Source organism: Phyllobates terribilis, unplaced genomic scaffold, assembly GCF_046119375.1.
Source record: "Phyllobates terribilis strain yellow unplaced genomic scaffold, ASM4611937v1 Scaffold_2__4_contigs__length_985480577, whole genome shotgun sequence".
NCBI lineage: Eukaryota > Metazoa > Chordata > Amphibia > Anura > Dendrobatidae > Phyllobates > Phyllobates terribilis.
Genome location: NW_027362762.1, coordinates 525,798,406 through 525,870,494, shown reverse-complemented (window position 1 = coordinate 525,870,494; position 72,089 = coordinate 525,798,406).

Genomic DNA, 72,089 nt, shown 5'->3' with positions numbered 1-72,089 from the left:
TAGCACCAACACAGGCACCAAGGGGTCGTAGTTTGCCCAGAGTGAGTACTGGGTCAACTGTTCCGAATTGCATTCCCGCTGTGCGCCAAGTCTGGGCTAGGGGGCGTTCAGCTGCTGTGTGTAAGAGGAGAGTGTTAGCACACAAACAACAACCTTGCACAGGTACCTCCATTTTGGAGAAGGGGCTTTATATAGGAGTGGTCCTCCGGCCATTGGCCGGGGACTCTTTAGGACAGCGCGCGCGGCCCCTTTAAGAGGGAAGGAGCACGCGCGCCCTAAGCACAGTGCCCGGGAAGCTGCGTGCGGTGCGCGCAACAGAAGCAGCAGGGGAGCTGGAGGATGCCGGACCGGGACCGAGGTGGTGAGGGGAAAGGCGTCTCTGCCCATCAGGAGGCAGAGACGCCGACACTACACATGGTACAGAGTAATATAACGGATTTCTCCTTCTTCGCTTTGTAAGATACCAGTGTCGCTTTGTGTAAAATAATACTCTTCCTGTATTATTTTTTCTACTGAGGACTTCTCAAAGTATCAATATCACGATATTCTTATAAAAAAATGTATCTATTTATTCTTGGATTGTCCATTAAAAACAATCAGATTGCAGCAGGTACATACAATAATTAGTTATAATTAATTGTCCATAATTAGCTTAATTGTTGAGATTCACCCATCTTTCCTTGGATCCTGGCTGGTAAATCATGTCTTTGTCCAGCACGTGTCCAGGCCTACATGTCATCTGCTTCTCAGCATGAAGATTCTTCTTGTGGGGTGGGAAGAGCAAGAGAGCCCCCCCCCCCTTTCTGTACCATGGGCTTTTATAGCCAGTCGTATGGCACACCTGTTCTACATATGGTAGTGAACCAAAAATACACACACAAATAGCGCATGTCAACTAGACACAATGGCTGAGGCAATCCTTGTATAGAACTCAAAATTAAGGATAAAATGAATATCCATTATTAATTAACATTCCAAATGAATTTCCATAATTAACCATTTAACATTTCCCCCTTTTTTGAGGATGACAGAGTTCAACTGAAAATCCTCAAAAGAAGATAGGTTCATCATTAGGATAACAATCCTTGTTTCTTTCTTTCTTCCTTGGCAATATCATCAAATTTCCATAATAATAATAATAGTAATAATAGTATCAATATCTGATTATTGTTATATAATGATGTGAATTCATGTTATGGTAAGCCGTGACTAATATTCATTTAATATGTATAATTATACTTCCCTGTATCTAAATTGAAGTAATCGCGGGTCCAATCGTCATCATCTGATGTCATCGGGTCTTCGTCTCATCTTCTTCTTGGTTCTTTTATAACACAGTCTTTAGATGAAAACTCCTTTGAAATAAATGACAGCGTGTAGATATTTGTACAGTCCATAATTGTGTTCATTATTGTGCAGTCCATAAACTGTACTCTTTATTAGAAAGATCATGTGTGTCAATTGATAAGAAAACAAAGTCCATGGATGAAATGTAGCTTTAATATCTGTGCGATATTCTGGAATCTTCCATATGTCCGCACTGGTCTAGTGTCACTTTTGGAACAGATGTGACGTCTTTGGTCAGTAAAGCAAGGGCTAACTTGACACTTCCCTGCTTTATATAGCACCATAACCAGTACTCAGTCCTTTATATACAGGACACATACAGTGCCTACAAGTAGTATTCAACCCCCTGCAGATTTAGCTGGTTGACACATGCGGAATTAACTTGGCATTGTGACATTTGTACTGTAGATCAGCCTGGAAGTGGGAAATGCACTGCAGCAAATTTTGTTTTTGTTTTTTGTTTTTTTAAAAACGTTAAAAGTTAATTCAGAGTGTCATTTATTATTCAACCCCTCAAACCACAAGAATTCTGTTTGGTCCCCCTAAAGTATTAAGAAGTAGTTCAGGCACCAAGAATAATGAGCTTCACATGTGTGGATTAAAGATCTCTTTTGCCAGCCTTTTCTGACTATTTAAGACCCTCCCCAAACTTGTGAACAGCACTCAGACATGGTCAACATGGGAAAGACAAAGGAGCATTCCAAGGCCATCAGAGACAAGATCGTGGAGGGTCACAAGGCTGGCAAGGGGTACAAAACCCTTTCCAAGGAGTTGGGCCTACCTGTCTCCACTGTTGGGAGCATCATCCGTAAGTGGAAGGCTTATGGAACTACTGTTAGCCTTCCACGGCCAGGACAGCCTTTGAAAGTGTCCTCCCGTGCCGAGGCCAGGCTTGTCCGAAGAGTCAAGGCTAACCCAAGGACAACAAGGAAGGAGCTCCGGGAAGATCTCATGGCAGTGGGGACATTGGTTTCAGTCAATACCATAAGTAACGTACTCCACCGCAATGGTCTCCGTTCCAGACGAGCCCGTAGGTACCTTTACTTTCAAAGCGTCATGTCAAGGCTCGTCTACAGTTTGCTCATGATCACTTGGAGGACTCTGAGACAGACTGGTTCAAGGTTCTATGGTCTGATGAGACCAAGATCGAGATCTTTGGTGCCAACCACACACGTGACGTTTGGAGACTGGATGGCACTGCATACGACCCCAAGAATACCATCCCTACAGTCAAGCATGGTGGTGGCAGCATCATGCTGTGGGGCTGTTTCTCAGCCAAGGGGCCTGGCCATCTGGTCCGCATCCATGGGAAGATGGATAGCACGGCCTACCTGGAGATTTTGGCCAAGAACCTCCGCTCCTCCATCAAGGATCTTAAGATGGGTCGTAATTTCATCTTCCAACAAGACAACGACCCAAAGCACACAGCCAAGAAAACCAAGGCCTGGTTCAAGAGGGAAAAAGTCAAGGTGTTGGAGTGGCCTAGTCAGTCTCCTGACCTTAACCCAATTGAAAACTTGTGGAAGGAGCTCAAGAATAAAGTCCACATGAGACACCCAAAGAACCTAGATAACTTGGAGAAGATCTGCATGGAGGAGTGGGCCAAGATAACTCCACAGACCTGTGCCGGCCTGATCAGGTCTTATAAAAGACGATTATTAGCTGTAATTGCAAACAAGGGTTATTCCACAAAATATTAAACATAGGGGTTGTATAATAATTGACCCACACTTTTATGTTTAAAATTTAATAAAATTCAACTGAGCAACATAACTTTTTGGTTTGTAAGATTTATGCTTCTGTTCATAAAACCTACTCTCGTTTGCAGTTTGAAGGCTCTAACTTATTTGCATCTTATCAAACCAGCTAAATCTGCAGGGGGTTGAATACTACTTGTAGGCACTGTATGCCAGGTATTACCTGTTCACCAGCTTTCATTGAAGTGTTGCAGGTGATAAGAAACCACTGGAACGTGATGAAACTTGAACACAACACAGTACATATAGGATCATCGTCCTCTGCCGTCCTGGTGATCAGTGGTGTGAATTGTATTGTATGTAATGGACACAGTCTATTATAACACTCAGCATTCACACCTGTTACCTTCTGAGACGTCCGGATATCAGTTGCTTCTTCTTGTAACTTTTGAGAATCTCTTTGATTTATAAAAATTAAAAGTCTTTATTAAGATAGAATTCATAATTGCGATGTCTTGATTGAAGTCTTCATTCCCTAATCTGATACCAAATCTGGCAACTTTCCTAATCTATAATATCACAGCGTACCATAGCAATCAATAATATCCATCTAATCATCAAAATATCAAAATAAATTATGTTTGGAATAATAAACAATAATAGATAATAATTCATTATTAATCAAGTTCTCCATATGATAGAACATTTTTATGTCATAGGTGTAATTACCTTTTCCAACCCATAGGTGTCAGTGTGTTTTGAAAAAACAAGTTTTATATCTTTATTAAACCAATAATATCAAAGAATGTATACTCCTGAACCAAAATGAATAAATATATGAATGTATGAATGAATGAATGAATGAATGAATGAATGAATAAATGAATGAATGAATTGTCGTGTTTACTCAGAAAATGTAAACATTTTTTTCCTTAACAATATATATTTAATGAAGCAATACTCTTGTATTAGACATTACTTTATTAAATATTAATGTGTTTTCTCAATTGAGATATTGAACTGAAATAAAATCAAATGAGAATTAAAAAATGAAAAAATAGAAAAATAAGAAGTATAAAGTAAGAATAAAATTTTAAAAATGAAAAATAAACTTAAGAGTAAAAATAAGAATAAAAATAAAAATAAGGCCTTTAAATTTTAATGACAAATGCAGAGTAATTATATTCTCCATAAAAAATACCCTTATATCTCCATTATCTGGATGATTTCATATTTGTCATAACCTTGTACCACCAAAAAATTATTAAACTATGCAACTTTGCATGTAACACCCTTCTTAATTATATCATTGTACCTTATTATTGTTTCTTCTTTATTAAAATGTGTGGAAAATAAGTATTGATCAAAAGTGATTATGTAATCAGGATCAAAAACACATTTTCCCCCTTAATACCAAAAATATTATTTTATAAAATTTATGTATATATCAGAACCAAATTAAAAATAATTATTCTTCTAGAAATATTGTGCATAAATTTCATATCGATGAGTAGCATAGATTTGACTAAAGAGAGGTGTGTACCTATTTAGGTAACCATAAATAATATTATAGTTATTCAAGAATATTATCATGTGGAAAATTATTCTAAATATAAATTTGCTTTATAAACCATTTTGATGTGTGGTTGCCCTGATCCACTATTAGTTAAATCAAGAAATAATAATTATTAAAGAAATATAGAAATATATATATGTGGATAATACCTAATTATGTATTATAATTTCCTCAGAATTGAATATATTTTTGTACCTTCTCATAAAGAAACATTTTTTTTCCAAACATACGAACATACGAGGCCTCTGTCACATCAATCACACTTAGCAGCTGCTGATTTACTCATCTGTCACCTTTACAGATCTGTTCAACTCAAACATTCCACATATGAAGTTTTAGGTATATATATATTTAACCCAAAATTGTTGTATCCCAATTTATTAATGCGCATTTAATATCTTAATATTTTTTGAATATTCCCCAAGTACATATTATATAATATGAGAGTAAGTCACTGGAATTTCAGACACTTGAAAAAGCTTTTGTCTTGCAAAAATAGAAATGTCCTTAGGTTCCTTTTTTTTTTTTTACTCACTGGCTGCCAGGTTTTAAGTTACATCAGCTGGAAATAGAATGAATGGGATCTATACTATTAGCTCAAAGTTCAAAGGCCGCAGCTGTCACACGTCATGCTGGAAAGCTACTTGTTATAAAATAAACACTTCATGCATAGAAAATATTAATTAATTAATGTTACACATAAATCATGCAATTTTCAGCTTCCTGTGTGAATAAAGAAATAAATTCATTTTAGAGTTCTTTGATCAAATCCTGCTTTGGAATGAAAACTCTAAGGAAATATAAGAAAATAAAATTAAATATCAAATTCATACAGAAACAGAATTATTTAAATATCTTATACATATATTGGTTGGTTCTAATGTAATTCAAAATATTGCTACTTAAATTTATATATAAAGTTCTAATTTATTAATTAATATATATATTTTATAAATATATATATATAAATACAATTATACACAATCTCTACTTAAACAAGTATATATATATATATATATATATATATATATATATATATATATATGAACTATTAGAAACTATGTAACTACAATTTTACTGTATAAGATTATAAATAAATATTGAGACATTATAACACTTCTATGCTACATTATAATTACAGTTTTTCCTTAGCCACTCCCTAAACCAAATCTTCTGTCTCTCTCAAATATCTCCAGGAACGCCCTATTTAGGAAAGACATTTTTCTATCCTTCAAAACCTCAGAGAACTGTCTGTCCTTCTGTCCACATTCCATGACGTCACTGTGAGCTGGTCGTCTCACCTGTCTCTGTCCATCAGTTTCAGCCATTTTCCTTTTTAGAGAATCACAGTTCTGACTGAGAATTAACTCATTCTGTGGAGAGATGGATCTTTGCACTGGCTGATATGGCTTATAACATATATGAAATCTTCTGCGTATTTGATAGAGTTCACTATGGGGATGACTCAGTCTAGGAGAGTTTGATATTGGCTTTTGGTAAGATTTTACCTTTCCTGGTTTTATAAATTTTACTTGATTTATTTCCTTTTCACGATTCTCATGTTTTCTAACAGAATCCAGCAACTGCGCACATTTGAATAGGGATTCTTTTTGTGACGCTATAACTCTAGACACTGGATCTAGGAATTTGAATTTTTGTACAAAAGTTGTTATCATTTGTTGTACTTTTCCATTTTTGATGAGAGCTTTGTACAACCGTTCAAATATGGACATGAATGTATATGTACATTCCTTCCTACCAATCCTTAGTTTCTGCAGATCTTCTATGTTGGGAAAATCCTTTGTGACACAATAAATCAAATATCTTAATCTGTCCGAATCATTTTCCCATCCATTAGGAGAGTCATTTTCACAGGGCATTAAATGTAAACATCTGGACAATGTCACAGGAATCCATATTTTAAATAATTGATTCCTCTCCTCATTGGATAAATCAAACTTATCAGAGAAGCTCTCAAATGTCTCTAAATTTCTACAGGCATGGATTTTGACATCATATTTTGGCATGATTTGGTATAATTTCAGCAAATTTTTCCTCATTTTAATTTGTAGTTGAGCCTGGGTAATTCCTGAATTCTCTGATATTTTTAGTGGCTCTTGTACGTCCGTTCCTCCTACGTAACTCACGTCTCCTCCCACATCACCTAATATGTCAGTTTCCCGTATGTCAGTCATGTCTCCTCCCATGTCAGGTTTCTGTATGTCCATCTCTTGGTCAGACCCAAGGTCACCTTCAGTTACAGACACGTGTCTTACTTCTTGTTCATTTTCCACATTACAGTCAGAATCAGTATCACCATCTGACACTTCTACACTATTTTCCTGCTTAGAAATCTCTAACACAAGACTATGAAAAAAATCTACCAAATGTAGAATATTTCTCAATTTCTGTTTGTCTCTATTTACCAATTTAGAAGTTAACTGTAAATTCTGCAATTCACATTCTTTGTATAAACTGAGCCACAAAACTTCTATGTCATCTCCTACATTAACTTTGAAATTAATATTACTTTGTTTAGCAAAAGAAGAAATTATATCCATATTTTGCTTACCTTAAGATTCCTTGGCTTCTCTTTATCAGCACGTCCTGTCTTCAGTTCGTCTGATTCTTTTCCTGTGTGATTCTGTTCCTTGTTAGTACCTCAGTCTATAGGTTCCTTTCTGCTTCTCGTGACAAACTAGTGAATTTACTGACACGTGAACAACAGCTGTTCAGCTCGTCAGGACTTCCCCCCTTGTTCACGGAAGAAATTCACTTACTTAATTTAAAAAAACGAAAAAACAGGACTGGCTGGCTCACCATTGTAAAATAATACTCTTCCTGTATTATTTTTTCTACTGAGGACTTCTCAAAGTATCAATATCACGATATTCTTATAAAAAAATGTATCTATTTATTCTTGGATTGTCCATTAAAAAGAATCAGATTGCAGCAGGTACATACAATAATTAGTTATAAAGTAATTGTCCATAATTAGCTTAATTGTTGAGATTCACCCATCTTTCCTTGGATCCTGGCTGGTAAATCATGTCTTTGTCCAGCACGTGTCCAGGCCTACATGTCATCTGCTTCTCAGCATGAAGATTCTTCTTGTGGGGTGGGAAGAGCAAGAGAGCCCCCCCCCCTTTCTGTACCATGGGCTTTTATAGCCAGTCGTATGGCACACCTGTTCTACATATGGTAGTGAACCAAAAATACACACACAAATAGCGCATGTCAACTAGACACAATGGCTGAGGCAATCCTTGTATAGAACTCAAAATTAAGGATAAAATGAATATCCATTATTAATTAACATTCCAAATGAATTTCCATAATTAACCATTTAACACTTTGTTGTTGAAACCAAAGACACTCTCATAAAGTGCTCGCTGTGGATTGTGTTTCATTGCTTGAGGAATTTCTCGTCGGTTTGGCTTCATAGTACCAACAAGTGTAACAGCTTTTTCAAGCAGAAAATTGCCCAGTGCAACATTGGTAAAATAATTGTCCATGGTAATGTTTCTACCTGAATTGTATATTGGTACAGCAAGTGTATTCAGACCCTAGATCTTTCTGTACTGGTGCATCAACTTCTTTGCCACAGTATATAAGCCCATTTATGCCATAATAATTTGCAGAATCACACAACCAGAAGATTTTTATTCCACATCTGGCTGGTTTACTGGGCATGTATTGTATGAACTTGCAACGTCCTCTGAAGGGTACAAGTTGCTCATCTACTGTAACATTAGTACTAGGATTGTAAAGTTTGGTGCAATTTTTGATAAATATGTTACAGATATAACTGATAGGGGCTAATTTGTCTGTTTGGAACCTCGGTGCGAGTTCGCTGTTCATCAAATCGAATGTTTATTCTAATTTCCTCATCTCTCCACTGCCATTGTCGCTTTATAGTGTGGATCAGAAAGTGGGTCCAGAAATAATTCTCTGATTGGAACATCATACGATTTTTAACTCCCAGCCAGCATTAATATATGCATAAAGTTCCTCTTTTGAGATATTTTTCCAGGACTTATTTTTTGCAGAAGTGATACGTCTTCCTTCTAGGCCTTATCACTCCCTTCCAAAATCACATGACATCCTCACATGGCATGATCCACCCCCTGGCCCTCCACCAGCAACCCTGACTACAAATAAAGTAACTTGAGACACAAACACTGCTGAGTACATGATAAAAATAGAAGGGCCTAAAAGGCCCCCATTCCGTACAGATGTGGTTTTCACCAAAAAAGCATTATTACACCAAAATGCCTATCAAAAAAATTATATGAACAACTGGATATTACCAAAAACGACATACTTGAGGAATACCTAGAGTTTCACAATTTTAACTGAAGTAGTTTTGCAGATAATAGCAAAAAAGTAAGCACCGGGGCCTAAAAGGCCCCCGATGTGCATTATAGGGTTAAACAATCTGAACTGTGCTCTCACCAACGCCGTAACCTGGAAGGTCCACCTAAAACAGACACCTGGACAAATTGTTGTGTACAGGGATGATACATTTCTGTCATGACACACTGGGGGAACCTGGTGGAGGGTGGTGGGACAAAGGCGCAAACTGGAACATCACACATCCCACCCTCGCTAAGAATAGCGGGCCCAACTTCTGTCAGGGTTTCCACCTCTTAATAATCCACTTCCTCTCTCCCCTTCTCCTGCTCCTCATCCTCTGCTGAATTACCCTCCCCATCACTGCCAAGCTGGGACCTGTGCAGCAAAAGTGGCAAGACGCTCTGCTGAAGCTGATCTGTTTAGGTCAGAAAGCACACACTGCAACAGAGCTGTGGCAAGCTTTAAAACAGACCAATCAGTGGCTCTTCCCACTGCACCTCCAATCCGATCTGGTCGTCTGCGATAATGGGCGTAACCTGGTGGCAGCTTTAAAGATCGGCAAGCTGGTACACGTGCCATGCATGGCTCATGTGCTGAACCTAGTTTTTTAGAAATTTCTGAAAACTTTCAGTGACTTGCCGTACCTACTTGAGAAGGTGCGCCGTATTAGCGCCCATTTCCACCATTCCTCTACTGCTTTTGCTGCTTTTACAGCTCTGCAAAAGTGCTTGAATTTGCCAAGTCACTGACTCATTTGCGACCTGCCCACGCGGTGGAACTCCACCTATCATATGTTGGTGAGGATTAGTGACCAGCAGAGGGCAGTAGCTGAATACCAGCTTCAGCATGCTGGTCAGACTGAGAGTTAGCCACTACACATAACAACTGTCGAGTGAGTGTGGATCGCTGACATTTGTGAGGTTATTGAGAACTTTGTGTACTGCACCAACCTTGTGAGCGATGATCGGACTATTATCAGCGTAACCATCTGCTGTGTCTCTGGAAAAAATCACTGCATAATCTCAAAGAGGAAGCTTTGCGTGCCCAGCATGTTGGTATGGAAACAGATTTCCCAATGGGTGATACTACCCTGCCTAGCCAAAATTCTGAGGCAACATTGGGTGATGAGGAAGATGAGAAGGGAGAGGACTAGTTTTTCTGTGCTACCGAGGGGACTCGTAATGCTACAGAGGGGACACCCAACCCAAGCTTCATGTCTGTCCAGCCTGGATGGGCTGGAGAGGAGGAGGTGGAGAAGGAGGAGGCGAGTCAGCGTGAGGAGAGGATGGGTACTGTTTCTACTGTTGGGGACACAGAACATTTGCCTTTTCGCAGCGTGATACACATTTTATCCAACAGTAATAATAATAATAATTTTTATTTAAATAGTGCCAACATATTCTGCAGCACTTTACAATTAAGAGGAGACATTTACATACAATAAATTCAGTTTAAACAGTTACATTAGGAGTGAGGTCCCTGCTCGCAAGCTTACATTCAACAAGGCAATGGGTCGACACAATAGGTGAAAAGTGTTTGTTATTTTAGGTCAGGCAATTATAATAGGTAGGGATTTTCATATAAGACTGCATGATCCGGTCATCAGCCAGTATGTTTAAGTGCATCAAGTATCATAATCAAGTATCGAACGTAGTTATCGTATGCATGGAGGGTGTGGAGACAGATGAATAGTAAGGTGCAGATTCAGAATAATATTTAGAAGGAGGGAACAGGGGAAAGTTAGTTTACTGAGTAGTTGATCCCTCCAGATGAGAGCAAGCCAACCTAAATTCACCAAAAATGCAGATTCCTGTTACTGCTGTTAACTTCACCCCCTTCGCATAAGAGCCCGTTTCCTTCCTGCGTCAACCATGACTCAGCCCATAGGGCTAATTTTTAGAAACCCTATGCACATTGTGCAGTGGACAAACCAGGACAGTATTCCTACTTCAGCCTAACTACTATTTGTGATTGGAGGCCCTTGGGATGGTGGCTTCCTGCGTCAACCATGACTCAGCCCATAGGACTAATTTTTACAAACCCTATGCAGATTGTGCAGTGGACAAACCAGGACAGTATTCCTACTCCAGCCTAACTACTATTTGTGATTGGTGGGCCTTGGGATGGTGGCTTCCAAAATAGTGGTTAAAATGGCCTGGTGCTTGCTTTGTAGCAGGCAGTAGGAAATGTTTGAACTACTGCTTTGCGCAGGGCAATCAAAGATTTTTTACGTAGACTAATATGGACAGAAGGCAGGCTCACACCCCAAAATAGTGGTTAAAATGGCCTGTTGCTTGTTTGTAGCAGGCAGAAGGAAATGTTTGGACTACTGCTTTGTGCAGGGCAATCAAAGATTTTTTACGTAGACTAATATGGACAGAAGACAGGCTCACACCCCAAAATAGTGGTTAAAATGGCCTGGTGCTTGTTTGTAGCAGGCAGTAGGAAATGTTTGGACTACTGCTTTGTGCAGGGCAATCAAAGATTTTTACATAGACTAATTGACGCGCCCCCTGGGCCGTGGGGCACTCGGCAGCCGGGCCTCTGTGCATGCTGGTGGGGGATATCACGGTGGCTGGCCCGGTCCGTGACCTAGGGCGGTCAGTAAAAAGGGGGATATTTATAGGGGATTTGGAAAGTTTGTGACGCCATCTGTGGATTGCGGCTAAAGGGTGCCGCCGCTGCGGAGCAGTCCTCTGGAGCTGGTGTTACGGCAGCAGGGATGGTATGGCTCTCCACAGGTAGAGCTAGCTCCAGGGCAGTGTAGGGGTGGATGGTGGATGCTGGGGAGAGATGGCAGGATGGTCCCGGAGGAAAGACGGACACTCACACGGGGGTAAGCTTCAGTACCTTTACTGGTGATGATGCAGGCACGGTCCAGGGTACTCCGGACGAAGGGCGCACTTTTGGACTCTCCCCAGTGAGCGGGTATAGGGCCTCCTGATCCGTGGCTTTACTCGCTAAGCTTCTGGCCTGCGTGGAACTAGGCCTAGCTTGGTTACTGTATCTCTCCTTGCACCTGCTGACCTGGTGTAGGGCCTTCCTTTGGAGATCAGTCTCTCTGGATGCTGGGGCCTCCGTGACTCCTAGCTCTGGTACTGTAGTCAGCGTTTGGTAAACCTGGGACCTGTAGTCCTCCAGGGGTTCCGGTGGTCCCCACTGGGTATAAAGGGAACCCGTAGGCGCGGACCCGGTGTCCGGTATATATCTCGGGGTGAGTCTGGTATGCTCCTCTGCCCCCTTGCTACTTCTTCCTTCTCCTCTCGCCTTCGGCCACACTCAGGGCCCTCACTAAGCCTTCACATGTGCTGTAGGCCTTGGCTCGCCTAAGCACAGCAGCCAGCGTGCTGCCTCTTCGCTGCTCTCTGAGCGTCAGCACGCTCTCTGCTCACAGACTAAACTCAACACTAACTGAGCTGCCTGGCTCCACCCTCCCTATATATATCCCTAACAGGCTCCCTCTGCTGGTCTGAGGTGGTAGGGTGGAGGTGTGTGAATGTGTGAGGGCCTCTTGTGGAGAAGTCCATCCGTGCACCCTTCTGGGTTCTGTGGCACCAATGCACAGCAGGGCGCCACATTACCCCCTAGTAAAACTCAGTACTCCTGGACTGAAGAATTTTCTTCAAAACAGGTTAAACAACAACATTTCTTCCCTTTATGGGAGGCACTTTTCTTGAACCTTACAGGTAAGATTATAATACAATAATAACAATTATAAATAACATTAATGAAGTCACAGTAAGTCCCGTAACTTGGTGTCCATTTCACCGGTGAAAGTACATGAGGGACCCGCCTGAAAACCCTCAACGTAGGCCCTGGGCGTGACTACAGGGCATAGATGATCCAGGTGCTGGACCATGTCTTCGGCCACGCCAAACGGGTTTTTGTTCCATGGTCACTTAAGGGGCACTCCAGGGAGTGCAACTATGTACATAACAGTTTTTGGGCTGCTCACAGTCCTCAGCCACCGAGTCCATTATATATATACCCTTACGGGTAACCAAGTGCAATTAAAAGTGTTCGTGTCACATAAATTGTCCATTAGCAAGGCAAGAATAAATCAATAAATAAATACATGAAATTATTACAAGAACATACTGTAGTGCCGGCGTCCCTGCCCTCTGCTAGGCAGGGACGCTGTTCCCCTCACCGCTCTGCTCCGTGCCCGGCGTCCCTCTCCCGCTCTGCTGGCAGCGCGCGCTCCTTCCCGGCCACTGTGCTTAGGGCGCGCGCGCGCGCCCTCCCTCCCTCTTAAAGGGGCCGCGCGCGCCGTCCTAAGGAGTCCCCGGCCAATGGCCAGAGGACTTTACCATATATAAGGCACCTCCTCCAAAATGGAGGTGCCCGAGCAATGTTGTTGCACCGTTCTACTCTGCTTCAGCCCTCAGGTCCCGTTGCCAGTTACCTGCCAGTTACCTGCCAGATTCCTGCCAGCTTGCTGTCCTAATCCTGCCTGATTTCCTGTTACCTGCCTGCCTGCCTGAGGTCCGACGGTCTGCCTTACAACTCCGGTCAGTCTGTCTAAGGACCAACTTGCCCGCTCACCTGGGAGCGCACATCAGCTACCTGCCTGCTTGCCTGAGGTCCGACGGTCTGCCTTACAACTCCGGTCAGTCTGTCTATGGACCGGCTTGCCCGCTCACCTGGGAGCGCTTCTCCGCTACCTGCCTGCTTGCCTGCCTGGAGGCTCCGCTGTCACGTGCTGTGACCACCAGCAATTCCAGACTCTTGCCCGCTCACCTGGGAGCGCTTCTCCGCTACCTGTCTGCTAGCCTACCTGGAGGCTCTGCCGTCACGTGCTGTGACCACCCGCCTGTCCAGAGACTTCTGCCCGCTCACCTGGGAGCGCTCATCTGCCGCCTGTCTGTTGGTCTTCCTGGAGGCTCCGCCGTCACATGCTGTGACCACCCGTTCATCCAGAGACTCTCGCCTGCTCACCTGGGAGCTCACGTCTATCATCAGCCGCCACAGGTCGTACCAACCCTTTACCTAGAGACTGCCCCGGTCACTTGCCGTGACCATCTGCCCGTTCATCCAGAGACTGCCCCGGTCACTTGCCGTGACCTCCAGCCCGTTCTTCCAGAGACTGCCCTGATCACTTGCCGTGACCTCCTGCCCGTACACCCAGAGACTGTCCCGGTCACCTGCTGTGACTGCCTGCCTGGTCGCCACCCGCTCCCTTACAAGGACCGCTCCCTTGTATAGTAGCCCAGAGGTTCCGCCTCCCAGACCCGTTACAGTTTGCTCGGGCCATGGAACCCGGTGGCACCCAAGCTCCCTCGCTCTCGGACCTGTGTCATGAACTGTCCCGTCAAAGGTCCCAACAGGAGTCCATCCTGGGTCACCTGCGGAATGTCAATACTCGCCTGGACACTCTGACTGCTCCACCAACAACCTCCGCCAGTGCCATGTCTCACAATCCGGCAGCTCCGCTGTCCACTAACACCATGATATCTGTAGTGCCGGCGTCCCTGCCCTCTGCTAGGCAGGGACGCTGTTCCCCTCACCGCTCTGCTCCGTGCCCGGCGTCCCTCTCCCGCTCTGCTGGCAGCGCGCGCTCCTTCCCGGCCACTGTGCTTAGGGCGCGCGCGCGCGCCCTCCCTCCCTCTTAAAGGGGCCGCGCGCGCCGTCCTAAGGAGTCCCCGGCCAATGGCTGGAGGACTTTACCGTATATAAGGCACCTCCTCCAAAATGGAGGTGCCCGAGCAATGTTGTTTGCACCTGTGTCTCACCTGTGCTTCAGCCCTCAGGTCCCGTTGCCAGTTACCTGCCAGTTACCTGCCAGATTCCTGCCTGATTACTTGCTACCTGCCTGCTAGTCTGAGGTCCGACGGTCTGCCTTACTAATCCTGTCAGTCTGTCTAAGGACCAGCCTGCCCGCTCACCTGGGAGCGCACATCAGCTACCTGCCTGCCTGCCTGAGGTCCGACGGTCTGCCTTCCAACTCCTGTCAGTCTGTCTATGGACCAGCTTGCCCGCTCACCTGGGAGCGCACATCTGCTATCTGCCTGCTAGCCTACCTGGAGGCTCCGCCGTCACGTGCTGTGACCACCTGCCTGTCCAGTGACTCCTGCCCGCTCACCTGGGAGCGCTCTTCTGCTACCTGTGTTTGCCTACCCGGAGGCTCTGCCGTCACGTGCTGTGACCACCCGCCTGTCCAGAGACTTCTGCCCGCTCACCTGGGAGCGCTCATCTGTCGCCTGTCCGCTGGTCTTCCTGGATGCTCCGCCGTCACTTGCTGTGACCACCCGTTCATCCAGAGACTCTCGCCTGCTCACCTGGGAGCTCAAGTCTATCTTCAGCCGCCACAGGTCGTACCAACCCCATACCTAGAGACTGCCCCGGTCACTTGCCGTGACCTCCAGCCTGTTCACTCAGAGACTATCCCGTTCACTCAGAGACTGTCCCGTTCACTCAGAGACTGTCCCGTTCACCTGCTGAGACTTCCAGCCCGTCTTCCCTGGTCGCCACCCGCTCCCTTACAAGGACCGCCTCCTTGTATAGTAGCTCTGAGGTTCCGCCTCCCAGACCCGTTACAGTTTGCTCGGGCCATGGAACCCGGTGGCACCCAAGCTCCCTCGCTCTCGGACCTGTGTCATGAACTGTCCCGTCAAAGGTCCCAACAGGAGTCCATCCTTTGTCACCTGCGGAATGTCAATACTCGCCTGGACACTCTGACTGCTCCACCAGCAACCTCTGCCAGTGCCATGTCTCTCAATCCGGCAGCTCCGCTGCCCACTAATACCATGGTATCCTACCCTGGACCCCGGCTTTCTGCACCTCCTCGCTTCGGAGGCGACTCCGCTCAGGCTCGGGGCTTCATAAATCAGTGCACCCTGCACTTTGAACTTTTGTCCCACCAGTTTAACTCCGACCGAGCCAAAATTGCATTCATCATGTCCCATCTCACCGGGGAGGCCCTGGCCTGGCTAAATCCTCTATGGGAGAGAGGAGACCCCCTGGTGTCCAACTTGCCCGCTTTTCTCACGGCTTTCCGGAAAGTCTTCGACGAACCCGGACGGAAGACCTCATCCGCATCATCGTTGCTACGCCTCCGTCAGGAGAGTCTCACCGTGGGCCAATATGCCATACGGTTCCGTACCCTTGCCTCGGAGCTGGCCTGGGATAACGACGCTCTGGTTTCCGTCTTCTGGGAGGGTCTGTCCGGCCGTATTAAACATGAACTTGCCGGTCGGGACATTCCTACCACTCTCGATGACTTAATAACTCTTGCCACCCGGATTGACCTACGGTTCCAGGAGCGTGCCAGAGAGGTCACCCGTGAGAGGAGGTTACCACGTCTAGCTCCTACTTTTCAGAAACCCGTCACTCCTTCTGTCTCTAACCAGGTACACCCTCCTGAGCCTATGCAGGTCGACCAGACCAAGATGGTCAAGACCCGTCAGGACTTACGTCGTGCCGAGGGGACCTGCTTCTACTGTGGCAGTAAGGAGCACCGGATCCGTGCCTGCCCGGAGAGATCGGGAAACGCCTGTGTCTAGGTTCGCTCAGAGAGGTCCACCTAGACAAGAATAAATCCTCTCCATCCCTGCTGTTGTCAGTTTCAATCGTCTACGGGGAGAACCGTTATTTCGAACTAGCCCAACTGGACTCTGGAGCAGCCGGGAATCTTATTTCACAGTCCCTGGTAGAGAAATACCGCATCCACACCAAACCTCTGGCTGTACCCTTGTCTGTTGCTGCCGTGGATGGGGGGCTCTTACCACGCCCCATCCAACTCATCACCGAATCCATTACTCTGCAGGTGGGAATGCTGCATTCTGAAAGTATCTCCTTCCATGTTCTGCCTGGACTCTCTCACGCCCTCTTGCTAGGCCTACCTTGGCTCCAGAAACATGCACCCGTTCTTGACTGGCAGACCGGAGAAGTCCTTCGCTGGGGACAGGGCTGCCATAAGACCTGTCTGGTTCCCGTTCAACCCGTCCGTCCTTCTCCTACCCCAGCTAATCTACCTGGACTTCCGATTCCTTATTGGTCTTATGCTGATGTCTTTAATAAAAAGGAGGCAGAGACACTACCCCCTCATAGACCATACGACTGTCCTATCGACCTGTTACCTGGTACTTCTCCTCCCCGTGGGCGTATTTATCCATTATCCGCTGCTGAGACCCGGTCGATGTCCGAATATATTGAGGAAAATCTGGCCAGGGGATTCATTCGGAAATCTACCTCCCCGGCGGGAGCAGGCTTCTTTTTCGTCAAAAAGAAGGACGGCTCTCTCTGTCCCTGTATAGACTATAGAGGCCTTAACCAGATCACGGTGAAGAATAAGTACCCCCTTCCGCTCATTCCGGAGTTATTTGATCGTCTGAGGGGGGCTAGAATCTTCACCAAACTGGACCTCCGTGGGGCGTACAACCTGGTTCGTATCCGTCAGGGGGATGAATGGAAGACGGCATTCAACACCCGGGACGGCCACTATGAATATCTGGTAATGCCCTTTGGTCTCTGTAACGCTCCTGCCGTCTTTCAAGAGTTGGTCAATGACATCTTCCGGGACCTTCTCTACTCCTGCGTAGTGGTGTACCTGGACGACATCTTGGTCTTCTCTCCGGATCTCCAGACTCACCGGAGGGACGTTCGTCAGGTCCTGCTCAGGCTCAGGCAGAACCATCTCTACGCTAAATATGAGAAGTGCCTCTTTGAGCAGACCTCGCTTCCGTTTCTGGGCTACATTATCTCTCAGACCGGCCTACAAATGGATCCTGAGAAACTGTCTGCCATCGAGAAATGGCCCCGACCAGAGGGGTTGAAGGCTATTCAACGGTTCCTGGGCTTCGCCAACTATTACCGCCTCTTCATCCCGCACTTCTCTTCCCATGCTGCCCCAATTTCCGTACTCACCCGTAAGGGTACTAATCCCAAAGAGTGGCCGCCCGAAGCAGAGGAGGCCTTTCTTTCCCTAAAACAGGCCTTCTCTTCCGCCCCGGTGCTGCATCGCCCGGACGGCAACAAGCAGTTCTTCCTGGAAGTTGACGCCTCCTCCTCTGGAGCCGGAGCGGTACTTACTCAAAAATCATCTTCCGGGAGAATGGTAACTTGTGGCTTCTTCTCCAAACTCTTCTCCTCTTCTGAGCGCAACTATTCCATAGGAGACCGAGAGTTATTGGCCATCAAACTGGCGTTGGAGGAGTGGCGTTACCTACTCGAGGGGGCTCTTCATCCGGTAATAATTTACACTGACCACAAGAACTTGGCTTACCTCCAGCATGCCCAGAGACTTAACCCGCGCCAAGCCCGGTGGTCCTTGTTTTTTGCTCGTTTTGATTTTGTTCTTCATTTTCGCCCGGCTGACAAAAACGTCAAAGCAGACGCCTTGTCCCGATCCTTTCTGGTGTCCGATCTCGAGGAAGAACCTAAACATATCATCGATCCCGCCAGAGTAATGCAGGTGGCTCCCGTGAGTCTAAATCGTCTCCCTCCCGGTAAGACGTTTGTTTCAGTACCTGATCGGGAGAAGATCCTACACTGGGGCCATTCGTCTAAACTAGCTGGCCACGCCGGTCAGAAAAAGACCCTCCAGCTTATTGCCCGGCACTATTGGTGGCCTACCCTGCACAAGGACATAATAGACTTTGTTTCTGCCTGTGTGTCCTGCGCCCGCAACAAAGTCCCGAGACATCTGCCAGCCGGACGCCTCCTTCCGCTTCCTGTACCTGCTGCCCCCTGGCAGCATATAGCAATGGACTTTATAACTGATCTCCCCGTCTCTGCCGGTTGTACGATCATTTGGGTGGTCGCTGACCGCTTTTCCAAGATGGCTCACTTTATTCCCCTGCCAGGCCTTCCGTCTGCACCCGAGCTGGCTAAAGACTTTATCTGCCACATCTTCCGTCTTCATGGCCTGCCCCTCCACATCGTGTCGGATCGTGGGGTACAGTTCACCTCACGTTTCTGGAGAGCCACTTGTAAACTACTAGACGTCACCCTTGACTTCTCTTCCGCTTACCACCCACAGTCCAATGGTCAAGTGGAGCGGATCAATCAGAACCTGACCAGTTACCTCCGGCACTTCGTTAATGCCCACCATTCTGACTGGGTGGATCTCCTACCATGGGCCGAGTTCTCTTATAATAATCACGAGAGCGAATCCTCCTCCAAATCCCCGTTTTTTGTAGTCTTTGGTCAGCATACTCGGATTCCTTTTCCTGTCTCCACCTCTGTGGACAACCCGGCTGCGGAATCTCTCGTTAGCAAATTTTCCTCCATATGGGAGAGTACCCGGTCCGCACTCCTTCTGTCATCCGAGCGTATGAAAAGACACGCTGACAAAAAACGCCTGGATCCTCCACAATTTCGTCCAGGAGATAAAGTCTGGCTCTCATCTAAATATGTTCGACTCAAGATACCTTCTTACAAGTTAGGGCCTCGGTTCATCGGTCCTCTGGAGGTCATCAGTCAGATCAACCCGGTGGCCTATAAATTGAAACTCCCGGCCAACTTACGGATCCCCAACTCCTTCCATGTATCTCTCCTCAAACCCGTGGTGCTTAACTCTTTTTCCAAGTCTACAGGTACGCCTCCTGCTCCGGTTTCTGCTGAGGACGAGTTTGAGGTAGAGAACATTCTTGCCACCAAAAGGGTAAGAGGAAAGACCTTTTTTCTGGTAGATTGGAAGGGGTTTGGTCCTGAGGAGAGAACGTGGGAGCCCCGGGAGAACATCCATGCCCCTCTCATCCTAGCTAAATTTCTATCTGGCCTAAAAAAGGGGGGGCCTAAAGGGGGGGGTACTGTAGTGCCGGCGTCCGTGCCCTCTGCTAGGCAGGGACGCTGTTCCCCTCACCGCTCTGCTCCGTGCCCGGCGTCCCTCTCCCGCTCTGCTGGCAGCGCGCGCTCCTTCCCGGCCACTGTGCTTAGGGCGCGCGCGCGCGCCCTCCCTCCCTCTTAAAGGGGCCGCGCGCGCCGTCCTAAGGAGTCCCCGGCCAATGGCCGGAGGACTTTACCGTATATAAGGCACCTCCTCCAAAATGGAGGTGCCCGAGCAATGTTGTTTGCACCTGTGTCTCACCTGTGCTTCAGCCCCCAGGTCCCGTTGCCAGTTACCTGCCAGTTACCTGCCAGATTCCTGCCTGATTACTTGCTACCTGCCTGCTAGTCTGAGGTCCGACGGTCTGCCTTACTAATCCTGTCAGTCTGTCTAAGGACCAGCCTGCCCGCTCACCTGGGAGCGCACATCAGCTACCTGCCTGCCTGCCTGAGGTCCGACGGTCTGCCTTCCAACTCCTGTCAGTCTGTCTATGGACCAGCTTGCCCGCTCACCTGGGAGCGCACATCTGCTATCTGCCTGCTAGCCTACCTGGAGGCTCCGCCGTCACGTGCTGTGACCACCTGCCTGTCCAGTGACTCCTGCCCGCTCACCTGGGAGCGCTCTTCTGCTACCTGTCTGTTTGCCTACCCGGAGGCTCTGCCGTCACGTGCTGTGACCACCCGCCTGTCCAGAGACTTCTGCCCGCTCACCTGGGAGCGCTCATCTGTCGCCTGTCCGCTGGTCTTCCTGGAGGCTCCGCCGTCACTTGCTGTGACCACCCGTTCATCCAGAGACTCTCGCCTGCTCACCTGGGAGCTCACGTCTATCTTCAGCCGCCACAGGTCGTACCAACCCCATACCTAGAGACTGCCCCGGTCACTTGCCGTGACCTCCAGCCCGTTCACTCAGAGACTGTCCCGTTCACTCAGAGACTGTCCCGTTCACTCAGAGACTGTCCCGTTCACCTGCTGAGACTTCCAGCCCGTCTTCCCTGGTCGCCACCCGCTCCCTTACAAGGACCGCCTCCTTGTATAGTAGCTCTGAGGTTCCGCCTCCCAGACCCGTTACAATATCCTACCCCGGACCTCGGCTTTCTGCACCTCCTCGCTTCGGAGGCGACTCAGCCCAGGCTCGGGGCTTCATAAATCAGTGCACCCTGCACTTTGAACTATTGTCCCACCAGTTTAACTCCGACCGAGACAAAATTGCATTCATCATGTCCCATCTCACCGGGGAGGCCCTGGCCTGGCTAAATCCTCTATGGGAGAGAGGAGACCCCCTGGTGTCCAACTTGCCCGCTTTTCTCACGGCTTTCCGGAAAGTCTTCGACGAACCCGGACGGAAGACCTCATCCGCATCATCGTTGCTACGCCTCCGTCAGGAGAGTCTCACCGTGGGCCAATATGCCATACGGTTCCGTACCCTTGCCTCGGAGCTGGCCTGGGATAACGACGCTCTGGTTTCCGTCTTCTGGGAGGGTCTGTCCGGCCGTATTAAACATGAACTTGCCGGTCGGGACATTCCTACCACTCTCGATGACTTAATAACTCTTGCCACCCGGATTGACCTACGGTTCCAGGAGCGTGCCAGAGAGGTCACCCGTGAGAGGAGGTTACCACGTCTAGCTCCTACTTTTCAGAAACCCGTCACTCCTTCTGTCTCTAACCAGGTACACCCTCCTGAGCCTATGCAGGTCGACCAGACCAAGATGGTCAAGACCCGTCAGGACTTACGTCGTGCCGAGGGGACCTGCTTCTACTGTGGCAGTAAGGAGCACCGGATCCGTGCCTGCCCGGAGAGATCGGGAAACGCCTGTGTCTAGGTTCGCTCAGAGAGGTCCACCTAGACAAGAATAAATCCTCTCCATCCCTGCTGTTGTCAGTTTCAATCGTCTACGGGGAGAACCGTTATTTCGAACTAGCCCAACTGGACTCTGGAGCAGCCGGGAATCTTATTTCACAGTCCCTGGTAGAGAAATACCGCATCCACACCAAACCTCTGGCTGTACCCTTGTCTGTTGCTGCCGTGGATGGGGGGCTCTTACCACGCCCCATCCAACTCATCACCGAATCCATTACTCTGCAGGTGGGAATGCTGCATTCTGAAAGTATCTCCTTCCATGTTCTGCCTGGACTCTCTCACGCCCTCTTGCTAGGCCTACCTTGGCTCCAGAAACATGCACCCGTTCTTGACTGGCAGACCGGAGAAGTCCTTCGCTGGGGACAGGGCTGCCATAAGACCTGTCTGGTTCCCGTTCAACCCGTCCGTCCTTCTCCTACCCCAGCTAATCTACCTGGACTTCCGATTCCTTATTGGTCTTATGCTGATGTCTTTAATAAAAAGGAGGCAGAGACACTACCCCCTCATAGACCATACGACTGTCCTATCGACCTGTTACCTGGTACTTCTCCTCCCCGTGGGCGTATTTATCCATTATCCGCTGCTGAGACCCGGTCGATGTCCGAATATATTGAGGAAAATCTGGCCAGGGGATTCATTCGGAAATCTACCTCCCCGGCGGGAGCAGGCTTCTTTTTCGTCAAAAAGAAGGACGGCTCTCTCTGTCCCTGTATAGACTATAGAGGCCTTAACCAGATCACGGTGAAGAATAAGTACCCCCTTCCGCTCATTCCGGAGTTATTTGATCGTCTGAGGGGGGCTAGAATCTTCACCAAACTGGACCTCCGTGGGGCGTACAACCTGGTTCGTATCCGTCAGGGGGATGAATGGAAGACGGCATTCAACACCCGGGACGGCCACTATGAATATCTGGTAATGCCCTTTGGTCTCTGTAACGCTCCTGCCGTCTTTCAAGAGTTGGTCAATGACATCTTCCGGGACCTTCTCTACTCCTGCGTAGTGGTGTACCTGGACGACATCTTGGTCTTCTCTCCGGATCTCCAGACTCACCGGAGGGACGTTCGTCAGGTCCTGCTCAGGCTCAGGCAGAACCATCTCTACGCTAAATATGAGAAGTGCCTCTTTGAGCAGACCTCGCTTCCGTTTCTGGGCTACATTATCTCTCAGACCGGCCTACAAATGGATCCTGAGAAACTGTCTGCCATCGAGAAATGGCCCCGACCAGAGGGGTTGAAGGCTATTCAACGGTTCCTGGGCTTCGCCAACTATTACCGCCTCTTCATCCCGCACTTCTCTTCCCATGCTGCCCCAATTTCCGTACTCACCCGTAAGGGTACTAATCCCAAAGAGTGGCCGCCCGAAGCAGAGGAGGCCTTTCTTTCCCTAAAACAGGCCTTCTCTTCCGCCCCGGTGCTGCATCGCCCGGACGGCAACAAGCAGTTCTTCCTGGAAGTTGACGCCTCCTCCTCTGGAGCCGGAGCGGTACTTACTCAAAAATCATCTTCCGGGAGAATGGTAACTTGTGGCTTCTTCTCCAAACTCTTCTCCTCTTCTGAGCGCAACTATTCCATAGGAGACCGAGAGTTATTGGCCATCAAACTGGCGTTGGAGGAGTGGCGTTACCTACTCGAGGGGGCTCTTCATCCGGTAATAATTTACACTGACCACAAGAACTTGGCTTACCTCCAGCATGCCCAGAGACTTAACCCGCGCCAAGCCCGGTGGTCCTTGTTTTTTGCTCGTTTTGATTTTGTTCTTCATTTTCGCCCGGCTGACAAAAACGTCAAAGCAGACGCCTTGTCCCGATCCTTTCTGGTGTCCGATCTCGAGGAAGAACCTAAACATATCATCGATCCCGCCAGAGTAATGCAGGTGGCTCCCGTGAGTCTAAATCGTCTCCCTCCCGGTAAGACGTTTGTTTCAGTACCTGATCGGGAGAAGATCCTACACTGGGGCCATTCGTCTAAACTAGCTGGCCACGCCGGTCAGAAAAAGACCCTCCAGCTTATTGCCCGGCACTATTGGTGGCCTACCCTGCACAAGGACATAATAGACTTTGTTTCTGCCTGTGTGTCCTGCGCCCGCAACAAAGTCCCGAGACATCTGCCAGCCGGACGCCTCCTTCCGCTTCCTGTACCTGCTGCCCCCTGGCAGCATATAGCAATGGACTTTATAACTGATCTCCCCGTCTCTGCCGGTTGTACGATCATTTGGGTGGTCGCTGACCGCTTTTCCAAGATGGCTCACTTTATTCCCCTGCCAGGCCTTCCGTCTGCACCCGAGCTGGCTAAAGACTTTATCTGCCACATCTTCCGTCTTCATGGCCTGCCCCTCCACATCGTGTCGGATCGTGGGGTACAGTTCACCTCACGTTTCTGGAGAGCCACTTGTAAACTACTAGACGTCACCCTTGACTTCTCTTCCGCTTACCACCCACAGTCCAATGGTCAAGTGGAGCGGATCAATCAGAACCTGACCAGTTACCTCCGGCACTTCGTTAATGCCCACCATTCTGACTGGGTGGATCTCCTACCATGGGCCGAGTTCTCTTATAATAATCACGAGAGCGAATCCTCCTCCAAATCCCCGTTTTTTGTAGTCTTTGGTCAGCATACTCGGATTCCTTTTCCTGTCTCCACCTCTGTGGACAACCCGGCTGCGGAATCTCTCGTTAGCAAATTTTCCTCCATATGGGAGAGTACCCGGTCCGCACTCCTTCTGTCATCCGAGCGTATGAAAAGACACGCTGACAAAAAACGCCTGGATCCTCCACAATTTCGTCCAGGAGATAAAGTCTGGCTCTCATCTAAATATGTTCGACTCAAGATACCTTCTTACAAGTTAGGGCCTCGGTTCATCGGTCCTCTGGAGGTCATCAGTCAGATCAACCCGGTGGCCTATAAATTGAAACTCCCGGCCAACTTACGGATCCCCAACTCCTTCCATGTATCTCTCCTCAAACCCGTGGTGCTTAACTCTTTTTCCAAGTCTACAGGTACGCCTCCTGCTCCGGTTTCTGCTGAGGACGAGTTTGAGGTAGAGAACATTCTTGCCACCAAAAGGGTAAGAGGAAAGACCTTTTTTCTGGTAGATTGGAAGGGGTTTGGTCCTGAGGAGAGAACGTGGGAGCCCCGGGAGAACATCCATGCCCCTCTCATCCTAGCTAAATTTCTATCTGGCCTAAAAAAGGGGGGGCCTAAAGGGGGGGGTACTGTAGTGCCGGCGTCCGTGCCCTCTGCTAGGCAGGGACGCTGTTCCCCTCACCGCTCTGCTCCGTGCCCGGCGTCCCTCTCCCGCTCTGCTGGCAGCGCGCGCTCCTTCCCGGCCACTGTGCTTAGGGCGCGCGCGCGCGCCCTCCCTCCCTCTTAAAGGGGCCGCGCGCGCCGTCCTAAGGAGTCCCCGGCCAATGGCCGGAGGACTTTACCGTATATAAGGCACCTCCTCCAAAATGGAGGTGCCCGAGCAATGTTGTTTGCACCTGTGTCTCACCTGTGCTTCAGCCCCCAGGTCCCGTTGCCAGTTACCTGCCAGTTACCTGCCAGATTCCTGCCTGATTACTTGCTACCTGCCTGCTAGTCTGAGGTCCGACGGTCTGCCTTACTAATCCTGTCAGTCTGTCTAAGGACCAGCCTGCCCGCTCACCTGGGAGCGCACATCAGCTACCTGCCTGCCTGCCTGAGGTCCGACGGTCTGCCTTCCAACTCCTGTCAGTCTGTCTATGGACCAGCTTGCCCGCTCACCTGGGAGCGCACATCTGCTATCTGCCTGCTAGCCTACCTGGAGGCTCCGCCGTCACGTGCTGTGACCACCTGCCTGTCCAGTGACTCCTGCCCGCTCACCTGGGAGCGCTCTTCTGCTACCTGTCTGTTTGCCTACCCGGAGGCTCTGCCGTCACGTGCTGTGACCACCCGCCTGTCCAGAGACTTCTGCCCGCTCACCTGGGAGCGCTCATCTGTCGCCTGTCCGCTGGTCTTCCTGGAGGCTCCGCCGTCACTTGCTGTGACCACCCGTTCATCCAGAGACTCTCGCCTGCTCACCTGGGAGCTCACGTCTATCTTCAGCCGCCACAGGTCGTACCAACCCCATACCTAGAGACTGCCCCGGTCACTTGCCGTGACCTCCAGCCCGTTCACTCAGAGACTGTCCCGTTCACTCAGAGACTGTCCCGTTCACTCAGAGACTGTCCCGTTCACCTGCTGAGACTTCCAGCCCGTCTTCCCTGGTCGCCACCCGCTCCCTTACAAGGACCGCCTCCTTGTATAGTAGCTCTGAGGTTCCGCCTCCCAGACCCGTTACAATATCCTACCCCGGACCTCGGCTTTCTGCACCTCCTCGCTTCGGAGGCGACTCAGCCCAGGCTCGGGGCTTCATAAATCAGTGCACCCTGCACTTTGAACTATTGTCCCACCAGTTTAACTCCGACCGAGACAAAATTGCATTCATCATGTCCCATCTCACCGGGGAGGCCCTGGCCTGGCTAAATCCTCTATGGGAGAGAGGAGACCCCCTGGTGTCCAACTTGCCCGCTTTTCTCACGGCTTTCCGGAAAGTCTTCGACGAACCCGGACGGAAGACCTCATCCGCATCATCGTTGCTACGCCTCCGTCAGGAAAGTCTCACCGTGGGCCAATATGCCATACGGTTCCGTACCCTTGCCTCGGAGCTGGCCTGGGATAACGACGCTCTGGTTTCCGTCTTCTGGGAGGGTCTGTCCGGCCGTATTAAAGATGAACTTGCCGGTCGGGACATTCCTACCACTCTCGATGACTTAATAACTCTTGCCACCCGGATTGACCTACGGTTCCAGGAGCGTGCCAGAGAGGTCACCCGTGAGAGGAGGTTACCACGTCTAGCTCCTACTATTCAGAAACCCGTCACTCCTTCTGTCTCTAACCAGGTACACCCTCCTGAGCCTATGCAGGTCGACCAGACCAAGATGGTCAAGACCCGTCAGGACTTACGCCGTGCCGAGGGGACCTGCTTCTACTGTGGCAGTAAAGAGCACCGGATCCGTGCCTGCCCGGAGAGGTCGGGAAACGCCTGTGTCTAGGTTCGCTCAGAGAGGTCCACCTAGACAAGAATAAATCCTCTCCATCCCTGCTGTTGTCAGTTTCAATCGTCTACGGGGAGAACCGTTATTTCGAACTAGCCCAAATGGACTCTGGAGCAGCCGGGAATCTTATTTCACAGTCCCTGGTAGAGAAATACCGCATCCACACCAAACCTCTGGCTGTACCCTTGTCTGTTGCTGCCGTGGATGGGGCGCTCTTACCACGCCCCATCCAACTCATCACCGAATCCATTACTCTGCAGGTGGGAATGCTGCATTCTGAAAGTATCTCCTTCCATGTTCTGCCTGGACTCTCTCACGCCCTCTTGCTAGGCCTACCTTGGCTCCAGAAACATGCACCCGTTCTTGACTGGCAGACCGGAGAAGTCCTTCGCTGGGGACAGGGCTGCCATAAGACCTGTCTGGTTCCCGTTCATCCCGTCCGTCCTTCTCCTACCCCAGCTAATCTACCTGGACTTCCGATTCCTTATTGGTCTTATGCTGATGTCTTTAATAAAAAGGAGGCAGAGACACTACCCCCTCATAGACCATACGACTGCCCTATCGACCTGTTACCTGGTACTTCTCCTCCCCGTGGGCGTATTTATCCATTATCCGCTGCTGAGACCCGGTCGATGTCCGAATATATTGAGGAGAATCTGGCCAGGGGATTCATCTGGAAATCTACCTCCCCGGCGGGAGCAGGCTTCTTTTTCGTCAAAAAGAAGGACGGCTCTCTCCGTCCCTGTATAGACTATAGAGGCCTTAACCAGATCACGGTGAAGAATAAGTACCCCCTTCCGCTCATTCCGGAGTTATTTGATCGTCTGAGGGGGGCTAGAATCTTCACCAAACTGGACCTCCGTGGGGCGTACAACCTGGTTCGTATCCGTCAGGGGGATGAATGGAAGACGGCATTCAACACCCGGGACGGCCACTATGAATATCTGGTAATGCCCTTTGGCCTCTGTAACGCTCCTGCCGTCTTTCAAGAGTTGGTCAATGACATCTTCCGGGACCTTCTCTACTCCTGCGTAGTGGTGTACCTGGACGACATCTTGGTCTTCTCTCCGGATCTCCAGACTCACCGGAGGGATGTTCGTCAGGTTCTGCTCAGGCTCAGGCAGAACCATCTCTACGCTAAATATGAGAAGTGCCTCTTTGAGCAGACCTCGCTTCCGTTTCTGGGCTACATTATCTCTCAGACCGGCCTACAAATGGATCCTGAGAAACTGTCTGCCATCGAGAAATGGCCCCGACCAGAGGGGTTGAAGGCTATTCAACGGTTCCTGGGCTTCGCCAACTATTACCGCCTCTTCATCCCGCACTTCTCTTCCCGGACTGCCCCAATTTCCGCGCTCACCCGTAAGGGTACTAATCCCAAAGAGTGGCCGCCCGAAGCAGAGGAGGCCTTTCTTTCCCTAAAACAGGCCTTCTCTTCCGCCCCGGTGCTGCATCGCCCGGACGGCAACAAGCAGTTCTTCCTGGAAGTTGACGCCTCCTCCTCTGGAGCCGGAGCGGTACTTACTCAAAAATCATCTTCCGGGAGAATGGTAACTTGTGGCTTCTTCTCCAAACTCTTCTCCTCTTCTGAGCGCAACTATTCCATAAGAGACCGAGAGTTATTGGCCATCAAGCTGGCGTTGGAGGAGTGGCGTTACCTACTCGAGGGGGCTCTTCATCCGGTAATAACTTACACTGACCACAAGAACTTGGCTTACCTCCAGCATGCCCAGAGACTTAACCCGCGCCAAGCCCGGTGGTCCTTGTTTTTTGCTCGTTTTGATTTTGTTCTTCATTTTCGCCCGGCTGACAAAAACGTCAAAGCAGACGCCTTGTCCCGATCCTTTCTGGTGTCCGATCTCGAGGAAGAACCTAAACATATCATCGATCCCGCCAGAGTAATGCAGGTGGCTCCCGTGAGTCTAAATCGTCTCCCTCCCGGTAACACTGGGGCCATTCGTCTAAACTAGCTGGCCACGCCGGTCAGAAAAAGACCCTCCAGCTTATTGCCCGGCACTATTGGTGGCCTACCCTGCACAAGGACATAATAGACTTTGTTTCTGCCTGTGTGTCCTGCGCCCGCAACAAAGTCCCGAGACATCTGCCAGCCGGACGCCTCCTTCCGCTTCCTGTACCTGCTGCCCCCTGGCAGCATATAGCAATGGACTTTATAACCGATCTCCCCGTCTCTGCCGGTTGTACGGTCATTTGGGTGGTCGCTGACCGCTTTTCCAAGATGGCTCACTTTATTCCCCTGCCAGGCCTTCCGTCTGCACCCGAGCTGGCTAAAGACTTTATCCGCCACATCTTCCGTCTTCATGGCCTGCCCCTCCACATTGTGTCGGATCGTGGGGTACAGTTCACCTCACGTTTCTGGAGAGCCACTTGTAAACTACTAGACGTCACCCTGGACTTCTCTTCCGCTTACCACCCACAGTCCAATGGTCAAGTGGAGCGGATCAATCAGAACCTGACCAGTTACCTCCGGCACTTCGTTAATGCCCACCATTCTGACTGGGTGGATCTCCTACCATGGGCCGAGTTCTCTTATAATAATCACGAGAGCGAATCCTCCTCCAAATCCCCGTTTTTTGTAGTCTTTGGTCAGCATCCTCGGATTCCTTTTCCTGTCTCCACCTCTGTGGACAACCCGGCTGCGGAATCTCTCGTTAGCAAATTTTCCTCCATATGGGAGAGTACCCGGTCCGCACTCCTTCTGTCATCCGAGCGTATGAAAAGACACGCTGACAAAAAACGCCTGGATCCTCCACAATTTCGTCCAGGAGATAAAGTCCCCGGGAGAACATCCATGCCCCTCTCATCCTAGCTAAATTTCTATCTGGCCTAAAAAAGGGGGGGCCTAAAGGGGGGGTACTGTAGTGCCGGCGTCCCTGCCCTCTGCTAGGCAGGGACGCTGTTCCCCTCACCGCTCTGCTCCGTGCCCGGCGTCCCTCTCCCGCTCTGCTGGCAGCGCGCGCTCCTTCCCGGCCACTGTGCTTAGGGCGCGCGCGCGCGCCCTCCCTCCCTCTTAAAGGGGCCGCGCGCGCCGTCCTAAGGAGTCCCCGGCCAATGGCCGGAGGACTTTACCATATATAAGGCACCTCCTCCAAAATGGAGGTGCCCGAGCAATGTTGTTGCACCGTTCTACTCTGCTTCAGCCCTCAGGTCCCGTTGCCAGTTACCTGCCAGTTACCTGCCAGATTCCTGCCAGCTTGCTGTCCTAATCCTGCCTGATTTCCTTTTACCTGCCTGCCTGCCTGAGGTCCGACGGTCTGCCTTACAACTCCGGTCAGTCTGTCTAAGGACCAACTTGCCCGCTCACCTGGGAGCGCACATCAGCTACCTGCCTGCTTGCCTGAGGTCCGACGGTCTGCCTTACAACTCCGGTCAGTCTGTCTATGGACCGGCTTGCCCGCTCACCTGGGAGCGCTTCTCCGCTACCTGCCTGCTTGCCTGCCCGGAGGCTCCGCTGTCACGTGCTGTGACCACCAGCAATTCCAGACTCTTGCCCGCTCTCCTGGGAGCGCTTCTCCGCTACCTGTCTGCTAGCCTACCTGGAGGCTCTGCCGTCACGTGCTGTGACCACCCGCCTGTCCAGAGACTTCTGCCCGCTCACCTGGGAGCGCTCATCTGCCGCCTGTCTGTTCGTCTTCCTGGAGGCTCCGCCGTCACATGCTGTGACCACCCGTTCATCCAGAGACTCTCGCCTGCTCACCTGGGAGCTCACGTCTATCATCAGCCGCCACAGGTCGTACCAACCCTTTACCTAGAGACTGCCCCGGTCACTTGCCGTGACCATCTGCCCGTGCATCCAGAGACTGCCCCGGTCGCTTGCCGTGACCTCCAGCCCGTTCTTCCAGAGACTGCCCTGATAACTTGCCGTGACCTCCTGCCCGTACACCCAGAGACTGTCCCGGTCACCTGCTGTGACTGCCTGCCTGGTCGCCACCCGCTCCCTTACAAGGACCGCTCCCTTGTATAGTAGCCCAGAGGTTCCGCCTCCCAGACCCGTTACACATACCCTACGGGGTAACTATTTATGCTGTCAGTGTTTCTCTATTTACTCCCTATACCTGACAGGGGTCTGACCTTTTGTGCTACGCGATGACCTACGTACCACTGGAATGCGTGTAGTGTGGATTCTTGCGCCATTTTCCGCTCTATGTGTTGGTGGACTGCAAGACTGCCTTAACCTCTCTACGGCACTGGCAAGTACACTGGTTACTGGGCCTACTGGCTCTGCTTCTACCGGTGATCCTTCTTCCGGGGATTCTGCCTGAGCAGGCTCTTCCGGGGCACTTACAGGTCCTACTTGCAGTGGAGAGTCTTCTGGCTGTTGGTGGAAGTGTATCCAGGTATTATTACCGCTCCATCCAGTTGAGGCCAATCTGCCGGGAAATCTCCTAAGACAGTATGGAGTACTTCTTCTTTAGGCTCCTCCGGTACGGTGAGAGGCACTTCCTCCTGGGGCTTCAGCGGACTTGGGCACAACTTCAGATGGTCTCTTGATACCGTTGCAGTTGTTGTTCCTCTGTCTTTGCTAATTAGACAGGTTTTCCTATTGTCAAATCTGGAATTCAACACAGTGTAAGGTTCCCTTTCCCACTGGTCATCAAGCTTGTGTCTTCTTCTCTTTCGTTTCAGCACAACTTCTCCAGGTGTCAAGGGTTCGGCTGGTGCACTCTTGTACTGTGCTTCCTGCTTATCTCTCACCCTATTTAGACTGTCTTCGACACAGGCCTGTACTCTCTTGTACTGCTCCTGTCGGGTTACATCCCAGTCTTCAGTGGACATATCTGCTTCTGGCTCTACCACTCCACGGGGCTACCACCAGGAACCGGGAGTAGTGATCCACCATGGTAAGGGCATGCGAGTCGCCTGACCTGCTGGGTGACAGCTTGACGTGATCCAAGGCGACAATCTCCAGGGGCTGGGTTGTCTTGATGGACTGCAGGGGTGCCTTCTGGCTGCTGTAGTCTTGTCTTCTGAGGCTACAGGGTCCACAATCCCGGCACCACCTCTCTATGGAACTCCGCATTCCCACCCAATAAAACCGATTGTTCAGGAGGGTTTCCAACTTCTTCCAGCCAAAAGTGCCCTGCTTGATCGTGGTAGGCCTCCAATACCATCTGGATGTCAGTCCTGGGCACTAAGATCTGCCATACCATCTCATGGGTCCTTGGGTTGACATACCTTCGGCACAGCTTCTCTCTGTAGATGAACAGCTGGCTTCTCTCATTCCACAGTTGCTTGGCTTGGGGAGGAGCGTCCTTCTCCAGGGAGGAACCTTCCTGGGTTATCAGTTCTTTGATACGGCTGACAAATGGGTCGCTGTCCTGGGTCTCCTTCCAACTGTGATGAGGTAAAGGGTTTAATGTCTTACCACGATACCTCCTGGAGGTGCGCTGCTTGTGGACCATCCCATTTCTGTGGAAGGCAGGTACCTCAATCTCCTCCAGGTCATCCACTTCTTCTTCAGTGTCTGACTGGTGAGGCATTCTGGATAGGGCATCGGCGTTGGCGTTCTTGTGGCCTGCCTGGTACTTGATGGTGAACTGATAGTTTGACAGCCGGGCCATCCAACGCTGTTCCATGACTCCGAACTTGGCTGTCTCTAGATGTGTCAAGGGGTTGTTGTCAGTGTAAGCCGTGAACTTACTGGAGGCCAAGTAGTGCTTGAATCGTTCAGTGATGGCCCAGACCAAGGCCTGGAACTCCAACTTGAAGGAGCTAAAGTTTTACGGATTCCTCTCGGTCGGACGAAGCTTCCTGCTAGCATAGGCAATCACCTTCTCCTTGCCATACTGCTTCTGACTCAACACAGCTCCTAGTCCCTTGTTGCTGGCATCAGTGTACAGCAGGAAAGGTTGGCTGTAGTCAGGGTAGGCCAGGATTTCTTCGCCGGTTAGTATCTCCTTCATCACTGCATAGAACTCAGCCTGCTCTTTACCCCACTGGAAGGAGGGGTTCTTGCCTCTGTTGGACTGTCCTACCAGGAGATCTTGCAAAGGCTCTGCCTTGTTGGTGTAGTCCTTCACAAATCTCCAGTAATACCCAATCAGTCCCAGGAACTGACGTACCTCCTTGAGATTCTTCGGTTCCGGACATTTCTGGATGGCAGTAACCTTCTCCGGGTTCGGTGCTACTCCTTCTGGACTGACGATGTGCCCCAGGTACTGAACCTTCTGTTTGAGCAGGTGGCACTTGGAAGGCTTCAATTTCATCCCATACCGGGAAACGACTCAAATACTTCCGCCAGGTGCTTCAAATGATCCTCATACGTCTTGGAGTACACTATCATGTCATCCAGGTATAGCAGCACGGTCTCGAAGTTACGGTGTCCCAAACAGCACTCCATCAATCTCTGGAACGTTCCAGGAGCGTTGGAGAGTCCGAACGGCATACTGTTGAACTCACAGAGTCCCATCGGTGAAGGCTGTCTTCTCCCGGTCCTCTTCAGCCACTGCTACTTGCCAGTACCCACTAGTGAGGTCAAGGGTAGAGAAGTAATTTGCAGACTTTAGTGTAGCCAGGGATTCCTCTATATGGGGCAAAGGGTATGCATCTTTGTGTGTTATGCGATTTACCTGTCTGTAATCTACACACATCCTCATGCTTCCATCCTTTTTCCTGACCAGAACCAGGGGAGCTGCCCAGGGGCTAAAGCTATCTCTTATTACCCCTGCCTTCTTCATGTCATGTAACATTTCCTTTGCTTTCTAGTAGTGTGCTGGTGGTATGGGCCTGTAAAGTTCTTTGATGGGTGGATGGTCACCTGTGGGTATATGATGTTGTACCCCTTTAATCCTCCCAAAATCAAGTGGGTGTTTGCTGAATACCTGCTTGTATTCCTGGACCACCCTGTATACACCTTGTTTTTGATGGACAGGAGTGGCGTCAGTCCCAACATGGAGCTGTTAATACCAATCCTCCAGCTGAGCTTCGGAGTCATTGTCCTCCATTGTATCTGGTGGGGTCAAGGATTCCACTGGGTGTATAGCATCATCATTCACAGTAGACAACCTGGCAACAGTGGCGTATCTTGGTAATTTAATTTCCTCCTCCCCACAATTTAGGAGACGTATGGGTACCCTCCCATTGCATATATCAACTACCCCTCTAGCAGTCAAGAGTGTAGGTCTGTGCTCCGAGCTAATGGGCTCCACTACCGCTTGATAGTTCTGTCCCTTGAGACCTATTGCTGCCCTACACCAAATCAGCATTTCACTCATCGGGGGAATCACAATGGGTATCGGGTCTGTCACCCGTACATTACCAATCTCACCACCTGTTAGCTTTACCTGTTGTTGGTACAGGAGGGCTCGTATCTCTCTGGAGCACCTTCCTCTGCCCTGGTTTGGTGGTGTCAGCAATCTGTTGGAGCAAAAACAACACTTCTCCCAAACAGTTACCGATAATATTTGTACCAAGTATCATATACAAGTCTGTATCACCAGGGTTAGACTCCACTACAATCAGTCCTTGGTCCTTTAGTTCCGCTCTCCCCACCTTCACTGTCACGTTAGAGGCATACACGGAAAGGTTCGGAGCTGGCGGCTGGAGTTCATATACGGACCAGTACCTTTTGTAGAGGACAGGTATGATGGTTACCTGTGAGCCGGTGTCCAGTAATGCAGGTGTTGCTATCCTGTCCAGCATGATGGACAGGAAAGGCCTTCCTCCTACGAACCGGTGATACCAGCTTGATGGGCCTGCTTGATTTACTCCTGGGTGTCGGCACTCGGCCCCAGGGTTTGCTCGTTTAAAGGACAGTTCCGCGCTGTGTGGCCTGCCTTGTGGCAGCGGTAGCAGATGAATTCTCCTGGAGGGTGACGTTGGTTGTTGGTCCTCCCATGGGGTGGCGGTGTCCTCCTCCGGGGCGGCGTTGTCCTCCTACGGGGTGGCGTTGTCCTCCTTTTTCTCCTCATCCAGGGGTCGTCCTCAGGGCTGTCGGCCAGTAGGATTCTTCCTTCCGGCTGAGGCTCCATCTGTAGCTGCAGGGTGCTCAGGGCAGTGGCCAGGGTTTTACTTAACTGGCGCACCTCAGAGCGTAGGCTGTCCAGCTCTCTAGGAGGCACTGTTTGCATCTTTGTTTCAGCCGTTAATGAAGGAGCAGTGGGTGTTGCAGGCACTGGGGTTGCTCCACCCTGGTAACGCTGGATAGCAGTATCTGTTGTTTCCAGGGGCTGCAGCCCCTTTATAGCCATGTCCTTAAGGGTGTCAAAGGTGGCATCTAGATGGTCTAAGGCCCACCACCGTAAAGTTCTGCTCTCCTCCTGGGACCTCAACCACCATGTTACGCTCGCGCCCGGACTGACTGGTGTGAGCGTGATCCCACTGTACCATGAACCGAGGAGTGCCTGGAGGGGCGTAACTAAGTATCAACCCAATCCGACCAAGGTCGCACGGCAGCTCAGTTGACTCCCTGAACCAAGGAGGAACCGAGCAGAGGGACCAGGTGCTACTCCAGGTCAGAGCCCGGTCACAGCTGTTGGCCCACACGAGGAATGCAGGAACAGGCAGGTTAGACTGGCATACAGACAGGTGGGTATTGGCAAGCACGGCTGGTATGCAGACAGGTGGGCCCTGGCAAGCACGGCTTGTACGCAGACAGGTGGGCACTGGCAAGCACGGCTGGTATGCAGAAAGGTGGGCATTAGCAAGCACGGCTTGTACGCAGACAGGTGGGCACTGGCAAGCACGGCTGGAATGCAGACAGGTGGGTACTGGCAAGCACGGCTGGAGTGCAGACAGGGATATACTGGCAAGCACGGCTGGGGAGCAGACAGGGAGGTACTAGTAGGTTGGAGCGCAGGCTGGAGGGGGTCCAGTACAGACTGGGAGACAGGAACAGAGCCGCGGATGCGGTAGACAAGCTGAGTAAAGCGAAACCGCCGGAGCGGAGGACAGGGCAGAGCAGAGCAGAACCGCCGGAGCGGTGGACAAGGCAGAACAGAGTGAAACCGCAGGTGCGGTGGACAAGGCAGAGCCAAGAGGAACCGCTAGTGCGGTGAGCAAGACAGAGCAGAGGGAAACCGCTGACGCGGTGAGCAAGCAGAGCGGAGCAAAACTGCAGGTGCGGTGGACAAGGCAGAGCAGAGAGGAACCGCCGGAGCGGTGGACAAGGCAGAGCAGAGCAGGGCTGAAGGTGCAGGCAGAGAGGACAGGGCTCTGTTCACATGGAACAGACTGGAAAATGCAGGAAGATGGCTAGAACACAGGAAGTAGATACAGAGGAAGGGAAAAGGGACAAACAGAACCAGATACACACAAGGTACTTACTATGAAGTAGCGAGTGGACACAAAACTCACAAACAGAAGTACAGAGACAACGAGTTGGAGTTAGGTGCAGGTTCAGATACTGCAGGAAAAGGGAAGGTACGGACATAGAGACAAACAGATAACAGGCTAGGATACAGTTCAGACAGGATCTGCTACTGCAATGAGATACAAGAACGAGCCTAGAGTGGCAGAAACAGGCTAGAAGTCAGAGATAACAGGCCTGGGTATACAGCTCCCAGAGTGGCGGAAACAGACTAGAAATCAGAGATAACAGGCCTGGGAATGCAGCCCCCACGGTGGCAGAAACAGACAAGATACAGGACAAGACCTGGCAACTCAGAGGCAAGAAGCACACTGATAGTTAGTGTTGCTCAGGCACCTCATTCTGGGTGGAGGGGGTTTAAATATCCAGTGACTAACAGCAATAGGCTGGGGACGCATTAGGAGTGCGCCCACAGAAGCTATAAGAATCAGGAAGTAACCGGGCCGCCGCTCTAAGCAATCAGACAAGAGACATGCACACAGCATGAACTGGAGCAAGGTTTGTAGGCTGGACTGACAGGTAAGATTGCTGTCTTGCATAGTGGGAGGTGGTGTACTATGCAAGCATGCCGCCAGGGATGTTACACCCTGGATGATCTGTTCCATCAGCATTTTATTTTCATTTTTTATGCTGGCTGGACTAACCTGTTTCAGGGCCCGCAGGGCTTCCTGTAAGCGCCAGGCATAGTCCCGGACACTGTCCTCAGGTTTCTGGACAGAGTGGTAGAACCTCATCCGGAGATCTGTCTCAGTGCAGTTTTCAAACACAGTTTGCAGTCTCTTAAAGATGATGGATACTGATTCCTGGTCTGCGGCTGTCCAGGTTTCAACTTCCCGCTCCGCGGCACCAGTCAATTGTCCCAACACGACAGCGGCTCTCTGCTTACCAGTCACAGAATACAGGTCTAGCACACCGCATATTTTCCTCCTGAATCCGAACAGGGTGTCTGGTTTGCCATTATACTGGGGAAGCCATTTCGCTGCAGGGATATACGGCAGGGCCATGGGTATCAACGGAGTCACGACCCCTGCTGGTGGAGCGGCCGCTGTCGTGTTGGCACCGGACGCAGGTTGAGCATCAGGAGCGTTAACCGGTGCTCCGGCAGCTTGCTGGTCGTCGGCCACATTTGCGCCCCCCTAGTGAACCGGAGCCTACCTTCTTCACTTCTTATCAGGTAGGCCGCAGCTCCGCGGGCGACGGTCTACTTCCAGGACCTTGCGTCGCTCGCGTCTGACGTCAGAGCGTCCTCTGGGCTCCTTCCAGGACCTGACGCTTCCTGGTTCGACGTCAGGGGCGGGGCGTGTCCTGGGCTTCGCGCGCTTCCAGGGGTTACGCCTCGCCGATTCCCACGGTTACGCCCCTCTTCTTCCCGAGCGGCGACAGGAAGATGGCGGACAATGGCGGGAAATCTCGGGAATGGTGGGAAACCTTCACCACAGTGAGTATTAGTCTTTTAAGGCGCACAGTACCCGGTGGCAATGGCCACGGAATCCTGTTTGTGACGCCAAGGCTGATGAGCCCCCTGGGTCATGGGGCACTCGGCAGCCGGGCCTCTGTGGATGCCGGTGGGGGATATCACGGTGGCTGGCCCGGTCCATGACCCAGGGCGGTCAGTAAAAAGGGAGATATTTATAGGGGATTTTGGAAAGTTCAAGACGCCACCTGTGGATTGCGGCTAAAGGGTGCTGCCGCTGCAGAGGAGTCCTCTGGAGCTGGTGTTATGGCAGCAGGGATGGTATGGCTCTCCACAGGTAGAGCTAGCTCCAGGGCAGGTAGGGGTGGATGGTGGATGCTGGGGAGAGACGGCAGGACGGTCCCGGAGGAAAGACGGACACTCACACGGGGGTAAGCTTCAGTACCTTTACTGGTGATGATGCAGGCACGGTCCAGGGTACTCCGGAAGAAGGGCGCACACTTGGACTCTCCCCAGTGAGCGGGTATAGGGCCTCCTGATCCGTGGCTTTACTCGCTAAGCTTCTGGCCTGCCTGGAACTAGGCCTAGCTTGGTTACTGTCTCTCTCCTTGCACCTGCTGACCTGGTGGTAGGGCCTACATGACTCCTAGCCCTGCTACTGTAGTCAGCGTTTGGTAAACCTGGGACCTGTAGTCCTCCAGGGGTTCCGGTGGTCCCTGCTGGGTATAAAGGGACCCCGTAGGCGTGGACCCGGTGTCCGGTATATATCTCGGCGTGAGCCTGGTATGCTCCTCTGCCCCCTCGCTACTTCTTCCTTCTCCTCTCGCCTTCGGCCACATTCAGGGCCCTCACTAAGCCTTCACACGTGCTGTAGGCCTTGGCTCGCCTAAGCACAGCAGCCAGCATGCTGCCTCTTCGCTGCTCTCTGAGCGTCTGCACGCTCTTTGCTCACAGACTAAACTCAACAGTAACTGAGCTGCCTGTCTCCACCCTCCCTATATATATCCCTAACGGGCTCCCTCTGCTGGTCTGAGGTGGTAGGGTGGAGGTGTGCGAATGTGTGAGGGCCTCTTGTGGAGAAGTCCATCCATGCACCCTTCTGGGTTCTGTGGCACCAATGCGCAGCAGGGCGCCACATAATACGGACAGAAGGCAGGCTCACACCCCAAAATAGTGGTTAAAATGGCGTGGTGCTTGATCGTAGCAGGCAGTAGGATATGTTTAGACTACTGCTTTGTGCAGGGCAATCAATGATTTTTTACGTACACTAATATGGACAGAAGGCAGGCTCTGACCCCTAAAACAGCAGGGAAAATAGACCAGTGCTAATAAAAAAAGGCAGCACACAATGCTACTTCTGTGTGTGCAGGAAAAATATTGCTTTGCCTCTGACAAGAGCTGTTGTAAGATGGACACTGGAAGAACACTTTATCCTCTCCCTAGCTAATACACAAGCTCTCCCCTTAACTCTGACTTTGCTGTGAGTCTTCAGCTCTGAAAAGAGCTACTTTTTGGTGGTATTATGGAGCTAGTGAGCGGCTCCTTTAAACACTGAACTAGTACACACTGCAGGTAGCCCTTAAAGGGGCTTTTGTTTAATCAAGAGGCCTAAACACTCTCCCTAGCAGCTCAGCGATCTCTCCCTATGCTTATAGAATGCAGGCTCCAGACGTAATGTGCACAAAATGGCAGCGGCAGGGCTTAAATAGACCCCATGACGCTGGGCGGCCAGCCAATCACAGTAATGCCACAACTAAGATGTCTGCGGCATTACTGTGATTGGTTAAGAAGCCCAGCATGTTTAGAGGCTGCAAAGAAGAAGCCAAAACTGCAGGGGGGGACTTCCGAATATAGCGAGGCGAGTACACAAATACTTGCCGAATAACGATTAACCCGAATACCGTACTTTTCGTGCGAATAGTGAATAGTAACGAATACACTCGCTCATCACTAGAGACAGCCATTGCTCAAACTCAGCCTGGATAGCTGTCGACAACTCTTGATCTGTGTGACTGCGATCTCCATGTCATATTAATTTAAGTACTATTGCACTGTTGGAGCGCATGTCTCATTAAGGGAGAGGTTGAGGGCGCAGGAGGAGACCCTAGAGGAGGTGGAGGAGGCAGAAACAGTGGAGAAAGTGTTAGCTACAGAGGTATGTCTCTCAAGACTTGGAGATTCGAAGACTTGGTGTCTAGTGGGTTAGTTCTCCATCCCCTGATGTGTAGTGGTTTAGTTCTCCAAGAAATGAGTGGTGTTGTCTGCAACATGGTGGTGTAGCGCAGGCACATCTTTCTTAGAGAAGTAATGGCGATTAGGCAACTGGTACTGGAGGACTGCGACGCCCATCAGCTTTTGGAAACTGTCTGTATCCACTGGGTGGAAAGGCAGCATTTCCGTGGCCTACAGATTGGAGATGGTGAAGTTCAAGTTCTTTGCTTTGGCATGTGTAGGAGGAAATAATCTTTTAGGTGACCACAACTGCGGGACTGAGGGCTGGCTGATGTTCTGAGAAAGGGTGGAGTAGGGTGAATCCGACAAACTGATGGACTGTGAGAGATGTGCAGGTGGAGATGTTATGGTGGATTTAGAAAGATGTGGGGTGCTCGGTGTCTGAGATAAGTTTAATACAGCAGGCATGTCCACTTTCGTAACAGATGACAGGCTCGCACTCACCCCGACTGTAGTAGGTAAACAAGTGGAGGTTCTGCGGCCGGAGACCTGTATGAGAACACTTGCTACAGTGACAGAGGAGGAAGAAGCAGCAGATGCAATTAATGGGGCAGCCAGTGGTTGGTGAGGTCTGCTAGTCAGCATTTTAGCACAGTGACATTCCCAGACTAATGCATGTTGATCGCGCATGTGCCAGTTCATGCATGTAGTAGACAAATTATTGCAATTTTTAATAAAGTTGGCAGATAACTAGTGATGAGCGAGCACTAAAATCCTTGGGTACTCGTTGTTTGAGTCAAGCAAATTGGAATGCTCAAGTGCTCGGATCGAGTAACGAGCCCAATGTAAGTCTATGGGAAACTCGAGCATTTTTCCGGCAGCTCCCCCCGGCGGTCTACAGAGGGCCTAAAAATTGGCCAAATCAATGGGAACAGTGCTCAAATGGCATGGGAACAGCATTGGGAAGACCCCTGGAAGCATTTATGACTCCCAGGTCACTGCTGTCAACAATGTTGTCAGAGGAATTACACCACTTTTACGGACTCACAATAAAACATACAAAAACAAAACCAAAATGGATTTTCCTGGGAAATATGTTAAGGAACATTCTTTCCAGGGTAATGACTTGTATATAAGGCAAAATAAATATAAATATACGAAAACAAAAATGCTCCTCCACACCTTGGGCTATGTTCACACGTAGCGTTTTTGATGCATTTTTGCACTTTTGCATTGCTTTCAACCAAGACAAATGCATTCACCGGGAAATGTCATTTTAATATTTTACAACCTCATCTGGCCATGCGGTGTGTGACACATCATCAAACACATCCTGTTTCATTTATGATGGAGGGACTCTGAAAATCACAAAGCCTATTTTTATAGGGCCATCAGGCAGCCTTTACTAATCTTAAAGGGCCAACAGTCGGCCCTCGCTATTTTTAGAGAGCCATCAGCCGGCTATGCTTTGTTGTTCCCATTATTAACGAGTGGGTCTCCTATACTGTTATTGTGCATGCAGTGACTGAAAGGGCTGCCAAAAATTTGGACGCAGCCCAATACCCCTTTGAAGAAACATAGAGGAGGGTATCAGTAAAAAAATGTTCCCATTATAAAAGAGCGGGTCTTCTATAGTGGTAATCCCCATGCTGTGACTGCAAGGGCTGCCAAAATTTGGGAAAAACCCCACTAACAATTTAAAGACACATAGAGCTGGGCCACAGTAACGACATGTTCCCATAAGAAAGGAGAGGGTCTGCTATACAGTTATAGGGTATGCAGTGAGTCCAACGGCTGTCAAAATTTAGGAAAAACCCCACTAACAATTTAAAGACACATAGAGCTGGGCCACAGTAACAAGTATGACATGTTCCCATTAGAAAGGAAAGGGTCTGCTATACAGTTAGAGTATGCAGTGAGTCCAATGGCTGCCAAAATTTAGGAAAAACCTCACTAACAATTTAAAGACACATAGAGCTGGGCCAAAGTAACAACATATTCCCATTAGAAAGGACTCCAATGGCTGCCAAAAATTTGGAGGCACTCTAATGCCCCTTGCAAGAGACATAGAGATCGGAGGGCTCCTGAAAACAATGTTCCTGTTATTAGGAAGTGTGTCTCCCATACTGTTTGCCTATGCAGTGAAGCAACGGCTGCCAAAAATTTGGAGGAACTCCAGTGCCCCTTGCAATAGACATAGAGGTTGGAGGGCCTCCTGAAAAAATACTCCCATTATTAGGAAGTGGGTCTCACATACTGTTTGCCTATGCAGTGATGCAACAGCTGCCAAAAATTTGGAGGAAATCCAATGTCCCTTGCAAGAGATGTAGATATGCTGATATGGTACATATAGTGGTGATATGGTGGTGGTGGATGATGATGCGGAGAAGGAGGAGGACAAGAGCAAACAGACAAAATCAGGAAGCATATACCCATGTCTGGGTGTTCTGAGGCAGTGATGGAAATCATATGCGAGGAACGGTATGTTTCTCCTAGAATGTGCATAGAGGCATATTAAACCCGCTGGAGTGCATTGCAGTCACAGAGATAGCTGTCATTGCAGTGCAGACTAAAAGTAAGTTTGAACTTGGTCAAAATAGTTGACCAAGGCAGATTTGGTAAAACCCAGCATGGGCTTTTATTCTTGGAGTGGACTATAGGAATGGCAGTGGGGCAGTCTACTCCCTCCAGGCCGGGTCTTACAGGTGGCTCATGGCCACAGATTCCTGTTTAAAGGCTCCAGCAAAGGTTTGGGTGTGGCAGTGTTTTGTCTACAAGCTGCAGAGCAGCTGGCTCTGCAACACAGGCCTGTGTGAACCTGAACACAGAGCCAAGGGAAGGAAAACTCCTGGCGCACCTCAGCGTGACATGGCGGTGCCATCGCCCTCGGTGACGGTTTGGAAAAGGTCTGTGTTTCGTCCCGGCTGCGATCCGGAGGATATCGTTTACCTTTACTTTGTGAGTTTTTGCTGAATAAAGCCGTTTAACCGGTTCCCGACCGCCCACTGTAGATAAACGTCGGCGCTTGCCGGGCTCTGTGCAGTGCCGACGTTTAAAAACGGTGGGTGGTCTCGCAGTGCTCAGGACCCCCAGGGTCCTGCAAGCACTGCGATTCCGGTGCAGAGCGTTAGCTCTGACAGGGTACATCATCGGGACCTGATTAGATCAGGTCCCAGTGATGTTAACCCTTTGCTGTCTTCTATATGCTGTGATCTATAGTGATCGCGGCATATAGGAGACAGCAGGAAGAGAGGGGGTCGTCTTACTTACCTCCGAAGACCTCCGTTTCGTTTGAGGACCTGGGGTTGCTATGGCAGCTGGAGGTCACATGACCGCCTCCAGCTCTGCCATATATGGTGTTCTTCCTGTCTGGCTTCAGCTTGTATGTAGCTGAAGTCAGACAGGAGACTCTGACTGAAACAGTCAGTGAAGATCTCATATAATGTAATATATGTGTATTACATTACATGAGATCAGTGATCAGAAAAATAAAAATTAATGTCCCATACAGGGACTAAGTAAAAATGTAAAAAAATGTAAAAAAAAAGTTTTTAAACTATTAAAAAAAAAAATCACAAAATAAATAAAAATAAATAAATAAAATATTAAACCAATAAATCCGTAAATTATTACAAAACCAAAAAAAGCACACATATTTGGTATCGCCGCGTCCGAAACAACCCGAGCTATAAAACTGTCACACTAATTAACTCCTTCTGTGCACACCGTAATAAAATTAAATAAAAAACGGAGCAAAAAAATATGCTTTTTCATCATATCGCCAAACAAAAAGTGGAAAAAAATGTGATCAAAAAGCAGAATAGAAATAAAAATGGTACCACTGAAAACGTCATCTTGTTCCACAAAAAAAGCCGCCATACAGCTCCATCAGCCAAAAAATAAAAAAGTTATAGCGCTCAGAATAAAGCAATGCAAAAAAAATATATTTTTTTCTATAAAATTGTTTTATTGTGTAAAAGCGCCAAAACATAAAAAAAATACAGTAAGTGTAGTATCGCTGTAAACGTACTGACCCGAAGAATAACGCTGCCTGATCACTTTTACCACACGCAGAACGGCATAAAAAAAAACTCAAAAAACAATTCCTGAAGTGTTTGTTTTTGTTAACTTTACCTCCCAAAAAACGGAATAGAAGGCGATCAAAAAACGTCACGTGCCCAAAAATGGTTCCAATAAAAATTTTAACTCGTCCCGCAAAAAACAAGCCGTCACATGACTATCGGCCGAAATATGGAAAAATTATAGCTCTCAAAATATGGTGATGCAAAAACTAGATTTTGCAAAAAAAGCGTATTTTAGTGTGTGACAGCTGTCAGTCATAAAAAACCGATATAAATCTGGTATCTCTGTAATCGCACCGACCCGAAGAATAAAGTAATCTAATCAGTTATATCACACTAGGAACGGCATAAAAAATAAATAAAACAAATATTATTCACCTGCTACTGATTTGTTTATTATGTCTCCCAAAGATCCCAGTAAGGCTCTGCTCACATTTATCCTGTGCTCTGCGCTGAGCACTTACACCATAGTTTCCGTGTAAATCTCTGAAATACGTGATTCAGCCAGAACCCATGATGGAAGATTCCCTGTAATGAGGCAGATATAGGCCACTGTGGATGCCGTCTAGCCTAGGATCCCACGGTGTCATTTGTTTTAGGCGTGCATAAAAGTGCGGTTGGCCACAGTTTTGTGCACTTCTGAAAAAAAGGACACCACTAAACAGAGGCCAGACGGAGTCCAGAGTAACTCTGCTGCCTCATTACAGTGAATGGATCCTGCAGGGGTTTCATCTGAATTACATCACTTGGAAAATTAGATGGAAACCCCGATGTAAGTGCTCAGCCTAGAGCGCCGGATAAATGTTACGTAAAATGTTCCCAATAAAAGCTTCAACTCAGTCCTCAAAAAAAGCTAGTCCCCACTCAGGTCCATCATCTGTTAAAAATATAAGGGACTTCCAAGTTACTGGTAGCAGAAAGGCTCTGGAAAAGCAAAATGGTCCTTGCCCCCCAAAAGAAATTCAGAAAATTTTGTGCTCCCAAATCCAAATGCCTATTCTACAATAATTTGTTCTCCAATTGTCAAATAGCGCTCCTTCCCCCTCAAATCTCACCGTATGGCTAAGTGGTACGATACAGCCACATATGGGGTATTGACACTTTTAGAAGAAATTGTGTGACACATTTCGGCACCATTTTTACCCATTGCCCTGTGTGAAAATGTAAAATCTGAAGGTAAAACATTTTTTTGTGGTAAAAATATAATTATGCTTTTTTCACTGCCCAATGGTATAAATTTAAAAATTAAAAAATGGTCACTACTTCCCTAGATGAATTCCTTGAGAGGTGTAGTTTACAAAATGGGGTCACTTGTGGGGGTTTTTGCTGTTTTGGCATGTCAGCGACTCTTCAAATGTGACATGGTGTCTGCTGCCTATCCCAGCCAACATAGCGCTTCTTTCTCTTCCGAACCCTGCCGTACACCAAAGCAGTGGTTTTCCCCCACATATGGGGTATCGGCGTACTCAGGAGAAATTGTACAACAAATTTCATGGTGCAATTTATCCTGTTACCCTTATGATAATGCAAAATTAGGGAATGAAAAACATTTTTTATGGGAAAAATGTGAAAATTTTATTTTTACGGCTCAATATTATAAACTTCTGTGAAGCAGCTGGGGGTGCAAGGTGCTCACCACACATCTAGATAAGTTCCCTAAGGGGTATAGTTTCCAAAATGGTGGCACTTGTGGGGGGTTTCCGCTGTTTAGGCACATTAGGGGCTCCCCAAATGTGACATGGCGTCCGCTAATTATTCAAACAAATTTTACATTCAAAAAGTCAAATGGCGCTCCTTCCCTTTCAAACCCTGCCATGTGCCCAAACAGTAATTTGCCTCCACATATGGGGTATTGGCGTGTTCAGGAGAAATTGCACAACAAATTTCATGGTGCAATTTATCCTGTTACCCTTATGATAATACAAAATTAGGGAATGAAAAACATTTTTTGAGGGAAAAATGTGAAAATTTTATTTTTACGGCTCAATATTATAAACTTCTGTGAAGCAGCTGGGGGTGCAAGGTGCTCACCACACATCTAGATAAGTTCCCTAAGGGGTCTAGTTTCCAAAATGGTGGCACTTGTGGGGGGTTTCCACTGTTTAGGCACATTAGGGGCTCCCCAAATGTGACATGGCGTCCGCTAATTATTCAAACAAATTTTACATTCAAAAAGTCAAATGGCGCTCCTTCCCTTTCAAACCCTGCCATGTGCCCAAACAGTAATTTGCCTCCACATATGGGGTATCAGCGTGTTCAGGAGAAATTGCATAACAAATTTCATGGTGCAATTTATCCTATTACTCTTATGATAATGCAAAATTAAGGGATGAAAAACGGTTTTGTGGGAAAAATGTGAAAATTTTATTTTTACAGCTCAATATTATAAACTTCTGTGAAGCACCTTGGGGTTCAAGGTGCTCACCACACATCTAGATAAGTTCCCTAAGGGGTCTAGTTTCCAAAATGGTGTCACTTGTGGGGGGTTTCCACTGTTAAGGCACATCAGGAGCTTTCCAAACGCAACATGGCGTCCGCTAATTATTCAGACAAATTTTACATTCAAAAAGTCTAATGGCGCTCCTTCCCTTCCGAACCCTGCCGTGCACCCAAACAGTGGTTTTCCCTCACATATGGGGTATCAGCACGCTCAAGAGAAATTGCACAAAAAAATTTGGGGTCCATTTTTTCATGTTACCCCTGTGAAAATAAAAAAATTGGGTCTAAAGTAACATTTTTGTGAAAAAAGTTAAATGTTAATTTTTTTCTTCCACATTCCAAAAATTCCTGTGAAGCACCTGAAGGGTTAATAAAGTTCTTGAATGTGGTTTTGAGCACCTTGAGGGGTGCAGTTTTTAGAATGGTGTCACTTTTGGGTATTTTCTGTCATAAAGACCCCTCAAAGTGACTTCAAATATGATGTGGTCCCTAAAAAAATGTTTTTGTAAATTTTGTTGGAAAAATGAGAAATCGCTGGTCAACTTTTAACCCTTATAGCTCCCTAACAAAAAAAAATTTGGGTTCCAAAATTGTGCTGATGTAAAGTAGACATGTGGGAAATGTTATTTATTAACTATTTTGTGTGACATATCTCTCTGATTTAAGGGCATGAAAATTCAAAGTTTGAAAATTGCAAAATTTTCAAAATTTTCGCCAAATTTCCGATTTTTTCACAAATAAACGCAAGTGATATCGAAGAAATTTTACAACTATCATGAAGTACAATATGTCACGAAAAAACATTCTCAGAATCAGGGGAATACGTTGAAGCGTTCCAGGGTAATTACTTCATAAACTGGCAGTGGTCAGAATTGAAAAAATTGGCCCGGTCACGAAGGCAAAAACAGGCTCTGGCGCGAAGTGGTTAAGTTGGACTTTCCTTGGGTCACTGCCTCATAACTGCACAGTGCACTACAGTACGGTGGAGAATGCGGGCAGTGTGAATTAAGGCATGCCCTAAAAGCTGCATATCTGTGATCCAGCCGGCAAAGCTACAGCTCAGGCCTGCCGACAAAATGGAGGAGCTACTAAAGCAGTTGGTACTCACCCAGCAGCAGCAGCTGCAGTCTCAGCGGCAACAGCAGGAGCAGCACCAAAATCTCCAGCGGCAACAGCAGGAGCGGGATCAGCAGCACAATCAGCAGCAGCTACTGTACCAGCAGCAGCAAAAGACTAATGAACTGAATCTGCAACAGATTGCTTCCCTGAGAGAAACGGCCCCAACGCCGATCCCGATCCGACGTGAGGCCTGGGACAAAGTAAGAGCAGCGTTGAGGAAGATTGGTCTTGAGGACGACATGGAAGCCTTCCTCACCGTTTTTGAACACTCAGCGAAGCGGGAGTGCCTGCCAGCCGATCAGTGGGCTGAAGTGGTGGCTCCGTTTCTGATGGGTGACAATCAGAAGGCCTACTTTGACCTCAGTCAGGAGGATGCCCAGGACTACAAGAAGCTGAAAGGTGAGATCCTTGCCCCACTGGGGGTTAATACTTATGTACGAGCCCAACGCGTGAACCAGTGGTCCTTTGCGGAGTCCCGACCCACTAGGTCTCAGGCATATGACTTGTTACAGTTGGTCAAAAAGTGGCTCCAACCGGAGACCTTGAGCCCAGCCCAAATGGTAGAGAGGGTGGTGGTGGACCGACTGGTGCAAACTCTGCCAGCAGCCATACAGCGTTGGGTGGGGCAAGGGGACCCCGGTAATCTTGACCAGGTGGTTAGCCTGATTGAGCGGTATACAGCCACCCAGAAATTTGTACGGGACTCTGCCCCAATGCGAATGGCACGCCGACCCCTGCAAGCCCCGGAACCTGGGAAAGGGTCACATCTCTCTGCTGGGGACAGTAAGAACCAAACCCACACTGAGGGGTACCCCAGAGTGAGGGTGGCAGGAGACCAGTTTCCCCTAAATCGGTCTCAAGGACTGGCGGTGCCACCGTTCTTAGGTGCTGGCGATGCCAAGGGCCAGGACATGTGGCTGCCAACTGCCCCCTGACTGCTGAACACATTGAAGGGTTTAACCGCAGGTCGTCTATGTAGGCTCGGACCGTCTACGCCGTGGACCCCGTACAAGTACAATTGGTGAACCCCATCTGTGCCAGATGCGCATCAATGGACATCGAGCTGAGGCTCTCTTGGACTCAGGGAGTGTAACATCCCTGGTGGTGTGCTTGCATAGTACACCACCTCCCACTATGCAAGACAGCAATCTTACCTGTCAGTCCAGCCTACAAACCTTGCTCCAGTTCATGCTGTGTGCATGTCTCTTGTCTGATTGCTTAGGGCGCGGCCCGGTTACTTCCTGATTCTTATAGCTGCTGTGGGCGCGCTCCTAATGCGTCCCCAGCCTATTGCTGTGAGTCACTGGATACTTAAAGCCCCTCCACCCAGAAGGAGGTGCCTGAGCAACACCTTCACTCAGTATGTCTATATTGCCAGGTCCTGTCCTGTATCTTGTCTGTTTCCGCCACTCTGGGGGCTGCATACCCAGACCTGTTATCTCTGACTTCTAGTCTGTTTCCGCCTCTCTGGGGGCTGTATACCCAGGCACGTTCTTGTATCTCGTTGCAGTAGCAGTTCCTGTCTGAACTGTATCCTAGCCTGTTACCTGCTTGTCTCTATGTCCGTACCTTCCCTTTTCCTGCAGTATCTGAACCTGCACCTAACTCCAACTTGTTGTCTCTGTACTTCTGTTTGTGAGTTTTGTGTCCACTCGCTACTTCATAGTAAGTACCTTGTGTGTATCTGGTTCTGCTTGTCCCTTTTGCCTTCCTCCATATCTACCTCCTGTGTTCTAGCCATCTTCCTGCATTTTCCAGTCTGTTCCATGTGAACAGAGCCCTGTCCTCTCCGCCTGCACCTTCAGCCCTGTTCTGCTCTGCCTTGTCCACCGCACCTGCGGTTTTGCTCTGCTCTGCTTGCTCACCGCGTCAGCGGTTTCCCTCTGCTCTGTCTTGCCCACCGCTCCGGCGGTTCCTCTCTGCTCTGCCTTGTCCACCGCACCTGTGGTTTCGCTCCGCTCTGCTTGCTTACCACGTCAGCGGTTTCCCTCTGCTCTGCCTTGTCCACCGCTCCGGCTGTTCCTCTCTGCTCTGCTTTGTCCACCGCACCTGCGGTTTCGCTCTACTCTGCTTGCTCACCGCGTCAGCGGTTTCGCTCTGCTCTGCCTTGTCCACCGCACCTGCGGTTTCGCTCTGCTCGCTCACCGCACCGACGGTTCCTCTCTGCTCTGCCTTGTCCACCGCTCCGGCGGTTCTGCTCTGCCTTGTTCTCCGCTCCGGCGGTTCCTCTCTGCTCTGCTTGCTCACCGCACCGGTGGTTCCTCTCTGCTCTGCCTTGTCCACCGCTCCGGCAGTTCTGCTTTGCCTTGTCCTCCGCTCCGGCGGTTTCGCTTTACTCTGCTTATCTACCGCATCTGCGGCTCTGTACCTGTCTCCCAGTCTGTACTGGACCCTATCCAGCATGTGCTCCAACCTGCTAGTACCTCCCTGTCTGCACTCCAGCCGTGCTTGCCAGTGCCCACCTGTCTGCATACCAGCCGTGCTTGCCAGTGCCCACCTGTCTGCATACCAGCCGTAATTGCCAGTACCCACCTGTCTGCATACCAGCCGTGCTTGCCAGTGCCCACCTGTCTGCATACCAGCCGTACTTGCCAGTACCTACCTGTCTACATACCAGCCGTACTTGCCAATACCCACCTGCCTGTATGCCAGTCTAACCTGACTGTTCCTGCATTCCCCGGTGTGGGTCAACAACTGTGACCGGGGTCTGACCTGGAGTGGCACCTGGTCCCTCTGCTCGGTTCCTCCTTGGTTCAGGGAGTCAACTGAGCCGCCGTGCGACCTTGGTCGGATTGGGTTGATACTTAGTTACGCCCCTCCAGGCACTCCTCGGTTCATGGTACAGTGGGAACACTAATCACGCTCATGCCAGTCAGTCTGGGCGCGAGCGTAACAGGGAGCCTAGTGACCCTCGCCCATGGGTCATTGATTTCTGGGTTGGAACCCACTGGAGGGAAGGTGGGGGTCATATGCATTCATGGCGTACTCTGCGAGTATCCGACGACGGAGGTTACATTTTCCACTCTGTGCGGAGAGGTTAAACATGTGGTCGGAGTGGTAAAGACTCTTCCTTACGGGACTGTACTGGGAAGAGATTTGCCACTGTTTTGGTCCTTGTGGGAGAATAAAATTAACCCTCCCAGAATAAAAATGTGTCCGGGTGCGGAACCTGAAGATCCCGAGTCAGGGATACCTGCCGTAGGGGTCGCCAACCTAGGAACAGAGTGTAACCCTGATAGGTTTCCCCTAGAAGTATTGGCAGGAGAGATCAAGGAGACCCCATCGATCCCAGAGCTGGAAGTGTCCCGGGGAGCGTTTACGACTGCTAGCTACAGGATCCTGCCCTGACCCAGGCACGGGAAAGGTTAATAGAGGTAAATGGGGTGGCTCAGCAACCAGTTGCAGAAGCAGTTTTTCCGTGCATGGCGGTTAACCAAGATTTACTCTATAGGGTTGACAAGATCTAAGACGAGGTCGTGGAACAACTAGTAGTGCCTCAGTCATACCGTCGGGTGGTACTTGAGATGGCCCACACACACAAAATGACCCAGTCTAGGCAACCCTTGCCGCCACTGCGAACTACAGCCCCATCACCGCTGCTGGCCACAGCCAGAATTTTGGCTTAGGATGCACTGCTTGTCATGGTTGCATCAATCCGTGTCTGTGCGGGAGGCCACAACGTAACCTCCTCATTTTCCTCCTCCTCCACCTACTCTGCTGAGCTACTCAGCTGCGTGCCTCTGGTTCCACACCAAGTGGAATCCACAGCCTCATCATCATCCTCTCTGTTCTCCTACTCCTCGCCCTGAGAGTCACCCTCCTCCTCTTCCTGCCTTGACAGCACAGTACAGTCTGTTACAGATCCGGGTGGTGGAACCTCTGTGCTGCGGAGCAAGGAGGGACCAGAGGGGCGTAACTAGGTATCAACTCGGACTGACCAAGGTCGCATGGTGGCTCAATCGACTCCGTAAACAAGGGAAGGACCGAGCAGAGAGACCAGGTGCTACTCTGGGCCTGTCCTTGTATGAGAGCAGGTGACTCCCACGGGTAACTAGCAGGAGCCTCCGGGTAGGCACGGCAGGTAACTGGTAGGAGCCTCCAGGTAGGCTGACTGATAGGCATGGCAGGTAACTGGTAGGAGCCTCCAGGTAGGCTGGTTGATAGGCACGGCAGGTAACTGGTACGTTCTCCGTTTAGGCAGGCAAGCCAGGCCCATAGACAGACTGGCGGGTTTGGATCGTAGGCAGACCGTCGGGCTGTAGAGTACACTTGGCTGGAAAGGACTGGTAGTCAGGCTGGAGGACTGGATTGGTAGTCAGGCTGGAGGACTGGATTGGTAGTCAGGCTGGCGGACAGGATTGGTAGTCAGACTGGCGGACTGGACTGGTAGTCAGGCTGGCGGACTGGACTGGTAGTCAGACTAGCAGCGGGACCTGAGGGCTGAAGCAGAGTTTAGGACACAAAGCTACAACCTTGCACGGGCACCTCCATTTTGGAGGAGGTGCCTTTTATATGAGAGGTCCTCCGGTCATTGGCAAGGGGCTCCTTAGGACGGCGCGCGGCTCCTTTAAGAGGGAGGGAGCGTACTCGCGCCCTAAGCACAATGACTGGGAAGCTGCACGCGCCGGCAGCAGCAGCAGGAGAGGCGGAATACAGCGGGCCGGGAGCGCGTCGGTAAGAGGGACGGCGTCTCAGCCTGTCAGGAGGCAGAGACGCCGATACTACACAGTCTTCGTGTGCCTCAGGTATCTGAGTGTCATCAGAATCACCTCCACCCCCGGGGGTTAACGTCTGGCAATGAGAGTCTGGATTCTGCTCAGATCCTACTTGGTTCAGCCCTAGATCCAACTGAAAAAAATTTGGGGCATTGCTGCAGATGCTTTCCTCCTCTTGAGTCACTGAGTCTTTGTAGCAGACTTCCGATGCTCTTGGAATAGAATGTGTGAACAGCTCTGCAGACTTGCCCTTGTGTGATTTTCCACAGTCAGTTGGGTGGTTGGAGAGTTGTGACACGGGGGGAAACAATATTAATTGGGGTTCCACCTCTGAAGACTGTGCTGTGTGTGATGGTAAGGTGGAGGAAGAGAAGCAGAGTCCACTTGAGGCAGTGCTTGCCATCCACTGGAGCACATGCTCCTTCTGGCCCTCATCTACAAGGTTGCCAAAGGAAGGGAGTCGAGTAGCCTGTCCAGTAACAGAAGTTATCAAAATGCTGTGCAATTACTCACTGCAGAAAAACAAACCTACTTCTCATCTCTCATATCATCCCAGTCTCAAAACCCTTAACAGCTATTCAGTACTTTCAATTCTTTCCTCCGTCTACCAGCTCCAATGGTCTCTCCTCTCATCTCCGCTGAAGACTTTTCCTCGTTCTTGAAGCAGAAGATTGACAACATTGTAAGACAAAGCTTTTACTTAAATTTCATGCAGGCCCTCCTCATAACTACTCAACTCTCCTATTACAAAATCAGCTTCCAGACATCACGGAAGAACAACTTTCCTGTTACTCTCCAAATCACATCTCACCACCTGTGAACTTGAATCCATGCGTTTCAATGTGCGGATGGTACCCGGGTGTGGAGAACAGGAGACTCTCCTCTGGGTACCATAGAACCTGTAAAAAAAGAATAAAATAAAAAATAAATATTCTACTTACCTTCTGATGGCCCCCGGTGTCTTTATCCGATGCGTCCTGGCTTGCTGGCAGCTCACGATGGTCTGAAAAGGACCTGCCGTGAAGTCATTTAGTCATGTGACGGGTCACGCGACAGCTGACGTCGGCAGGCCATCAGAAGGTAAGTATATATTTTTTATTTTTTACCATTCTTTTATGGTCACACTATATAAATCCATGCTGGTTGCATGGCTTTATATAGTGTGACCAAGTTGTCAAGCACTTTCCAAGTGATGCTAAAATCGTTTGGAAAGCGCTTGTCAACCCGCATGCAGAAATGCATGTGAAGAACGCTTCACATCCGCATGTCCCTGGCAGGAAAAACACATGTACAATCCGCATGTACAATCCGCATGCGTTTTTTCTGCCAGGGAGATGCAGAAACGCTCAAAAAAAATCCGGAGCATTTCTGCATCGTGGGCATATAGCCTTACATTAATTGTATGACTCAATATGGAGCACACGTAGCCATCTATACACAGCAGGAGGCCGCACGTAGCCATCTATACACAGCGGGAGGCTGCACGTAGCCATCTATACACAGCGGCAGGCCGCACATAGCCATCTATACACAGCAGGAGGCCGCACATAGCCATATATACACAGCGGGAGGCCGCACATAGCCGTCTATACACAGCGGGAGGTCGCACGTAGCGCCATCTATACACAGCAGGGGGCCACACGTAGCCATCTATACACAGCAGGAGGCCGCACGTAGCCATCTATACACAGCGGGAGGCCGCATGGTGCCATCTATACACAGCAGAAGGCCGCACGGTGCCATCTATACACAGCAGGAGGCCGCACGTAGCCATCTATACACAGCAGGGGGCCACACGTAGCCATCTATACACAGCGGGAGGCCGCATGGTGCCATCTATACACAGCAGGAGGCCGCACGGTGCCATCTATACACAGCAGGAGGCCGCACGGTGCCATCTATACACAGCAGGAGGCCGCACGGTGCCATCTATACACAGCAGGAGGCCGCACGGTGCCATCTATACACAGCAGGAGGCCGCACGTAGCCATCTATACACAGCGGGAGGCCGCACATAGCCAGCTATACACAGCAGGAGGCCGCACGTAGCTATCTATACACAGCGGGAGGTCGCACATAGCCATCTACGTATACACAGAGGGAGGCCGCACTTAGCCATCTATACACAGTGGGAGGCTGCACGTAGCCATCTATACACAGTGGGAGGCCGCACATAGCCATCTATACACAGCGGGAGGCCACACGGCGCCATCTATACACAGCGGGAGGCCACACGGTGCCATCTATACACAGCGGGAGGCCACACGGCACCATCTATACACAGCGGGAGGCCGCACTGCGCCATCTATGCACAGCGGGAGGCCGCACGCAGTCACGCACACACAAACATATACAGACATATACATATACGCATAAACACATTTGAAACACAAAACTACATATAAACAGACATCGCACAATGATATCTGCCTGCACACACACACACTCAATCACACATACACACACTCACTCTCACACTCTCACACATACACACTCTCACCCAGACACACACAGACTCACCATCCCCTGGCTCAGCTCCAGTCCTCCTGCTCCTTTCCGGCGCAGCACTGCAGGCCGGGCGCGCACTGCGTGTCGTCACAGTTAGGAGACACGGACACGCACAGGGCCGTGTCTCCTAGCAGTGACGCGGCCGGGCCAGCATAAGAAAGTTAACAGCTGCAGTGCTGGCCGGGCCAGAGAAGCAGCGTCCGTGCGCCGCTGCTGGGGGAGCGGTCCGGGGGACACCCCGCCACTGTCTGCCAGTATGTGCCACGGCGTCACACATATAATGAGGGCAATCTGGCCATAGACACCCCGGAGCCCCGGGCCCCCTGGAGGCAGCCCAGATTGCCCTCATTATAATCCGCCTATGCCTCTGACGCGCCCCCTGGGACATATTCCTTTTTGAGGGGAATACCCGGCACCGGATCAGATGGGGGGTTGTAGTCTCCGAGCGGCTGTGACCCGGCCCCGTGCCCAGGGCGTCAAGCTCAGTGTTATGTGGCAGTCCTACGGATGTTATTAAGAGTTCTTTTGTGTCGACTACGCCACCCGTTGTGATGCGGTCACTGTGGCCGCCGCTGCAGCAGGGTCCGCTGAGGCTGATGATGCAGGTGCAGCTTGTGATGATAACCCCCAACGGGAGGGGTATAGCCTCAGGGAGGACAGGTGCAGAGGATGGGGGTTGTGGTGGTGCAGTGCAGACGGCAGTGAAGACAGAGTCGGGTTGTGCAGTTAAGGGTGTTTACTTACTGCAGATGTTGTACTGGTCACTCCAGCTCCGAGTGACCACCCGAGCCGTGCTGCGTCCACCAGGTCCTGGATCCAGCCAACCCCCAAACAAGTCCGGAGCGTGGCCCTGAGCTCTCCTTCTGTCCCGTTCTCTGGCCGTCCCCACCAGTGATCCACCTAGGTCCAGCTCCCTCGGGCCTTCTGTTGGGACACCCTTGGCCTTGGGTTCCCTGACCCTTCATGTGGTGTGCCTTCGGGGTGGATGTAGTGGGTGACCGTGGCAAACGCTGCCCACGGTCTCCGGTCTCTGGCTGGGGAATGTTTTTACCCCCACCAGCTTGGGTTCCGGTACCCTGATGCCGACTCTTCACCCGGGGTTTTAATTTGGGATCTTAGAGTCCTGTTCTTCTGTGCCTCTGGGTCTCTCTCTCTCCTCTCTCACTCTGGGTCTTTCCTTCTCCTCTGCTCCTGACTTGTTCTCTGCATCTGACCCTGTTCTTAGTTGGTGCCCACTTTATATACACCCTCTATGTGTGAGCTCAGGTGACCAGCACCCAATGAGCTCCTAACTTTACCCAGGCTGCTCCCCCTATCTGCCCCTACACTACTTGGGATGTACCACCCCCCTCTCACTCCAGCCAGGAACAGACTCGGTCGTACCTGCACATTTCTAAGTGGGAGTACCGTCGGTCTGCTCCTCGGAAATGGGATGTGTGTAGTGCATGCAGCCTACCGAGCTCAGATCCACACTCCATCCTTACCCGGGAGTGGAATATCACACCTCTGGATTGAGGTGCAATACCCCTGTAGCAGCCGAATCCTCAGGGTGCTACACCTCTATCACACCGATCCTCAAAAAGCCCTTCCTTGACCCATCCTCTGTGTCCAGCTATCGCCCCATATCACTTCTCCCCTATGCCACAAAACTACTGGAACAACACGTTCATTTTGAACTGTCCTGCCACCTCTCCTCCTGCTCCCTTTTTGACCACTTACAATCTGGCTTCCGAACGCACCATTCCACAGAAACTGAGCTGACTAAAGTCACCAATGACCTACTAACTGCCAATTCCAAGCTACACTACTAAGTCCTCCTCCTGGAGGACCTGTCATCTGCCTTCGACACAGTGGACCATTCCCTCTTACTACAGATTCTCTCATCTCTTGTCATCACAGACTTGGCCCTATCTTGTTTCTCCTCATACCTAACAGACTGGACATTCAGTGTTTCCCACTCGCACACCACCTCCTCATCTCGCACCCTATCTGTCGAAATCCCCCGAGGTTCAGTTTTAGGACCCCTGCTCTTCTCCATCTACACCTTCGACCTGGGACAGCTCCTGAAGTCTCACAGCTTTCAGCATCACCTTTATGCTGATGACACACAGATCTACCTCTCTGGAACTGATATCACCTCCTTACTAACCAGAATCCCACAATGTCTGTCCGCTATTTCATCTTTCTTTGCTAGATTTCTAAAACTTAACATGGATAAAACTGAATTCATTATCTTTCCACCATCTCATCCAACCCCCCAACTGACCTATCCATCAAAGTCAATGGCTGCCCACTCTCCCCAGTCCAGCAAGCTTGTCTCTGATCTCTCCTCTGTCAATCCCTGCAGTGGCTCTCCGTTGCCCTGAGACTCCAGTTGAAAACCCTAATTTTCACATGCAAAGACATCCAAAACCTGTTTCCTCCATACATCTATGACCTAGTCTCCCAGTACTTACCTGCACGTAACCTTGGATCCTCACAAGATCTCCTCTACTCACCTCTTATCTCTTCTTCTCACAATCGAATACTAGATTTGTCCCGTGCATCTCCCCTACTATGGAATGCTCTACTCCAACATATCAGACTCTCGCCTACCGTGGAAACCTTCAAAAGGCACCTGAAGACCTACCTCTTCCGACAAGCGTACAACCTGCAGTAACCCTCACTCCACCATACTGCTGCATGACCGGCTCTACCATCACCTACTGTATCCTCACCCATCCCTTGTAGATTGTGAGCCCTTGTGGGCAGGGTCCTTGCTCCTCCTGTACAAGTCAGTGACTCTTTTTTGTGCAAAACTATTGTACTTGTAGTTTGCTATGTATACCTCTTTTCATATGTAAAGCATCATGGAATAAATGGCACTATAATAATAAATAATAATAATTATACTATTTGTACTCTGAGTCAATTGATACTACTTTTCCTGGTTTCTGCCCCTAATTTGAGCTGTTTTGGTAGCTTTTGTGCTCCTTTGAAGGTGTTGTTTATGCGTTTGGTTTTGCCTCCCATTGAATGCAATGGGATTTGGATATGTTTGACGAACTGCTCAGTGAACTGTTCGGTGAACATTGGGAAATTCGTTGATCGAAACCAAATCGAACCTTGAAAGGTTCGCTCATCTCTGTCATAACAATCCATTAGCGCCCCATGATCACATGACAAGGGCGCCGATGGGCGGAATTAATGACGTGCTTCTGTTTGGCCCATGCTAACTCCCGCAGTCAGTGATTGACAGCGGGATTTAACTGGTATACAGCTGCGGGCAGAGCACCGCCATACCCGCAGCTGTTAAAGGCCCATGATGATAATTAAATCAGTCATGGCGTGTGTGTGAGACAGAATCAGAGCCAGGGACACAGTATTTACACAAGAAAATCCAATGACAGACTACATAATCAGAGATACTAGAAATACTCCACTACATGTCACCTGCTTTACCCAGCTGGAAGTATGGTGCCGCTTCAAAATCACTAAAGTAGACAAATCCCCGGGCCAGGATGGCATGCACACACGAGTACTGCAGGAATTAAGTTCAGGGATTATTATTATTATTATTAATTTATATAGCGCCATTGATTCCATGGTGCTGTACATAAGAAGGGGTTACATACCAAATACAGATATCACTTACAGTAAACAAACTAACAATGAGAGACTGGTACAGAGGGAAGAGGACCCTGCCCTTTCGGGCTTACATTCTACAGGATGTAGAATGTAGTGGTAGACAGTGATAGACAGACCATTATTTTTAATATTCACAGATTCCATAATAAGGCTGTGTGCCCACTATGCGTTTTTTAAGCGTTTCCGCAGCGGCAATTCTGCTACAGAAACGCTTAAAAAATGCTTGGTAGAAGGTCTGCTATGTTCCCCAATGATAATCCGCATGTGCTGTGCACATGCTGCGGAAATTTCCGCTGCGGATTATCATTGCGGAAAAATCCGCAGCAATATCAATTATTTTGCGCAATGCGGCGTTTTCGCCGCCATTGACTTGCATTGAATCGCATAATATCCACATGACTACATGAGCACATGCAGATATTAAGCGATTCAATGTGCGGATGGTACCCGGGTTTGGAGAAGAGGAGACTCTCCTCCAGACTTGGGTACCATAGAACCTGTTAAAAAAATAATTAAAATAAAAAATATACATTATATTTACCTTCTGATAGCCCCCAGTTTCCATAGCGATGTATCCTGGCTTCCAGGCAGCTCGCGATGGTCTAAAAGGACCTGCCATGATGTAATTTAGTCATGTGACAGGTCACGCGACCACTGACGTCGGCGGTCGCGTGACCCGTCACATGACTAAATGACGTCATGGCAGGTCCTTTTACACAACCGCGAGACACCGGGAAGACCGGACACACAGGAGAAGGAGAACGGGGGCCATCAGAAGGTAAGTATAATATTTATTTTTTATTTTTCACCATTCTTTTATGGTCACACTATATAAATCCATGCCGGCTGCATGGATTTATATAGTGTGACCAAGTTGTCAAGCACTTTCCAAGTGATGCTAAAATCTCTTGGAAAGCGCTTGTCAACCCACATGCGGAAATGCATGTGAAGAATGCTTCACTTACGCTTACCCCGGGCAGGAAAAACGCATGTAAAATTCGCATGCGTTTTTTCTGCCAGGGAGATGCAGAAACGCTCAGGAAAAATCTAGAGCATTTCTGCATCGTGGGCACTTAGCCTTACAGGGTCTGAACCACAGGACTGGCACATAGCAAATGTGGTACCGATATTAAAAAAGAAGACAAAATCTGAGCCTGGAAATTATAGGCTAGTAAATTCAGCCTCTACTGTGGGTAAAATCCTTGAAGGTTTCCAAAGAGATAATATCCTGAAGTATCTCAATAAAAATAACCTCATGACCCAGCATCAACATGGGTTCATGAGGGATCGGTCCTCTCAAACTAATCTGATCAGCTTCTATGAGGAGGTAATTACCAGACTGGACCAGGGAAACGCAGTGGATGTTGTCTTTTTAGATTTTTTCAAATCCGTTTGATACAGTGCAACACAAAAGGTTGGTATATAAAATGAGAAAATAGGACTAGGGCAAAATATGTGTAACTGGGTTAACAACTTCCTCAGTCATAGGAAACAACAATGGTTATTAATGGAACACACTTGGACTGGGTCACAGTTAACAGTGGAGTACCACATGGGATCAGTATTGGGCCTTCTTCTTTTTAACATATTTATTAATGACCTTGTAGGGGCATACGGAGTAGATTTACAATATTTGAAGATGATACTAAACTCTGCAGGGTAATCAACACAAAGGAGGATAACTTAATATTACAGAAGGATTTATGTAAGTTGGAGGCTTGGCTTGAGAAATGAAATTGAAATTTAATGTAGATAAATGTAAGGCTATGCACTTGGGCAGAGTAAATAAAATACATAATTATTTACTAAATTCTAAAACACTGGGTAAAACTGTCACTGAAAAAGACTTGGGCGTATGGGTGGATGGTAAACTCCACTTTAGTGATCAAGACAAATAAAATAATGGGATGCATTAAAAGAGTTATAGAGGCTCATGACGAGAACATTCTCTCTATACAAGTCACTAGTGCGGTCACACTTAGAATACTGTGTACAATTTAGTATTACCTGCACAATTATGGAGTTATGACCTGCAAATATTAAAAATTTTATTAGAAAGATATATAAAAAAATTGAGACAAAAACACCAAGTATCAATTAATATATACATAATAACAAATAGTAAGGTTCACTGTGAAGGCTCAAAATAGGAGGAATACACCACTTACAAACAAAAAATATATATACATAGTTAATAAAAGGATAATCACTAGCATAATATGGTATGGAGGGAATAAAAATGCAAATCTGATCTCAAGGTATGAGAATAATAATCATCCGTGCACAGTCCAAGATATAATGGAGAGCACAAAAATAAATCACAATATACACTGCTCAAAAAAATAAAGGGAACACTTAAACAACAGAATATAACTCCAAGTAAATCAAACTTCTGTGAAATCAAACTGTCCACTTAGGAAGCAACACTGATTGACAATCAATTTCACATGCTGTTGTGCAAATGGAGTAGACAATAGATGGAAATTATTGGCAATTATCAAGACACACTCAATAAAGGAGTGTTTCTGCAGGTGGGGACCACAGACCACATCTCAGTACCAATGCTTCTGACTGATGTTTTGGTCACTTTTGAATGTTGGTTGTGCTTTCACACTCGTGGTAGCATGAGACGGACTCTACAACCAACAGAAGTTGCTCAGGTAGTGCAGCTCATCCAGGATGGCACATCATTGTGAGCTGTGGCAAAAAGGTTTGCTGTGTCTGTCAGCATAGTGTCCAGAGGCTGGAGGCGCTACCAGGAGACAGGCCAGTACACCAGGAGACATGGAGGGGGGCCGTAGGAGGGCAACAACCCAGCAGCAGGACCACTACCTCCGCCTTTGTGCAAGGAGGAGCACTGTCAGAGCCCTGTAAAATTACCTCCAGCAGGCCAAAAATGTGCATGTGTCTGCACAAACGGTTAGAAACCGACTCCATGAGGGTGGTATGAGGGCCCGACGTCCACAGATGGGGGTTGTGCTCACAGCCCAACACCGTGCAGAACGCTTGGCATTGGCAAAGTCGCCACTGGCGCCCTGTGCTCTTCACAGATGAAAGCAGGTTCACACTGAGCACATGTGTCAGACATGACAGAGTCTGGAGACTCCGTGGAGAGTGATCTGCTGCCTGCAACATCCTTCAGCATTACCGGTTTGGCAGCGGGTCAGTAATGGTGTGGGGTGGCATTTCTTTGGAGGGCCACACAGCCCTCCATGTGATCGCCAGAGGTAGCCTGACTGCCATTAGATACCAAGATGAGATCCTCAGGCCCCTAGTGAGACCATATGCTGGTGCGGTTGGCCCTGGGTTCCTCCTAATGCAGGACAACGCCAGACCTCATGTGGCTGGAGTGTCAGCAGTTCCTGCAAGATGAAGGCATTGAAGCTATGGACTGGCCCGCCCGTTCCCCATACCTGAATCCGATTGAGCACATCTGAGACATCATGTCTCGTTCGATCCACCAATGTCACGTTGCACCACAGACTGTCCAGGAGTTGGCGGATGCTTTAGTCCAGGTCTGGGAGGAGATCCCACAGGAGACCATCCGCAACCTCATCAGGAGCATGCCCAGGCGTAGCAGGGAGGTCAAACAGGCACGTGAAGGGCACACACAATACTGAGCCTCATTTTGAGTTGCTTTAAGAAATTACATAAAAGTTGGGTCAGCCTGTAGTGTGTTTTTCCACTTTAATTTTGGGGGTGACTCCAAATCGAGGCCTCCATTGGTTAATAAATTTGATTTACATTGATGATTTTTGTGTGATTTTGTTGTCAGCACATTCAACTTTGTACAGAACAAAGTATTCAATGAGAATATTTCATTCATTCAGATCTAGGATGTGTTATTTGAGTGTTCCCTTTATTTTTTTGAGCAGTGTATATATAACATGGTTCAACCCCTGGAAGAAGCCCACGCGAACAGCCCGTTGGAGTTGTGAGGCATACACCATTAATATGGGTAAGGAATATCTGGCTATTTAACTCTGCTACAGTCATGTTCCATATATATGGGGGGTTAACACGTGTGTGCTTTACGTGTATTCCAATGACTGCTGTGCTGCAGTACCCGAGAATGGCCATAGTGTATGGGGGTTCCCCAATTGATTGCCTTCTCTGTATCCCAGGCAAAGAGAAGAAAGGCATTCACTGGAACTTAGCCAAATGCATTAAGTTATCAAAACAGCAAGTTTCTTTAGTTGACTATCGACCTGCAATAAAATTTTTCTGGTCTTTATGGCCTTAACGACCATTGATACGCATTAAAATGACAGCCATTAAGGGGCCTTATTTAGTCATCGCCATTTTAAAATGGCGATTAGGAATAAGTGTATGGCGCCCCCCAGAGTCTGAAAATCTCCAGGGTCTCATCTATCAAGGGTAGAACACAATCCGTTCCCCGATCGCCATTATTTAATGATCACGTAGAAAAAAAAGTGTGCCTGGTGTTAAAATCATTTCTTTCTCTTCTAACATTATATACATGCCAGAGGAGAGAGAAATGATGAACCCAAGCCACCCTCAGTACCTCTGCCATACCCAAGGCCCTCCTGCTCTGTTCCCCGGTCTTCCGCTTCCTGTTCCTGAAAAAAATGGACATGCTTGAGTCCCCGCCCAGCATGTTTCGTGGCTGTTAAACAGCCAAATAAATCATGCGGGGATTGCCTGCGATACACGGGCAGTAGCGGCATGTTTATTTGGATGTTTAACAGCCACAAAACATGCTGGGCGCAGACTCAAGCATGTCTCTCGAGCACCCGTGATAATCAGTGCATACCCGATCACCCAATGCAAGCTCGAGTTGCGAGCACTTGCACTCAACACTATTGATGACATATTCAATATGACGACCTAATGTTATCAAATACTGTGTAGTACCTTTGGGTTCAAAATCCTCATTATAGCCCTGGCTAAATTCCTTGAACGGTGTAGTTTCCAAAAGGAGGTCAGTTGTGGGGGGTTTACGCTGGGCACCTTAGGGGCCTTGCAAATATGATATGTTGCAATCTATTTCAGCCAATTTGTGTTCCAAAATTCAAATGGTGCTCCTTCCATTCTGAGCCCTGCCGTTTGTTCAAACAGAACTTTTTGACTACATGTTGGGTATCGATGTTCTCGAAAGAAAGTGTGTAACAAACTGTGAGATCCACTGTTTGGTGTTACCTCTTGCAAAGGTGAAAAAATTGGGGCTGAAGCAACATTTTAGAGGTAAAATTATTATTTTTTTTTTATTCCACTTTGGATTAATTTGTGTGTAGCACGTGAAGGGTTCAAATACTTAGAGTTGCGGCTTTTAAAATGGTTATTACTTTTGGAGAGTTTCCATTATAGGCCCCTCAAGGTACATTGAAATCTGAATAGGTTCCTAAAGAAACAAATTTTGTAAATTTGTTGAAAAAATTAGAAATTGCTACTAAACTTTTAACCCCTCTAACATTCTGACAAAATAAAATGACGCTTGAAAAATGATGCAGATGTAAAATAGACATGGGAAATGTTATTTATGAATTATTTTGTACACCATGACTAACTGGTTTAAGGCTATAAAGATTGAAAGCTTGAAAATTGGTTGTTGTTTTTTTCAAAATTTTCACCAAAATTGTGATATTTTCACAAATAAACGCAAGCCATATAGAACAAATTTTACCACTAAGAACAATATGTCGCAAAAAAACAATCTCAGAATCACTGGGATACATTGAAGCATTCCAGGGTTATTACCTCATAAAGTGACACTGGTCAGAATTAAAAAATTTGGCCTGGTCATTAAGGTCAAAATTAGACCCCATGCTGCTCCATACAGTATATGGGCCCCCATGCTGCTCCATACAGTATATTGGCTCAATGCTGCTCCACACAGTATATGGGCCCCCATGATGCTCCATACAGTTAATTGGCCCCCATGCTGCTCCATACAGTCTATGGGCCCCCATGCTGCTCCAGACAGTCTATGGGACCCCATGCTGCTCCATACAGTATATGGGCCCCCATGATGCTGAGTACATAAAAAAAATCAAATACTCACCTCTCCTGTTCCCTGCACGTCCGGTATACTAATCGTGTCTTCTGACTCTGCAGTGCTCAGAGCAGAGGGCGGTAGTGATGTTACCTCGCCCTCTGCCCTGAGACGTCAGAATCAGAAGACGCTGACGTCACAGGAGCTGCGGGGAATGAGGAGAGTTATGTATTTGAGGAGGAGGGGTGGGGGCTCTCCTCTCCCTCCACTGACTCAATAGCGTGCCTTCCCCCTAAGGTCCCAGCACTTATCTGTGTGCGCCGGGTGGTGACACGGTCGCCAGACATGGACATCGTGGCGGGTCAAGTCCGCGTGCATGCGTGCCCCTGCCTCCTGTGCTTTTAAAGAGCCCATGACCCTAAATAAAATTTGTTTCTTATTATTTTTTACTTTTTGTCTCTGGGGGGGCGGGGTCCGGGGCCCACGGGGCATTTTACCGGTACCCCGCAAGGCCAGTCTGGCCCTGGCTGAAGAATGAGAACTTGCACAGTGTCGGTGTGTGCGCCCTTCCATCTCCTTTTCCTGTGTATAATGGCCGCAAGCTGCTTTGAGATCCTGTGTGTAGCAAAAGGCTACTACATTGCTATATCCTGGAGAAGGATGAGAAATTGGCCTCTACACACATTGACACTGTGTATGCTGGCACTCGGTCGCTGTAGTGTCAGTATGTGCAGGGCTAAGGAGTTAGGTCAGAGCAAAGCAAGTGCTGCCAATCACAATTAATTCAGGAAATAGAAAGATGAGTCTATTAGAGATAATTTTGACATACACTTTTGAGGTCCATGGTAACAAATGATATTGAGTCAAAGTTAGTGTAATGATTCATCTGATGAGGTGGAGCCTTAAACCCTTAGTCTCTGGTAATACCGTATAACGGAGGTTGAGAACACAGACCAGTGACACCCATCAGACCGAGCCCAGCAAATGAATATAAAAGGTATTTTAATTGATATTGCGGGGAAAGATGTGGTTGTGGCTGCAGTTATGAACAGGTTGTTGGAGTGCTGTTCAAGATGACTTAAAGTTGGTAGATGTAGTTTACATAAAGAAAACCTGATGGATGACAGGTTAACTATAAAGAGTGTTACTGAGCAGAGAGCCACTGGCACTACTACAAGCTGCACATCATTGTACCACCTAAAAGAAGGAGGACTTTGGGGCTTGTTGTATGGTAGTGGGGCAAATTAAGTTATATGTTTTGTTCCAACTGAAAATCAAAGCATGGAGGAGTAAGTACAAAGAGAGACATTATTTGTATGTAAAGGCACAAAAGGTGTGTATGATTCGTATGAAAAGGTTGAAAAATGGACATCATTAGTATGTGGAAGCATACAGGGACAATACTTCCAGGGGGGCAGTATTATTGTATGGGGCACAAGAGTGTATTATAATTGCATGGGGGTAAAAGTGGACCATAGTTATTGATTGAGTGGTCAAAGTAGGATTTTGCAAAGGGGACATGAGTTCTGCATTTGGGCACAAAAGGGCACTATTACTGTTTGGAGACATAGAGGAGGCATTATAACATGGCTGCGCAGTAAGTTGTGGGGGCGCACAACTATATATTGGCAATAATAGAGTGAAATTATTACAGCGTTGGCCCCTACAGAGTTTGTTTAGAGGTAGATAAAACTGATGAGCCAAAAAGTGTTTGTGTGTTATGTTCTGCAGGAGCAAAAGATGGATGGAGTGAAGTTGTCATGGTGGTCTGGAACAAATCTCACAGAAAAAAATTATGGTAGTATGGAAATTAGTCTTAGAGCAATGATTTTTATTAATGGTAAGTAAGGTGGTATTTTTGGTCGCTATGTGGTCTTAATATGTAGTAATGATGCTGTCAGTGTTGTTAATATTACTATATTGAATTTTGTTTAGCATCAATATAGTGTTATTTGTTACTTGTATAGTGGAATGACTTACAATGGAATTGTTCAATATGCAGTATGAAAAACAAAGGTGAGGATGTTATAAACTATGCAAATAAGGGGCCTCATAGAACCACATGATTGTACTGATAGATGAATTCGAGAGATATTTGTCACTGTGTACTCAGTAGAAACATACCAATTCAAGAATACACACTGGGAGAGGCAAAAAAAAAATTTGCAATGAACCCAGGCAGTGGTGCAGAAGACCAAATGGATTTTGGTAGGAATTTTCTTTCTTTTTTGTTACAGAATTGTTTTTAAAATGAAAAAAGAAAAGATAACCCATTTTTAAGAACTCAACAGTGGATGGCAACTCAAAGATCTATCTTTACTAGTGTTGAGCGAGCACTAAAATGCTCGGGTGCTCAAAGCTCGGGCCGAGCTCGCCGTGATACTCGGGTGCTCGACCCGAGCAACGAGCCCAATGTTAGTCTATGGGAGACTCGAGCATTTTTGCGGCGGCACCTCCGGCAGTCTTTTAAAAGCCTAACAAGTGCCCAAAACGATAGTGACAGTGCTCAAATGACATGGGGACAGCATGAGGATCACCCCAGGAAGCATTTCTGACCCCCAAGTCACTGCTGTCAACAACGTGGTCAGAGGTATTAAGCCACTTTTAAGGGCTCACAATAAAACGTTCAAAAACTAAACTGAAACTGCTTTCCTGTGAAATATGTTAAGGAACATCCTTTCCAGGGTAAAGACTTGTGTATAAGGTAAAATAAATAACCAAAAAAAAAATACTCCTCCACACCTTGGGCTATGTTCACAAGTAGCATTTTTTATGTGTTTTTGCACTTTTGTATTGCTTTCAACCGTGACAAATGCATTCACTGGGAAATGTCATTTTAACATTTTACAACCTTATCTGGCCATGTGCTGTGTGACACATGCATACAGTGCTTAAAAGACATGGGAACAGCATGGGGAAGACCCCTGGAAGCATCTCTGACACCCAGGATACTGCCTAAAAGTGTGCCCATCAGAAGTGATCCTTGCCGCATCAGAAGATGCAGACTTGCAACTATCCCCGTGCAAGTCCTTGTCCCAGGGCAGTGTTCAATTGTACCTCCCCCATTCCTTGCAATGCAAGCGCAAATATGCAGCCAACCACCCACTCATCCACAGGCTGCAATACTATACTGCTATCTTGCACTTGAAATGGGGCCTTTTAGTTTGGAGGAGGCCAAAGCTGGCCACTACCTCATGGCTGCTTCGGCAACGAGGTATCCATACTCATTCCCCAGCCTCCCCTATTTGTCCCGGTGTGCCTTATACATAAGATTAAGCGCGCATACCAAAACATTACCTGTGCCCTCCCCAGTGCATTTAGTGGGAAGGACAGCCTATTCCGCTGTAGTGTGTGCATGCCAAACCCCTGTTCATGGTACATGCGAAGATGCCTCCCACCCTGCACCTGTCATTGCAGACTTGCAACTATACCCATTCAAGTCCTTGTCCCAGGGCAGTGTTCAATTGTACCTCTCCTGTTCCTTGCAATGCAAGCGCAAGTATGCAGCCTGCCACCCACCCACCCCCAGGCTGCAATACCATACTGCTTGCTTGCTTGCACTTCAAATTGGGCCTTGTAGGCATGTGGAGGCGGAATCTGGCCACCACGTCACGGCTGCGTTGGCAGCCTGATATCCATACTCAGTCCCCAGCCGCCCGGCGGCCGAGTGTCCACACTCGGTCCCCAGCCGCCGGGGGGCGACCGGGTGTCCATACTAGGTCCCCAGCCACCCCTATTTCTCTTGTCACCTTCCCACACACTTTTCTTAGCCTGGCCTGCTTTAGGGCAGCATTGGACGAGCCCACCAGAGAACCAGTCTCCTCCAGTGGGCCCTGGCTTCTCCATCAGGGGAGTTGAGAGTGCCAAGGTGAGGAGCATGATGGTGATGATAGAAGTTAGCATCTGCTTTGTTTTCTTGGAATGCAAGCGCATGTATGTAGTAGCAGCTAGGCCTGAGGTGGTCAGCGTTTTGGCACATATTCTACCTCCTCCGAGGATTGCTGGATGTTTTCCTGCTACTATCCCAGTTCTATGACTCCTGTTAAAACAAAGCTTCAGGTGATAAATGATGGATGAGGTGGTGGCAAAGGAGAAAGAGCAGGAGGAACAGGGACCATTTGTAGCGTCGGCGTCCCTGCCTCCTGCTAGGCAGGGACGCTGTTCCCCTCACCTCTCCACTCCGTGCCCGGCGTCCTCCTCCCGCTCTGCTGGCAGCGCGTGCTACTTCCCCGCCCCATCTCTTAAAGGGGCCGCGCGTGCCGTCCTAAGGAGTCCCCGGCCAATGGCCAGAGGACCTCACCATATATAAGGCACCTCCTCCAAAATGGAGGTGCCCGAGCAATGTTGTTGCAAAGCCTTCACTCTGCTTCAGCCCTCAGGTCCCGTTACCAGTTACCTGCCAGTCACCTGTTTGATTCCTGCTTGATACCTGCCTGATATCCGTTTACCTGCTTGCAAGCCTGCGGTCCGACGGTCTGCCTTCCGACACCTGTCAGTCTGTCTATGGACCAGCCTGCCCGCTCACCTGGGAGCGCTCTCCTGCTACCTGCCTGCTAGCCTACCTGGAGGCTCCGCCGTCACTTGCCGTGACCACCTGCCTGTCCAGAGACTTTTGCCTGCTCACCTGGGAGCGCTCACCTGCTACCTGCCTGCTAGCCTACCTGGAGGCTCCGCCGTCACTTGCCGTGACCACCTGCCTGTCCAGAGACTCTTGCCTGCTCACCTGGGAGTGCTCACCTGCTACCTGCCTGCTAGCCTACCTGGAGGCTCCGCCGTCACTTGCCGTGACCACCTGCCTGTCCAGAGACTCTTGCCTGCTCACCTGGGAGCACTCACCTGCTACCTGCCTGCTAGCCTACCTGGAGGCTCTGCCGTCACTTGCCGTGACCACCTGCCTGTCCAAAGACTCTCGCCCGCTCACCTGGGAGCGCTCACCAGCCACCTGCCTGCTGTCCTTCTACCCAGAGACTGTCCCTGTCACTTGCCGTGACTACCTGCCCTTCTACCCAGAGACTGTCCCTGTCACTTGCCGAGACTACCTGCCCGTCTTCCCTGGGAGCCACCCGCTTCCTTACAAGGACCGCCCCCTTGTATAGTTGCTCAGAGGTTCCGCCTCCCAGACCCGTTACACCATTCACATCAATATCAGGCCAGTCAACCACATATGTCTTGTAGGATATGTTTCTGTAACAAAAGGAGCCGTTCGGCTACACAGATATAGGGCATACAGTGAGTGCAATGGCTACCAAAAATTTCGAGGCACTCCAATGCCGCTTGGAAATGACAGCGGTCAGAGGGCCTTAACTAAACCATTTTTTCCATTTATAGCAACTGGGTCTCCTGTACACTGTTGGCCTAAGCAGTGAATGGAAGGCTTTCCAAAAATTATGAGGAACTGCAATGCCCCTTGAAACAGACGTAGATTACAGTGTACTAAAAACCTTCTACCCATTATTGGGGAGTGGGTCTCCCTTAGTTTTCGCCTATGCATTGAAAAGCAAAATGCTGACTAAAATTAGGAGGAAATGCAATGCCCGTTGGAAAAGTCGTGGAGGTTAGAGGTAATTAAAAACAACATTTCAATGCCCCTTGGAAGAGCAGTGGAGTTCAGAGTGGTTTAACAAGACGCTTTTAATGCCCCTCGGAAGAGACGTGGAGGTCCCAGTAGCTTAACAAGACGGTTTTAATGCCCCTTGGAAAAGTGGTGGAGGTCGCAGTAGCTTAACAAGACGGTTTTAATGCCCCTTGGAAAAGTGGTGGAGGTCACAGTAGCTTAACAAGACAGTTTAATGCTCCTCGGAAGAGACGTGGAGGTCACAGTAGCATAACAAGACGGTTTTAATGCCCTTCGGAAGAGACGTTGAGGTCCCAGTAGCTTAACAAGATGGTTTTAATGCCCCTTGGAAAAAAGGTGGAGGTCGCAGTAGCTTAACAAGATAGTTTTAATGCCCCTTGGAAAAGTGGTGGAGGTCACAGTAGCTTAACAAGACGGTTTTAATGCCCCAAGGAAGAGACGTGGAGGTCACAGTAGCTTAACAAGACGGTTTTAATGCCCATTGGAAAAGTGGTGGAGGTCACAATAGCTTAACAAGATGGTTTTAATGCCCTTCGGAAGAGACGTGGAGGTCGCAGCAGCTTAACAAGACGGTTTTAATGCCCCTCGGAAGAGACGTGGAGGTCACAGTAGCTTAACGAGACGGTTTTAATGCCCCTCGGAAGAGACGTGGAGGTCCCAGTAGCTTAACAAGACGGTTTTAATGCCTCTTGGAAAAGTGGTGGAGGTCGCAGTAGCTTAACAAACTATTTTGATGCCCCTTGGAAAAGTGGTGGAGGTCACAGTAGCTTAACAAGACGGTTTTAATGCCCCTTGGAAAAGTGGTGGAGGTCGCAGTAGCTTAACAAGAAGGTTTTAATGCCCCTTGGAAAAGTGGTGGAGGTCGCAGTAGCTTAACAAGAAGGTTTTAATGCCCCTTGGAAAAGTGGTGGAGGTCACAGTAGCTTAACAAGACGGTTTTAATGCCCCTTGGAAAAGTGGCTGAGGTCACAGTAGCTTAACAAGACGGTTTTAATGCTCCTTACAAGAGCCATACAGTACAGCATCTTAACAATATTATTCCCATTATTGGGGAGTGGGTCTCCCACAGTCTTTGCTTATGCCTTCCAAGCAAAAGCTGACAAAAATAAGGACGGAGGAACTTTCAATAATGGTAACACGGACCACGGTCACCCTGGTGGTATAGTGGTGGCGGAGGCTGAGGATAAGGAGAAGAACATAAAACAGCCGAAATGAGGAAGCGTATACCCATGTGTGGGTGTGAAGTGGTGCATGTGAACACACCTCCCGAAATAACACAGTGGATTTGACTTTGTTACTCTGCTGTCATTTGGTGGTGATGAGAAGTCTGGCCCAATCCAGCCCTTGTTCATTTTGATAAGGGTCAGCTTGTCAGCATTGTCAGTTGACAGGCGAGTGCACTAATCAGTTATAATTCCCCCAGCGGCACTAAAAACAAGCTCCGATAACATGCTAGCGGCAGGGCAGGCCAGGACCTCCAAGGCGTACAGAGCGAGTTCATTCCACGTGTCCAGCTTGGATACCCAATAATTAAAAGGCACAGAGGAATCACGGAGGATGCTGGTACGGTCGGCAAGGTACTCCCTCAAAATCTTTTGAAACTTTCCACTCCTTGTGAGAGTACCCCACGCCTCAGGGTCTGTCCGAAGGGAGGGTCTGAGAAAACTGTCCCAGAACGTTGACAGTGTTCCCCTGCCTCTGCTGGATTGGAGTTGCGTCTCTCTCGCATGTACGCCTTGGTTGGGCAACAAACTGTGACCTCTGCCGCTAGCGTGTTCAGATGGGAATTTTTTTAACAGTTCTGCAGCAAGGGCCTTCTGGTACTGCCCCATTTTTGTAGACCTCTCCACCTCAGGAATAAGAGAGTGAAAGTTCTCCTTGTAGCGGGGGTCTAAAAGTGTCACCAACCAGTAATGACTGTCACCCAACATTTTGACAACGCGAGGGTCACGGTTAAGGCAGCGTAACATAAAGTCAGCCATGCGTGCCAGACTGGTAACGGGCAAGACTTCCGTGTCCTCACCAAGATGACGACTGACCATGCTCTTCTCCTCCTCCTCCTCCCCCCTGTCCTCAGGCCACCCACGCTGAACCAATGGTATGACAGTTGAACAGGTATTACCGTCTACAGCGCATGATACAAGCTCCTGTTCTTCCTCCTCCTCCTCCTCCTCTCTCTCATTGTCCCCCAATGCACGTTGGGATGAGATGAGGCTGGGCTGTTTGTAATCAACCGCTACGGCTTCTTGATACATCTCATCATACTCTGGCTGCAATGCCTCCTCTTTAATTCTCTGCAGAGAGCATTGCAAAAGACAGACAAGTGGAATGCTGATGCTAATGATGGCGTCATCGCCGCTCACCATCTTGGTGGACTCCTCAAAGTTTGTCAAGATGGTACATATGTCAGACATCCAGGTCCACTCCTGAGGTCTTATGTGTGGAGTCTGACCTGAATATCGATGGCCTTGTTACAGCTTGTACTCCACAACTGCTCTCTTCT